This window comes from Pollicipes pollicipes, unplaced genomic scaffold (assembly GCF_011947565.3).
Source record: "Pollicipes pollicipes isolate AB1234 unplaced genomic scaffold, Ppol_2.1 Scaffold_7231;HRSCAF=8579_pilon_pilon_pilon, whole genome shotgun sequence".
Taxonomy (NCBI): Eukaryota; Metazoa; Arthropoda; class Thecostraca; order Pollicipedomorpha; family Pollicipedidae; genus Pollicipes; species Pollicipes pollicipes.
In genome coordinates, this window is record NW_023597034.1 from 11,888,120 (window position 1) to 11,958,818 (window position 70,699).

Here is a 70,699-nt window from a genome sequence, read left to right on the forward strand (position 1 = left end):
CTGGGTGGTGCCTCTCTTTGGCAACTTCTGTCATGACCACATGTCTTAAGCCGCACAGTAACAACGTCAACGTCCTCGTATTGCCCTGCTTCAGTTGAAGGAAAAATGACTGCATTTCGATTTGCCATCTGATGTGGTCGGCCCACGGATATTGTACAACGAGGCGTGTAAATGATGCATTGGTTTAACTGTTTCGCCACGTTCGGATGACTGCTGAACAAATATTATGCATGGGTTTAAAGCTGCCACGATATTTGTGCTTTTAGTTGGGTATGCTCTTTTTACATGCTTCCGGTGCATTTAAAGGTACCACCTGAAAATTTTACCAGAATTGTCAGAAGATTTTGATTGATTTTGGTATTGATTCAAGAGGTCTGTTTTTTTTTTGCCTCGACTTATTTGACCTGCTCTAACTCCTTGGCTTTTGTAGCTGCAGGTTAGCAATTCCACCAAAATAATCAGGAAGATGAGGCTTGTCAGTGTACTCTTTTTGGAGCACATCCAAGTAGTCCGATTTTTTACCTTGATCTTTGGTTGTGCTATAGACCCTTTGTTTTTCAGGCTGTCGCTTAAAATTTTAACAGAATAATAAGAAAATAATGCTCTATCTGTTCACCAATTTTGGTGCAAACTCAAGTGGTCCATTTTTTGGCCTTGACATATTTAACATGCCGCAACTCTTTTGTTTTTTAATCTGCGACGTAGAAAATCTAGGAGGATGATGGGTAAATTAAGCTTACTTAATGTGCTAACTTTGAGGGGAATCAGAAAAGTCTAATTTTTTACCTTGAAATCTTTGACCTGCTATAATTATTTTGTCTTTGGGCCTGCCACCTAGAAAATTCACCAGAAGAATCCCAAAGTTAAGGTTTATATGAGTGTAAATTTCCAAGAGGATTGAAGTGGTCCGCGAATATCGATAGCAATATGAATCTGAATCTGGTGCAAACTTGATGGCCGTGCGTTGCCTGGCAGCGGGCGAAGCGCTGGAGGTCACGGATGGGGTTGGAGGCGGGCGGTGCTTCTCGGGATTGGCGCCGCGATTCGATTTCCTATTGTTTCTCGGACGGGTGTGCATCATTTCGTGTATCCACTCAACAGCAATGCTTAGATTTCTTACTTATTCCGTCCTGAAAGTTTCTCGAGTTCAGGTGGTGGAACCGCTGCCTGCGGTAGCTTGTCAACATCGCCGGTGCTTGCAAACGTCGAATGTTTTCGGGACAGATGAGTCGGATCAGTCTGAAAACTACTTTAAAGTGTTTTCACTTGAGACAAAGTTCGATGTGGATACCTCCGAACTGAGCAGCAAGTTTCGTTCTCTTCAAAGACAATGGCATCCAGATAAATATGCAAGCAAAACTGAGGTTTGTTGCTGACTCATAGGTGAATCCCAGTGCTTAGTATGACAACTAACAATAGGATGTTATATATAGATGCACATACATGGACCTAAATAATTACAGTTTGGACTGATATGGGGGATAAGCAGGAAATGGTCAAAGCTATTGCTGGCATTTGTAGCCAATGTTTAAGCCTGATTTCATCAGCATTTTGCTGTTGTCTTTTTTGTTTGTTCCCATTAAGCTTCAGTCAATACATGGTTGTTTGTCAAGCTGCTTAAATTGTTTGTGTCTTGCTGCACCAGTCATTTAACCTCAGTAGTGAGGGTACAGACAGTTCATACTCAACATGTAGGTTTGACAGTCTAGATGGCAGGTATTGGACGTTTCCTGTATTTCATTGTATAATTTTTTGCTGTCAGGATAAGAGATGATGCTCAGTAATCACAATATAATAATAAGAATGAACATTTTATGGTTTTGTGTCTTGATGGATGTTGGCAGCACCTTCCAAAAACAGGCTGACTGTTTTGCTGTGAATGCAGACTGAGCAGGCTATGGCTGCCAAGGAATCATCAGTCATCAACCGGGCATACAGAACGCTGAAAGATCCATTGAGAAGGAGCTTGCACCTCTTGAAGCTGTCTGGGTTTCCTCTGGAAGAAGGAACAGTTGAGTGCGCAAGCTGTTATTTTTATTTTAATCTGTGCATATTTTCCCTAACATAGTCATAGCTCAGTGGCCATCATTAGCTATCACTGCCTTCATATTTATTGGTCATTGGAGGGTATGTAATTTACTTACTGTCCACCAGGTAACCAGGCTCAGAAAGTTCAAGGCTTTATGAGCTACCTACAAACTTAATGACCAAATGGTATGGGTCCTTCATGCATTCCTTTTGCTATTGGTTGGTCCACTTCCTGTAGGCCAAATCTTTTACCAGTGTGTATCCAATATCTCATCCCCAGATGGATGTTGATCCAGAGTTTTTGATGGAAATCATGGAAATCAATGAAAAGTTAGCAGACATCTCATCACATGACAAGATGAGCATCTTGAAGGCTGAGAATGAGGCAATGTTAGGGCATCTAAGAAGGTATGTATCCCAGACAAGCTGTGTGCGGAAAAGATCTATAAGCTCTAAATACTTGTGCCCACAGACATTTCATGGGTGCTTCCATGGTGTATCTAGAGAACAAGTCTCTTATAGAAATTTGCCTGTCAAAAAATGTTTATGTGAGCATGTAAACTATCAGGTGTTTAGTCTTGCTGTAGGTGTTTTTTTCCTCCAATGAGTTGCTGTTGTCTTGGTAATACTTTTTGTTAGTGAAGTAAGCCTTCTGATGGGAAAATTATGCATGTGGTCAATGATCAGCATGAGTGAGGTACCAAGGTCACAGTACCACCTCACAGGGCATCAACACGATCCAATTAAAATGTGCAAAGAACATTATTTCCATTCCCTCCCTAAATGATTGCTAGCCTTTGCAGTGCTCATATATGTGAGGACTTTCCTAATGTTTCTGAATGTATTTTGTTGTCATCATTCTGTAATGTAATACCAGTACCACTGTGAGATTCTCTCCTCATGTTTAGCCAAGAGTGAGACAAAACATTTGGAGAAATTTTGCAATGTTAAGAGTGAATGGCTAAGAAAAAGATGTGATATGAGTCATGATCAGGCACCACAAGCATCTGGGTACATAATTCAAGAATGCTTGGAAAACCCTGAGCCCAGTTGTACTCCATTCATGATGTGTACCATGCATAGTTATCAGCAATACTTCCACACCCTTGAACATGCTAAGGTCAGGCTGTCTGACACCATGACTTATGTCTTCCAGCTCGATCGCCACTGCATTCGCTGCCAAAGATTTTGAAGAAGCCCGAAAGATGACAGCTCGGATGAAGTACTACGTGAATATCAGTGCCAAAGTCCTCCAGTTTGAGAGGGAACGGGGAATATAATTTAGAATTGGAATGGCCAGAGCTACGTTTATGTAGAGTGCTTACCAGCCTAGGCAGATTAAAGTGGGATGTTTTTTGAATGAAGCTGCCGTGAAAGGAGAATGTTTCCCAGTAGGTTAACTTGCATGGAGCGGGCGATCGTTGCCCCAGATCTGCCCTCCAACGTCAAAAGCGCGTAACTAACATTTTTATCGAAATAGAGTTATTGGTATCACTGGGTTCGTCTCGACGAGTCACACATTTTGACCAAGTGAAAAGTGTATATTCATTGTTTAAAGAAATTAAAACGGATTTAAGGTTCGTAGACTCGCGTATAAGCAGTGCTTGTAAGGTTTTCCAAAGACAGAAACGAGTAACTGACACGCATCTGTGAGACGCGAGCCTCAATTGTTTCACTATGCTCCGTTTTCCGGGTCATAAACACGCATCCGTTTATATACGCGGTTTCGTCACCTACGGTCAGCGACATTACTGTGTCAAAAACACGTATCTGTGAAGTTACGCATTTTCGACATTGGAAATCGTTGTAAATTGAGCAGTTACGCGTTTTTTGCCTCAGGAAAATGTTTGTTTTTCATGTTTTTCCCGAATTCATGCAAATACGCCCACATTCGCGGCGGAAGTTCTGCGATCATACACGTGCGTTGCAGCCTCTGTCATACGAAATGCTTTGTGGTCATTTTATCCCGGGTTTGTGCCGGATAACATTCGATTAGGTTGAGCGGCCGTGCTGGTTACTGTTATTTGCTGGAAATTTTGTCAGCACAGATCTGCGTTATGTACCTGTAACGCGTGTCTGACGATTAGTGCCCCGTTTTTGTTTACTCTGTTAAGATATGGATTCAAGAAAACTCGGGGAATTTGTTACCTACGGGTGAAGTGGGATGATCGTCCCCAAGGACAATGACGCTATGTCTCACTGGGAAAATTAAGTGGGCCGTAGTCCATAGCGGCAGGAAGCAGAGTGAGCATGAAGTGCGGCAGCGGAAGATGGACTGGAACCGTTGCTGGAAAGCAACCAAGCCTGAAGCCGCATGATGTGGAGCGTTAGCACTCGTTTTCCGTAGTCATTCCTTTGTGGGGCACTGTAGTATCTACTCGTCAGATTGTCGTTCCGCATGAATGGAGAGGTCATGAGCGTTGCCACACGCTGGTGTTACTGTAGCCAGTGGTTTGTAGCGTAACATGAAAGGTGGACAAATGCACACACTTTGTTTTATCTTTGGGTCATATATTGTGGCTCGGGCTTGGAATACCATTGCACAAAGCCCTGACGGAACTTATGCCGCACAACACAAGCAACAAGCAGCCGTAAAGCTTGCATGGGTCGGAAAAATAGGTGTGCAACGTTCCAGCATGGCCTTGCTCACGCTCGGCATGGCGTGGGAAATAGGAATATTATGTCCATGTTTTTCTGGTGACCAAAATCGCCCCAGAACGTGTAACTGATTCAAGCGCACCACAATGCCACATTTAATGCAGCATTGCTTCGGACGTGAAGATTCCGGCCGTTATGGCCTAACCCAACACCCATAAAACGGCTATTAGTAGGGAGTGACTCGACTCGGAGTGGTATTATCACTGCCAAACACACTTACTGCTTCTCCAAGTCATGCATTGCGAAAATGTTGACTGGGTGGTAAACTCAACACGCCACGATCGGGACGCCAACGCATGGTTTTTAACTCTGCCCCATTCGCATTGGTGATATCCACATTCAATGCCATATTATGCATGCTAATACATTAACACACAAACGCGCGTGCATGCATGCATACTGCCCCCCCCCCCCCCTCCACACACACTACCACCACCACGCCCACCACAACACTCAGTCATTGACCCACGCGGACCCACATAGGTGAGCACACATACACAACTAAGGGCACGATGCACGTGCATGGTTACTCATGTATCCATGTGCCATGGCAGTCTCTCACAAGAGCATTCTCCATATCCAAGTCGAGGCAGGCTATCAATCCTAGTCGTTGGATTTGCGGTTCAGAAGTATCTCAGGTTGCTGGAATAACTTGGAGGGGTGTTGCTTGTCTGCTTTTTCCCAAGGAATACGCATCTCACATGTTATAAGGGTAGTTTGGAAATTAGTTTCTGCCATGTTTGCCTTGGTACGAGTGCTAAAAATGTCCTGTATTGTTCAAGTGTATCAGACGATGATCTGCCAATCACAGAACTATGACAAGGAGCATCCAGCTGGTTCCGAAAAATGTGTGATGGAACAAGCTATCCTGGTCTAATAGGACCTGATGGCTACGCTGTTGTGGCAGAGACTTCAGTGATAGGTCAGTAACTCCTAAAACCCAAGGAGATGAATTTGTTGCCTGTGGAGGGAAAGGCGCAGTGAAATTCATGGAAGGATGCTCATTTGGTGCTGGATGCTCTGAAGTCGCGAGGCTGCTGCCGTTGCCACACTACCTGGACGAAGCTCAGTGTGTGATCCGGACCTAAATGCAAGGAACGGTGAGTAGTGAGAGTGAGCAAGCACAAACTCCCAGTTCAACAAGCGTACGTTCGGCGGACACCCAGTGCCGAGCCAGCAGTGCTATATATCAGTGCTGCTCTACCAGCAAACACGTCCGCGAAGCGAACCCCTTTTGACTACCTGGCCATCAGAAACAGAAGCATTTCCGCCGGAACCTTGTCGACGACTCGCGAGCCACTGATGCTGACTAGTCTGGATGATTGGTGGACTTGGACAGTCTTTCATCGGGCGCATTTCCCGTGACGAGTACTCCGAACAGCACACCACGTCGCTGTTCACCTTACGTTGTGTCTAAATCGTACACTGTCGAGCTGACAACTGACAAAGAGGGCTTCTGCGGCTACGAGCCGGTCCCTGTCCACTTTAGGAGACATTTTTCGACTCCTGGACTCGCACGCGCCGTTACCAGGACGAGGCTGTGAGGGACGGGAGAGTCTGAGCAGCATGCAGAGCACGATTAAGCTCAGCCAGCACATACGAATGACGGAGAAAGTGTTAGTGACTCAGAACCGCACGGCCCTCACGAACAGCAGTGCATGACGTTGCGGCCACTGGAGGGTACTGAGAAAGCGACAAAGAAGCGTGCTCGCAGCACGGCGGATAAGATAACTGATTATTTAAAAAAGCATCCAATTCTCCCAGTTCCCACGGGATGCGTTGATGGTTGCAGCAACGTCTGCGCGCAAAACTTACGTGATGTGCAGAGGCATAGCATGAACATTTCAGTAAGGGGCTTAGCAGGCGGCACTCGAAGGGAGTGGTATCGTGCCCACGTCGACCGACCGAAATGCAAATCAACCGGGGAGCAATCTCACAGACAGCGAAGTTTGGAATGTTTTTTACCAGCAGAGGACGGAAGCAGGAAAAGAGTGCAAGGCATGCTTCCTCGACACTTTGGGCGTGGAAGCCAGATCTGACGCCCCTTTTCGGTTTGCCCTGCTCGAAAGCCAGGAAGTGGCAGGAGCAATTGCGCCAGTGAACGGGACAGATCGCCACACTCCTTCGCACAAGGCAGGTAAACAGAAAATCCAGGATCATGTGCTGTCATACGAGCCTGCGGCTCTTCATAGTAGTGTTAGGGACGGCGTCAATTTAGTGGCGTCGTCTTACGTAGTTAGCTGCCAGTGGACGACGCGGCTACGATGTGCTGCGTCAGCGAGTGTGTGTCGAGAGGGCGCGATTGGGAGACGCGGGGTTGGGAGTTAGAGAATACATCGTGTGAGTTTGAGATAAAGCTGTAAACCGGCGTTACGTTTCGCAAGACCTCACCGTATCTAAAATGCATAAGCAATACTTGGGGGACAACCCGTAGGCTACGTCCTCTCTCGAAGCCTACCGATCAGTTATAAAGGAATTGAACGTCGGTATCGCCAGGCTAAGTCAGGAAGAGTACGAAAGCTGCTCGAAGCATGAAATCCACGAAAAGGAGCATGGGTTCCTAGATGATGCGACTCGTCGCACTTGTGGCGCGACGCTCCTGACACCCAGTTCTCGAAGAACGGCGATGTTGCGTATTGCGCTAGGTTATTGAAACAGTATGCCTTTCGTTGACGGCATTTGAATTCCGATCTGAATGAGTAATTGTGAGGCATTGGAGCTGAGTAATTCGTTATCATGCTCAGACAAAGTTGGAAAGAGGATGTAGATCGGATGTAAGATGCAATACCAACGTGCATTAGTGCCACCAACTGTTTTTGATTGGATGCTGACACCATTTTGCTCTACGGGATTTTGTAACTTTCAGTGCCATTTTGATGATCACATGCATCGAGTCGTGCATTACGTCATCCAGGTGCAGTTATGTCAGAAGGTGTATACATATGCGTCCCGATCCTCATATGGTCCGCTGGTTTTGTGAAGGTGCGGTTGACAAATGGATATAGTGGGCACTGGCGATGCACTCTGGGATCGCTTTCCAATAAAGACCGCTGTCTGAGTTTCGGTGTGTTAATACCATGGGTCTTAACCATGGTTATTTATCAATAAGAACCTACCGTCATTCTGTCGTGCACAACGGGTTCGCCTGACACGATGTCTGACGCTCAACACCCAGCAGATGCTTCTTTTTGCGGAGACGTTACCCGCCCCTGAATTGGTTATGAATGAGACATGAAGACAGTCTTCTCTGGGTTCATGGCTGTTCAATCACCCATGCGATGCTTTGCAAGTGCATAAGGAAAGAACGTTTAACTGCGCAAAGACTTGTTTTGTCGAGATGGAAGCCGTTGCTGAGTCCGTTTTTACAATTGACAAATGCGCGTGTGTTACCAGATGCGCGTTTTCGCCCAGAATCGCCTTTTTTCTTTTACCAGTTAGGTTTGAATATTGTCTTTTCATATAAAAAACACCCTCAGCAGTTACTGTAGTTATTTCCAGTTATTTTCATTTTGGCTGCGCGTATACATTCCAAAACGGAGGGCGGTTACGCACCGGGCTTATACACCCTCCGAAACAGAGGGTGGTTACGCACCGTGCTTATACACCCTCAAAAATGGAGGGTGGCTACGCACCGGGGTTATACACCCTCCAAAAATCTTTCAGGTTGTTGTGCGTGTCAAGCATACGTGGATTGCCGGTCTTAGAGGGAAGCAAGTGCAAATATGCAGAATCTCTTGCGAAAAGTCGGCTCTTATGCGTGATAGGCATCAAACGATCACGAAATCCATCAACTCACTCTGCACCAGTCCTGTTCTGACCACAAATTTTCGGCCATCGGAACCGCACATCCATTGGATGAATGATTAGCGCGCTGGTCTCGCGCGCGGTAAGCCCGGGTTCGAAACTCGACGGTGGCCGTTGCTAAGTGGGTGGCTTCATGGACTAACGGTGCGGCGTGATAGTGCCAACTTGGTTAATTTCTAAGCGAACTGAGTTCTAAGCCGGGATTTTCGTACTGGACAGCAGCGTAGTTTCTAATGCCAGAGGGAGGACTAAAGATAAAGAGGACTCCGTCCTTCCAGGGGGAGGGAGTCCACACCTTACAGTGATATTAAGGGTCCCGTGAAGGCTGACTGTAAACCTAAATGAGACCAAGAACGTGTGTAAACATTAAATGAAAATGTGTAATGTTTAAACATTATGTATAATGTACTGTGCAAAATGTGTAAACAGTGAAAAGTTATGTGCACACGACCCTTCCGGGCAATTGCTTAAATATCATTCCGTCCCAGCCCGGGGTGTCTACCATCTGCCATGCTGGCGACATGGAGGCGGGTTCGCCTGATGGGTTCATCGGGAGGTCCTCACAGATGTACGTCCTACATTGGTGCCCTCCCTGGTGCGGAAGGCCCTTTGGCTGCTTCTGGCCGGGGCATTTGACCCGGAATAGGCGCAAGAGCCCTCATTGGGGCAACAAGATCTCTGATAACCGCAGGTAATCCAACAACTGACACAGAGACCCATGTTTAGCCAACGGACCTTTGGCTAAAACGGGGTGAAGGGTCTCACAAAGGCCCCGGGTCACCTCTGGCCGACTCGGGACTCATTCCGTCACAGGACCCCCTAATGGACACTGGGGGCCTGACCGTCAAAAGACCACTCATTGTTGTAGGGACTCCGACCAATGCAAATCGCGGGCCTCGGTCTCGTTCCTGCTAAAGAAATGGGGCCCCAGGGCTCAGAACAAAACGGAGTCAACTATTCGGTGTAGTGGTCTCCGGCCGAAATAGGTGCCCGCACTGTCTTAGGGGTTCACAATCGGTGAAAGAGGCATATTGGCTGACATTTGGGATCACAGCCGTACGGGCCAGGATGACCTGCAGCCTTTCGACCCTTACGGCCATTTAGCCTTCCCATCGACCCGTTTATCGTCAGTCTTGAAGGGCACATCGGTCCCTCTTCAGGCACCCTCGTACAATCCCTGACCAACTCGGGGGCCCTTGTCAACACCGGACCTCCAGTTAGGATCTATGTGCCCCTGGCCGGCATAGGGGCCCCTCATTGGTTCGGGGTGCGCTGACCAATGCAAATCGCGGGTTCTGACCTTGTCCCTGCTTGGGAAATGGGCTCCCAAGCCGAGGCCAGGGCCCAATCGGTGCAACGAGCCCTCTGCCTGGTTTTGAGGGTCCGACCCGCGCCCCCTCAGTGACCTTTAGACCCTTGACTCATATATATATTATATATATATATATATATATATATATATATATATATATATATATAATTATATATGACTTACGTATATGACGCTTCGGGTCCCATAACGGATTTGCGGTGCTCCCATTTGAGATTTTGTCGTGGTCACCTGAATGACACTTTGGACTTAGGATCAATCACTTTCTTCCCACGACAGTCCGACATCAAGGACAAACTGAGTTCGGGGGGGGGGCAAAAAAGTGGAAAATAACAAAAGCATCCCGAAAAACGTACGGTAGCAAGCAGAGGCGGATCCAGAGAGGGGGGCACGGGGCATGCCCCCCTTGGGCCCTGAAGGGGCCCATTGGCTTCGGGGGCCCACAGCCCGCCAAACGGGAGCAGTTTTTTAAACACAAAACGCAACAAAACTAGATATCTCTGGACTTTCAGGCCACCAAGAACAGTTGTAAGCGAGAGTAAAATGCCTATGAGAAGCCCCAAAAATTACTCAATGATAGGAAAAGTCATGAACTGGAAATTTAAAGCCCCATTACACTGTCTAGGGCCCATGCTGTCTCTGGGGGACCTATATGCCCCTTGCGGGCTCATTTCGGTCGTTTGGGAGCATTCCACGTTGTCTTTCATTTCTTTGCATTTGCTCAGGGAGCCCTGCGCTGTTGTTGGGACCCTTCCTGTTAGCGTACCGGGGAACTCTTGTCAATCGCGGGCCCTTCGACAGATTATTTCCATTCGTCAGACAGGCGCTGTGGGCGGTAGCCAGAGTCCCATACCTTAACCTGCCGGGGTATTCTCGGTTGCTCAGGGGACCTTTAAGTGGGTATCGGTTAACCTACCGACACACTTGCGGTATGTCCATGGGTCCTCTACATTGGCCTACGGCGTTTCCAATTTTCTGTCACTTGCTTAGGGCCCTGCACTCTTGCCCTACGCACTTGTCGGGGCCTCCCCTGTTCGCTTCCTCGGCCACACTGGTGGGCCCTGCACATTGGTCCTCAGTGTTTGAATTTAGGGCCCTCCGTCCGTATCGGGATCATCTGATAACCTGTTCGGGTACACTCCATCTTTCGGGGCCTCCGCATGGGGTTTTAGGTACTTCTTATTTGAACGGAGGGCCTTAAGCTCCTGTCGGGGCCCCCCATCTGATAAGATGCTCGGGCCCATTCGATCGTGGGGGACCTCTACGTCTGGTTTTGGGTACTTCCTTTTCTAATGGAGTGCCCTCCGTTCTTTTCGGGGGCCCTATCTGCCAAGCTGCTCTGGCGCACTCGGTTATTCGGGGCCTTCTACATCGTGCCGTGGGTAATTCATATTTGAACGGAAGGCCCTACGTTCTTGCCGGAGCCCCATCTGTTAGCCTGCTCGGGCACACTCAAATATCTGGGGCCCTCCACATTGTGTCTTGGGCACTTCCTATCTGAATGGAGGGACCAACGCATTTGTCGGGGACCCCATCTGTTCGCCGCTTCGGCCGCATCGGATTGTTCGGGGGCCCTATATACTCTTGTTGGGAGCCCTATTTGTTAACCTGCTCGGGCACACTCGATCGTTCGGGGCCCTCTGCATTGGGTCTTGGGTGTTCCCTATTTGAGTAGAGGGCCCTACACTTTGAACGGGCCCTGTATGTTTACTTGCTCTGATAAACCGGATTATTCGAGGGCCCTCTACATTGGGTCTTGAATGCTTCCTATTTGAATCGAGGGCCCCAAGCTCTTGACGGGGGCCCTATATGTTAATCTGTTCCAGCGCACTCGATCGTTCAGAGCCCTACATATTGCGTCGTGAGTATTTCTTATTTGTATGGATGGCCCTGTGTTCTTAGTGGGCCCCATTTATTCAGCTCCTCAGGTCGGTGGCGGATGCAGAGGGTGGGGGGGGGGGGGGGGGAGGCACAGGATCATGGACCATGGACCATGCCGAGGGAACCTAAAGGCTTCGAAGGGGCCGATAACCGGCCGGACGGACGTAGTTTCCTTACAACAAAAGCACAACGAACTTGGATGTATTTGGGACTACAGATGACCGAGAACCATTGCTAGCAAAAGCAAAGAGTTCATAAGTAAACGAAGTTCATTCTTCGCTGATTGAGAGAGTGTTGCCCAGAGGGGAAATTGTGGGTGTTATTACGCTGTCTAGAGGCATTACGATGTTGGCTGCCTGTCCCTATATGTCCACTTGCTGCGTCAATCTTATCGCTAAGGAGCTTTTCACGTTACCCTTGATCTCTTCCCGCTTTTTCGTGGGGCCCAATGTGCTGTTGGGACGCTATCTGCCCCCGTGCTTGAGCACTGCCAATCCATCGGGTTTTCCTCCACGGATTCTTCCCATTCGCCCGAAAGGATACATACACTTTTTCCGGGGCCGCATATGCCAGAGTGCACTCAGTTGCTCAGGGGTCCTTCATATAAATTGCAGGTGCTTTCCACTTGCTTCAAGGGCCTTGTGCCATTGCTAGGGCTCCTATAAGGTAAGACACGGAGTCACTCGGTGCTCAGGGGCCCTCTACTTTGATCGAGGGCTCCCTTCCTTTGGTCTCATTTGCGGCTGACTTTTCTCTCAAATCGAGACTCGCGTTAACCTGCCCGTGCGCTCTTGATTCCACAGGGGTATTAATTTATAGTCTTGAATAATTCGCGTTTGCTCGGAGGGTCCCGTGCTATGACCGGGGCTTCATAAGTCAGCCTGTCGAGGCACTACCGATCGTTTAGGAGCCCACCACGTTGGCCCGCCACTTGAGTTCTTTTTGCTTGCTCTGAGGACACTTAACTTGTTGGTCTCCTGCGGCACCCATGACCGCTCAGATTCCGTCCCTATTGGTCTTGGTGCCGTCGCCTCTGAGCAGCAGTCGAATACGCGCCGATGAATTTTTACGCGCAGTTGCCGAACGTAATTCTACATGCCTCCGCCGTCGTATGCGTCATTTCCACTGGCTATCCAGTGTGTCAGACTCAATTAGATTTACGGTCAACCTTCACTTCAACCAATCTTAATATCTCTGTAGAGTGCAGACTCTCTCCCCCTAGCATTAGAAACTACGGCTCTGCCCGGTATGAAACCCCCATTTAGAAGTTATTCCGCTTAGAAGTGAGCCTGGTTGGCATCAGCACGTCGCGCCGATAAACCATGAAGCCACCCACTTAACAGCGGCCGTCGTCGAGATTCGAACCCGGGCTTGCCGCGTGCGAGATCAGCACGCTAACCATCCATCCATTGGAGATGCGGGCCCGGCGACCAAAAATTCGTGATTAGAATAGAAATGGTACAGAGCGAGTTGGTGGATTTCGTGATCATTTTATGTCTATCTCGCATGGAACGGACTTTTCGCACGGGCTTCTGCATTTTTGCACTTTCTTTCTTCCAAGGCTGCCAATCCGAGTATGCTTGGCACGTACAGCCATCTGAAACATTTTTGGAGGGTGTATGAACCCGATGCGTAACCGGCCTCTGTTTTGGAGGGTGTATAAGCCCGGTGCGCAACCGCCCTCCGTTCGGGGGATGTATACGTACTGCCCTTCATTTTCTCATTGGTAGAAAGAGACATGTTTTTTTTTCTCATCCGATTGGTGCACCATTTCTACTCATTCAGTCTCATTTGCGGCCATGACACCGAAAAAGCACAAAAAACGTTCTTCTGAACAATTGTGAAATTGCTAGTTACCCGTTTTTTGACTTGACAACAAAAGTAAGCGTTATTTTCAGGTTGGTCATGTCAAGACCTAAGCAAATGGAGCGAGGCGCGTTTGGTTAACGCCATACAAGTAGGTCTTTTGAGTGCCTTGGAATGTCTGTCTTTCATGAGAGTCTAGTACACAAAGAGGCTCAGCGTAATGCGGTCTGAAAGCGAAACCAGCAATCAGATTTCCTGTAAATTGAATGTGAATGGATCAGGCCATGCCTGGCCATTTCGTTCGACGGGGTTGATATGCTCGGAATCTTTGGTGTTTCTTATTGACACCATGTCGCAAATGATGCGGCTGTTTTGTGTAGGCGTTGGTGGCCATGGATTTGGCGTCGTATGTCAAGTTTTCGTGACCCATTTTATCTGTTTAGGCCAAAGCGGTCGGTATTATTCAGTTCCAAAACCGGCAACATCATCAACTTCTCGGGCCAGTGTTGGTCCGCTGTGAGTCGGACATACTTAGGTAAACGTGTCATTATGATTAACATGGTGCTGGCTCTGTAATTTGCCCTAGCATGTCACTTTATTGGTTATGTTGTTTTGTGGTTCTGTAGGAGAATCTGGGCTGCCGAAAATTGTGTTACAATTGTGGCACTGCGGAATTTCTCCGGATGCGATCCATATTTTATCATGCGAGGGGATTTGTCTTGCGCTATGGCAATTATGTAGTGACTACATTATGCAGCGGCTTCAGTCTTTGCGGAGTTGTCGATAACATTAAGGCCGAATGCAAAGCCCACGAAATGGCGTTTCAGTATTTCGGGGTTTGTTAGAGCTGTCTGTTTTTTGCGACTTAAATAATCTGATCATTCGGGGCATTGCACTAGATGTCTTCGGAAGCCTCATTTTAAAAAGCCTATTTAAAGCCTATTTAAAAAAATATTTTTGAGTGGATTCGGTCAAATGTGCGCTAGCCAGAAATCACTCATGGCTCTTCTGACCAATAGTGTCGGATGACGGAAATATATTCGGCGCGCCAGCAAAACCAACACCAATACCAATACCTTGCAGCGTTTCTCAAACGTCTGGGGTCATCAGTGGTTGTTATAAGGCTTTAGCACGTCGTTTTTGCGTCATCATGTTCAGGTTGCGGTCACCGCTCAAACTTATTTATTTACCAGCAGCGGGCATATGACGCACAAAATGACCGGTCCCGTGGTCGAATGGTGCGACACGTAAAGGTCCCCAAACTATGTCCGCACAAAAACACGATAAAATCACGAGTTTATTAATATGATACTGACGATAGGATAACATGATATATTACACACAAACACCGTCACTTCCGTCTCTTGACAGCTGGGCGTTTGCCCGCCCTGTGGTCGCAAAATGCGCACACGAAGCACCATACAGACAACCACATTATTCAGAGAACAAGAGTTCGGAGGCGTCTTACGGCGAACCACGCAGCTCGAATACAGCGCCATGTTCCAGTGCTAAGGGGCGCCCACGGAGAGCGTAGGGACCAGTCCAGATCGAAGCGTGGGCGGTGGCGGTGCCCCCGGGGTGCCCGAACGACCGCGAAGAGGGGGAGGGGTCAGGAGAGCGCCGGTTCGCTCTCCCGGCGCGTGAGTATACGTCAGGGCTGGTGGAGAGCGTGGGGGATGGTCTTACCGCTGGTCCTTCCACCGGTTCACCTCGGACCAGAATGTGAGTGTGGAGGCCGCCAGAAGCGGCGGACACAGAACGGGCCGCAGGTACCAGCCCAGGAAAGTGGCCATCACTATCCCGATGCATACGTATCTACTGCTGTGCGCGCAAGACATTCGTTGCAAGAAGGACATGAGCCCAGTCCCAAGCACGAGCCAGACATTACCAACAGTAATAGCTGGCGCCACTTGACGCGTGCCAAGTGATGGCGAGCTTGAGGGTACCCGGGATGGAATGCCATCTCACCACACTCGATGCACACTACCGGAAAACCGTCAACAGCCTGCGAGAATAGGCAGGGCCTGCAAGCGCACCAACCCCTAGAAAGATTGCACATTCAATGTCACAGCGTAGTGTCAAACACAATTTTGAACCGGACGGGCCACCGCCGGATGCCCACGTTCCAGCCCACGACGGCGACACGGATAACGAGAGCGCGGACATGCCGGAAAGGCGGGCGAGGCCGAGCTGGTGACTCGTCATAAAAAGTGTCTGAGCAACCTGAGCGCGTGCCCGCTGCCGGTGCAGCCAGCATCAGGTCCGAATAGGAGCCGGGCCGACCACCCGCCCTGGGCAGAGAATACGAGACAAAGCACTAAACACACCAAAACATTATCCCTGCAGCTTTGCAACAGAAGCTCGAAAGTAAATGAGGGCAAACCACGGATCGACCGCAACCAAGCGTCGAATAGGTGCGGGGCGGAGCCATGCCGCATCCATAACTCAATATCACAATCATACTGCTGACGGTGCGCCATGGGGCGCGCGCGCGCTCCAGAGGCAGACGGAGGGGGGGGGGGGGCGGGGTGATGGTAACGGCCGGTCGGGCGCGACAGTTCACGCTCGGGCGAGCCGAGCCACCATCAAAGGAACGGGTTGTGCGGGTTGACTGGCGTGCTGCCGTTGCAGGACTGCGAACAGAGGAAACAAGCGTGACTCAGTGCAGCAGCCGAGCCGTGCTGGCCCCATGCGGCTTCCAGGACGCTCCCAACGCGGGCGGGCCGGGACTCCACCGCGCGGCCAAGCTTGCAAAGCATGAACTGCCAAAAGACTCAAACTACTCGCCCCACGCGCAACATAAAACGTCGAAACACACAGGCGGTGCAGCGACACGACGCATGAACAATCCCATGCATGCCATACCCGGCACTACTCCGGCAATGGTACTGGTCACACTGGCAACACAGCTAACGACCCCAGAAAGTGGCTCACTGTTATCACAAAACGGCAAGCCGGGCGGTCGGGGTAGGTGCACGTGGCCCCGGTCGCTGTCGACGCCGACTCCCTGCATTCAACCGGCGAAGACATACCAGGCGAGAAAACATTACGGTACGCAGGGCAGGACAAATGATCTCTTCGGTGGCGCTCCAGTGAGGCGTCGTCGGTGGTGGTGGCTGTTGTGGCGCCGCGCCAGGACCTGGCACCTCACCGACGCCCCTGTCGCCTGCCGCCGCCTCAAGCGCGCCCGGGCCACGACACGCTCGCATGCGCCACCGCCGTTTGGCTGACTCCGCGACCGCGGCCGCAGCCACACACACACACACATACGCGCACGCGGGCACACCCAGCTGGCGAAGGAGCCCGCGCGGCGCTAGTACCAGCGCCTTACCATGAAGGGGTTAGCGGCGGGCGGGGCGGGCGCCGATGGGCCCCAGCCGGCCGCCTGCGGCCCCGGCGCCGCCCACTGGCCGCCTGGCAGCATACCCGACGAGCCATTGGTGGCGCCGTAGCCCGATAAGCCCATCTCTGCAAGCAGCACGAACGACTCAGCGATACGGGCCGCCACATTACGGCAACAGACGGCATTACTTGACGGCTGAGTGACAAATATTTGGCAGATAAAACTCCATTCCAAAAGAGTGATATGGCGCAAAGAGAAGCAAGATATTTCAACTTGTGCCATGGAACAAGCATGCATTCAAAGATAAAGTCGCGACTGCTCCGAGGCCCCGACTATGCACTGCGTTCATCTTCTGATTCCGGGAACTGCTAATATATCCGCGCGCAATGACGTGCTAGAGTTTGGTGCAAAGCGGAGCGATGACAAGGGCTCATGGTGAACGGCGCCAGTGAATGCGGTTCAGTTCAATATCTTGTCTTGCCTTGGTTGAATTCTAAGAGCAAGGACATAAATACGCCACTCAGCACAGCAGGATCGCCAACATTCACCAATAAAACCTGCACTATGATCTGTGCTAAAACGTAGATACATGAAGCACAGCTGTTACGGGACTATTCTAGTACGCGAACCAAGCGGAATAATAGTAGCAGAAATCCAACTGGTTGCGGAGTGCAACACCCAACAAAACGTCACTGGACGACACCACTGGCAAAATTAACGACACGAAGCTCCACCAATAAGGATCACTTATGAAATGCGTGCACTATGAGCATCACCGGATCCCGCGCGGTCAGCGGTCAGGCGTTGCAAGATAGACACTGTCATGTAATGTTACATGTAATTGCGTGCCCATGGGCAAGCAAGGGCAAGCCATGCCGAAAAAGGCAAAACAATACCGGACAAGCGTGCCACACCAAAGCCACATCCACGAAACACAGCAGCCATGACAGCACGACTGCCGGTCGCTAGACAGCGCGGTCGGGCCGAGGAAAACAATTACACTTGTCCCCAGGGGAGAGGGGGCGGGGTGCAGGCGGTGGCCTGACCTGACACCGGGGCGGCGTACGGACTCATGTACGGCTGTCGGTAGCCGCCATATCCGGCCGGGCTGTAGGGGCCGAAGGAGGCGGGCGGGCAGACAGGCTGCGGCCACGGGCTCCCTGGCAGCCGGCCAGTCGGTCAGCACGCGCCAGGATCGCGGCATGGCCAACACCCACGTCCCGGCTCAGCAACAAAGCAGCCGGCCCCCAATCCAAGCCGGGTGCCGACCACGTCGTCGCCTCGCCGCTCCACCAATGCGCTTTGACAACTCTACTGTCCCGACCCGGCAGCAGAGAGCGTACCGATCGGACCACCTCATCACAAGCCGTTTGGCGCAGCACGACGGGCGAGAGCCACAGGTGGCGGTTCCAGCCACTGCCTGCCCATCAGCGGCATGCGACGCTTGTCGTCGCCGCCGAGAAAAACGTCTCGTGTTGGTTGGGTCGCGCCCAGCCTCCCCGCCTTAGCGCCGGACGCTTCGCCCGCAGGCCGAGTCTCACCTGGCGCGTAGCCGTTGGCGCTGGCCGGCACGTACTGCGCCTGCGCGAAGCCGGCCAGACCGTGCTGCTGCGGGCTCTGGCCATAACCGGCCGTCTGAGGACTCTGGCCGTAGGCGCTGGTCTGCGGACTCTGGCCGTACGGGGCCGGCCCGTTCGGCGTCATAGCCGGCCCACTGCCGAACGCGGCCCAGCCCTGGCTGGCCGGCGCCGGCTCTGCGAGCGCAAAGACGACCGGGTGAGCAGACGGCCCCGAAAAGCTGGCAGATATGGCGCCAACCGGTGGGACACAAGGCGGTGAATGTCGGCCAGCCCATGTCGTCACCGGGAGTGTGATGACAAACGGGACAGGAGCAGCGGAGCCTGTACTGAGGCCATGCTGTGAGCTGAATATGCCCTATGCCAGCCGGAAGGCCCACAGGAGATCCGGATCGAACCCCGTACCTCTGGTTTCCCAGACGCGCAGTGGTTAACGCAGACGCGTTAACTTCTACACTACCGGTACCCCACAGGAGATCCTGGTTGGATATCAACGCCATTGCATTAGTGTATTCAATGTCATTGCATCTCTAGATGCCAGTATTAATAGCGTTATTCCTCGTAGAATAGAGAGGAGAATGGAGACCTAGATGTGCTCAGATGGAGACCACTATTATGCTCGGTTCAGCAGATCAAATGAGCTTTAGACGCATGGAAAAGCTGCCACTAAATATGAGCTATTGTAGGGTTTACAAGCCAGCGGTCGTAGTTCACAGCATTGCACTGCTCTAGATGCAGGTTTCGAAAACTAAGAGCCAAAAACCACACAATGCAACAAGAAGATGCGGTCGCAATGGTGGCCACGACTGAAATGCAGAAGTAAAACTCTCGTTCGAGCATTTGATTCAAGCGGCAGACCGTCGTGTTGGCGATTTCCCGAGCCAAGGTGAAAACGACCAGCAAAGTAGGAACAGGCATATGTAGAAGAGGCTTAGGTTGTCGGCCTTGACGCCGGCCTGGTCATTCCAGCCTCGTCGCGTTTAGTTCCGGGCTTCACCCGTGAGGCGAGCGACGAGATTCGACAGACAGACAGATGGCAGAACCGCAGCCGACTGGGCGCGGCCACTCACCTCTGGCCGCCGTCGTGGCCCAGTCCAGCTTGGGATCCACCTCAGCCTTCAGCACCTCGTCCAGCTCCTTGAGCGCGGCGTAACGGTCGCCGCCGGCGCCGGCGCCTGCAGCGGCCGGGGCCGGGACTGGTGCCGGCGCTGGCGCGGACGTAGGCGTGGCTGCGGCCGTGGAGAGCGGCACGGCCGAGAGGGCTGCGGCCGGCGAGCTGAAGTTGGCGAACGGCGTCGGCACGGCACCCGCCGGGCGACGGCCACCTGACCGCACGGTGACGGTCACACAGACGGCTGGAGGCACCCGGCGACGGTCACACAGATGGCACCCGGCGATGGTCACACAGATAGTCCGAGGCACCCGGTGACGGTCACACAGAGGGCCCGAGGCACCCGGTGACGGTCACACAGACGGCACCCGGCGGTGGTCACACAGATGGTCCGAGGCACCCGGTGACGGTCACACAGACGGCACCCGGTGACGGTCACACAGAGGGCCCGAGGCACCCGGCGACGGTCACACAGACGGCACCCGGCGATGGTCACACAGATGGTCCGAGGCACCCGGTGATGGTCACACAGACGGCACCCGGCGATGGTCACACAGACGGCACCCGGTGACGGTCACACAGACGGCACCCGGCGATGGTCACACAGAGGGCCCGAGGCACCCGGCGATGGTCACACAGAGGGCCCGAGGCACCCGGCGACGGTCACACAGAGGGCCCGAGGCACCCGGCGACGGTCACACAGACGGCACCCGGCGATGGTCACACAGACGGCACCCGGCGATGGTCACACAGACAGCCCGAGGCACCCGGTGATGGTCACACAGAGGGCCCGAGGCACCCGGTGACGGTCACACAGAGGGCCCGAAGCACCCGGTGACGGTCACACAGAGGGCCCGAGGCACCCGATGACGGTCACACAGACACATAGACGGCCCGAGGCACCCGGTGACGGTCACACAGAGGGCCTGAGGCACCCGGCGACGGTCACACAGAGGGCCCGAGGCCCCCGGTGACGGTCACACAGAGGGCCCGAGGCACCCGGTGACGGTCACACAGAGGGCCCGAGGCACCCGGTGACGGTCACACAGAGGGCCCGAGGCACCCGGTGACGGTCACACAGAGGGCCCGAGGCACCCGGTGACGGTCACACAGAGGGCCCGAGGCGACCAGCGGCGTCAGAGTAAGCCTATTCAGGCCACAGTTTTTGAGATATGCCCGGGCGATGATAAAAGTGAGGGCCGCCAACTATGAGTACTTTATTTCAACTTCATATCAGAAAGTGAGTGAGGTCCACGTTATCCCACCAAACATTCCAACATTTTTGAAATCTGCCACGTTTAGAATTGTCTAAGATCTGTTCTAGTAAATGCTCGCAGAATGCAGGCGCTGCTTATGACGAGGCTTCCAATGGATATCCGAAGGGGTAAACCTCCAGTTTTCAAGAAAAAGCAAGAAAGCAAGCCAGGTTAGGGTGCACCCGTCAAGTAATGTACGTGTCCGTTCACCGGCGGGCACAGGCGTGCATGTACATGTACACAACAAATCATCTGGGGACAAGTGTAGGTGGAAACTTAACCACCGAATGCAGCGCACAGCACGCTGACCGCTGATCCATAAAATCCACGCGTATCTCACAAAATCAAGCTTTTCATGAATAACAGCGGAGCTTTGTAAACCATTCTTATGACTTCACGAATGGATCTTGAGACTGGCAAAACCCACCTTTGCATTGTTCCTGACCACCACGAGAAGTTCAAGAGATAACAGCGGCTTTCTTTGCAGTAACACGTGAAGCTGAAGGAGCCACAAGCGAGAATAAACATGCCATTCCACGACGAATGACACTTGACCGACGTCAAGAGCAATGGAGACATTTAAGTATAGTTTCACTACCGCTACCAGTTTCCGAAAAGCTGGGAACTGGCTGGCGTTCGCCAACTGACCTGCGTCTGTACCTGTTTGCTGCGACGACGCGTTGAGCGAGTCGAAGTTGGCAAAGTTGGCGAAGTTGGCGGTGGCCGGCGGCGCGCGGGTGGCGCCGCCGCCACCGGTCGGCGAGAACGGGTCAACTTGGGCGGACGAGGTGACCGGACTGAGGTCAGCCAGCAGGTCGATGTTCTTCTTCTCGGTGGGCCGGGACGGGGCCGCGCCGGACGCCGCCTTCTGACGGATGTGGAACGGGTCAGAGCCGGGTCGGGTCGGATCCTGAGGGGAGTTGGGGGGTGAGACACGGACCGACCGCGGCACAGTTGCGCACCAGTGATACCACCCAAGCCAAGGTCAAACTGTACTGTAGTTTGCACGGCAAAAAAAAGGCTGACAGTAGCTAGTGTCCATTCACGCGGATGCCCTCCAAGGCAACGCTTCATTGTTCCATGATATGCATCAAACCAGAATAAAGGTGTGCCCAGACAAGCCCACTGTGCCCAGTACTGCACAATAGGATCCGTCCCCACTCCAATACAGCATAATCAGGTCCACGGCAGCCCCATACAGCATACTCAGGGTTAAGTCAAAATATCTGTACTCGGATACAAAGCCCAGTGTGTTGCGAGCTGCACAAGCGGATCTATACGCGACCTTCTACGACGTTCCCTGTACTCTGCACACGAATCTGAAGTCTGGATCCGGCCCAGCCCAGTGTCCCTAGGACTGGATAGCATATCCATATAGGTCTCGCCTAGCGCGTCCAGAACTGGCTATACGGTGCCGAGCGAGGCCAGCCCCGCGCATCCCCGCCGTCCCGCTCCACGCGTGGCGTGCTCACGTTTTGATTGAGTACTATGGGTTTGACGGGTCCGCCGGCCAACTTGGAGAGGGGCCGCACGGGCGGCACGGGCTCGGCCGCCGGCGCCGCGCTCGCCGCCGGCGGCGAATGCTGACCGCCCGCCGGCCCGTCCTTGAAGGCCACGCTCGGGTCCACGTAGTATCTGCGGCGTGAATGTCCAGTCAGCGCGCGGCGGAGCCAGCTCTGGGAGAGAAGCGCAAGCCAACACGTTCCGCAAACTGGACACGCCCGTATCGTAGAAACACAGCGGAACAGATGAACTATACCACCACACCTTTTTAACCGAGAACGCACTTCCGCTTTCGTCATCTTCAAACATCACTGCAACTTATTTAATTCAAGGAAGAATTAAGCCCCGCATGTGCAGGTTGGAAGGCAGCGGTAACGCACCAGTCGCAACATGTGTTCAAATGATTGAGGTGCCACCGAAACATTACCACAGAAATGACTTTGACTATTATAATAAGCTGAAAACACAGATCTTTAGCGGGGGACACTTGCCGTTTCTTTTCGTATTTCACAGCCATGAAGTCTTTGATCTGCTGGTCCTCCTTGGAGTCTGCCTCTGGATGCCGGCTCGGGTCAAGCAAGCCTAGCCACACCGCTTTACACCACTGCAGCACATAAAGCAAGACACGGTAAGTAGTAGCTCGAGTTCAGCAAAGGGAAGACCATGGGACGGAAGCATCGCACCAGTTAAAAAGCCGCCCATTTTTCTGGGTATTTTCCCACACCGCTGGTCACTCAGTAATGCGAGTTGGTGTCGGCGGGTTCCTTTGTGGGCCTTTGCTACATTCGGTATGCTATGTAAAGATGTGATGTAATAGACGTAACAGTAAGGTATGCTCAGACGTGGGGGGCTGAACTGCCAGAATGTAAAACCGGAGTGCCAAATCCAACTTGCGGTCCATTTTAGGAGGTTTTACAGTTTCTATTTCTCCTATTTCCACATCATTTTATCTCATTTTCCACCACAAGTACACAAATTTTCAATCCATTTATGAACTCGCCATTGGACCGCGAATCGGAGCACACCTAATTCTGGAAGTAACTCTGCAATCTCGCAGTACTAATTGGAATCACGCCATTTTCTTAACTGGATGCACTCAAGAGTGCAGATATTCCAGTAAAAAATCCATGCACATGGCAAGCACAAGTTGAGTTCCTTTCGCCCAAGTAGACTGCTTGCCCATCAAAACCAGCTTAAATACATTGGATGTTGGTAACGGAAGCTCGCATCACCTATCACTTGAGCGTGAGACGAGAATGCACACTTGTGCTACCAGTGTGTGAATAGGGAGCCATTTCCACTCGCACTGAAGTAAAAAAGCAGCTCAATGCTGTATGCATTACAGCAGACCGGTGATGCTCGAAAAGAGGAAATCATGTCGTGTGCGTCAAGTGCCAAGTTTTCACAGTTCACCTACAGGCGCCAGTGCACTGCACGTGCAGCACCTGGCCAGCGGCCGACCGGCTCCAAAGCCGCATTGATGCCAATGAATACAGGCCTTGGTCTGTTGCACATCCAGTTCATAGCAATAATGACCTATGGCGATCGTGCGTTTCTCATGTGATGTGCTACGAATAAAAGATTCTGCGATAATTTTTCTTTTAAACGGGAAACACAAACTCTTGCAGACGCACCAGGGAGAACGAACCTTGCCGTCTGGATCGCAAGTGCCTAAATTGGATATGTGCGACTGGTTCAATTTTAACAGGAAAAGGTAGCAGCGCCCATATAAAATCACCTCGGAAACCCAATGGAAACACATAGGCGCCAGGCAGCGATTTTCAGTCGTAGCTTTCTTCGCATGGGATGCAGTGCCAGCGGGGGGACGGGCTGTACTCCATGCAGAGGTCTGTCGCACCTCCTGGAGACGAGGGTTATCCGCCAGGCAGCACTACAGCATACCTCGTTTCCACGCTGTTTGATGAACTCAATTTCCTCGGCAGAAAAGCTGGCCATAGATATGGACTTGACTCGATGTGGAGGTGTCAGGCCTCGTCTGTAGTGGCGGAAAAACATCTCGTCAAGGAGACGGGCCACAGATCACGGAGACCTCATGGCGAACACACGCGCGATTTTGGCTAAGGGCAAGTTTGGCTGACGTCTGGTCACTGTCGTGACGCTCATGTTGCCACAGATGTGCGCTTTCGGTTTCTCCTCGCCTATTTTCCATGTTGCATGACATGACCCCATCAGGTTCCACATTTATAGGATCCTGGGATCTTTTGGGAAAATTCAGGTACATGTTCGCTCAAACACAGGATGTGGGAAGATCCCCACATAGTCCAGTCAGGAGCCTACCGGTCTTCCCTATCGATGTGCAAACCAACTCCATACAAGGTCGCACTACCAGGCCGTCCTTGCGTGCACCCGACCCACAAGCGCAACATGCCTTCTAGAAGGGTCCCATCAGATGAGACCCGGATTCTGGACTGGACTCACACAAACTAGCCAACCAACTGCTGGCGGCCATGATCGCCAACCAGACAAAACCCAGCAGTGGCGGTAATCAAGGGTGACGCATGACGTGACCCGGTGAACTCCTAGCCCAGTCAACATGCTCAGGCCATCCACGAACATGAACATAATGAATACATAAAAGTGCTGATGGAATGTGATGAGCATGCTCTCAAGTAAGGTGTGCTTAGAGCATCATCAGCATGCATATGGCAACATATGCTGCATGACATTCTACCCCATCGTGAGGCGGTGCGGCCACACTTACAACCGTCCCGAGCAGGAGGTGCAGACGAAAGAGCCAATAGTCATGTTGACATAGGTGGGGCCGCGCTGGCCGCAGTCCAGGCACTGCTTGTTGTGCTGCTGTGCCGCCAGCTCGCGCAGCAGCTGCAGGTTCTTCTCCTCCTGTTTGCGTCTGAGCGCCATTGGTGCTATGGACGGGCGATCGCCGCAGGCTGTTCGGGTCGAACCGGCGCTCACCAGTCGTCAGCAAGACGCCGGCCTGCTGGTTGACACGTGGGTGATGGCAGGCAGCTGGAACTGGGCGCCAACCTGCTGGTGGACACGTGGGTGATGGCCGGCGGCTGGGACCGGACACCCCCCTCATCCATCCCCTCTTTGAACATTAAAAACCAAAGCCCTCTTATGCTTTTGGTGCTGAAGAGCCACAATTTGTGGACTGCAAGCCATAAGCATGTGACAGAGGATAGTAAAAAAAGCAATGCAAAGTATGGCAGCAATGGGAAGCACAGATGTGAACCAGTGAGAGCAAATATTACCCTTGATGCTAGCCATTTTGGAAGTTAGGACTACTTCTCAGATAATGGTCTGACACCACAACTTTGAAAAAGTCTAAAGGAAGGCATGCACAGCATGTCACCAAAATGAATAACACAATCCAAGTTTGATAACATTTAAAAACATCTTTGTTTGACACAGCACAAAAGATGTACCTATCCAACTATTAGTAGAATGCTCACATAACATTGTGAAGGGAGATGGGGATTACTGAAGGGGGCACTATGACTGATCACCAGAAAATGTCCCTGCTGTAACACAGCATGTAAGCTAAAACCACAAGATACCATGTGCTGCTGTTTGTATATAATTAGACATCAGCTGTGTGTCAAACTGCAAGGTGCCATGTGGTGCTGTTTGTACATTATCACACATGCACTGTTTTGTTCTTCTTTGTATGGGCTTGGCACACCCCTACACCAGCTATCTCAGCTTACTTGACTTGATATTGATACTACATATTTGACCAAAATAAAAAACTCAAAATTAAATAAAAGATGACTTAAGCTCATCATGTTTCATGCAAAATGTGGTCTCTGTCCCCCTCCCTCTGCCCAGCAGTGAAGTTTGAGATATTGTCTATTTGCCAGATGCACACCTATGTGGCCCCATACCCACCTCCAGGCAGAGGGAACTACTGTCCCAGAAATTAACAGTCACAACCTGGCATTCAGTGTTCCAAATTTGGAGTTAGGGGATGCATGCAGAGGTTAAGTAACCCCATCTTCAAACCAGAACCACACACTTTTTCATTTGGATGATAGAGTTATAAGCATAGAGCTGGGAGCCAGGGCAGTTATAGGACATCTTACCTAGCTGATGATAAAACCCATGAAGTGAATAGGCATTTATGATTTCTTTCTTCTAAAAGACCATGTTTATGTACATACAGATTGATACATGCATGTGTACGTGGAATTTCTTTCTGCTAGAACCACATGTTGGCATACACAGAGATTATACACAAAACATACACCAACACTCTTGACCTGTTGGGTTTTGGCCTTGTTCACTGATTTCCTAGCACAATTTATCAAGTCACAGTGACCTGTTTTAATTGTGATCACAGGCTTAGACCTAACAAGCTACAAGCAAATGTTAAGCTTCAGCATCCCTGCCCAGTCAGCTGCTATGGTGTCTTTGCTCTAATTCTTTGCAATTACTGATTAAATGTTTCCACAGTTTTAAGCAGCAGCACATACCACTTTTTAATGTTTTGACAGGTCAGTTGTGAGGCAATTTACAGTGACTTACACTGAATATAATTTTTCAGCAGCATCACATTTTGTTTTTTTCTTATCATCTAATTACCATGATAATATGTAAGGATATATATAGAGCTGCAGATCCTCATGGAAGCTGCCTCAGTTTCCTAGCATCTTATGGATTCCAAGAAAAGAGAGTCAAGCATTATTTTAAGGAGCTCCTAGAGCAACTATGGAGCTTTGGACCACATCAAACCAATTTCTGAGTTTCCCCAGAAAAAAACTTGGAGAGCAAAATTATAGCTTGAATGTCAGCAATAGCCTTTTGGTGCACATTGGTGCATAATAGAGGTGACACCACTCAACAAAAACAATGTTGCAGGTAAAGCATGATAAAATATAAATTTTCTGGTATTGATAACATCATAATACACTGCATTTTTGCCTTGTCAATTGAATATCAGGAACAAGGTATTCCACAGTGTGAGTATCATCAGCTTGCCTCATGCTTAACTACCTATCTGGTTCTGTATTCCTGCTGTGGTGCTGTTCAAGTACAAATCATCACATTTAGCTGTTAACATATTAGCAGTTGTGTACCTTGGCAGCCAAGATTTGGTTCAAAATCAAGTATGCCAATGAAGCCAGCCTTACTATTGGTTATTATTTGGTCGGTCCTGAACTGGAAAAATGTGTTCCGCTTCCTGAAAGAGTACAATGCCATCAACTGCCATACCACCGCCATAAATGTTTTCTCTTTTTGAATCCAAACATACCATAGTTCTGCGTGATTCTAAACACCAAAGTTGGCTAAGCAAGAAATAAAGCTTAGGGGGAATGGCCATCACTGACTGGAAGTGCCTCAAATGCAGTCTCCACAGACTGTGCATGCCAGTATGAACTACAGCACATTTGAGTGCAATTTTCACATTCCGTGTGCAGAGCATGCAGCGACGGTGCTGCCAAAACACATAGCGAACAGTAGTAATTTACCTTCTAGCCGATTACGTTCAACCCACCCGTTTAGCAGAGCTTCCTGATTTTCACTTCGGCATGTGGGCGAGACAATGACGACAGCGGATGCTTCAATGGTGCCTTGATCTACTTTAAGTACTTAAATATGCACCAAGTGAGGGACAGGCAAATGAAACGTAGATAGTTTGTTTAATCGCTCCCGCAAGATTTCCTGGAAATCTCCTCCCGAGGTTCGTCTGAGACAGATTATGACGCACTTAGGAGCGAACATCGCGCAGCACAAAATCAGGCAACTAAATACTCTAAGTCGGTGGCAATGCACCCTCACGTTATAAGTTTCCTTTTAAAACACTTCCGACAGTGCTTTGAACCTCATAGAGTTCCAGTAGTGAATGAAGTGAATGCTGAACAGTTGAGTGAAACCCCATGTGCCCTACCAATTCGGAAACGTCTGGTATATGTTGACAGGCAATTTGCTCGGTGGATTCGAGCTTTGTGCTGCCGCAAACTTCACTCGGCATGCGGTTTAGGGTTTCGCATTGAAGACTTTTAATTCAGGTCTCTGATTTGTCAACCACCCTTGGAACGATGATATGTCCCCTTACGATTGGCAAATAAGGAACCCAAGGCCAATATTTGTCTCGCGACTTCCGCACCGTCGACCGAGATGGGAAAAAGCTCTGGCTCAGAAGAAACTTCAGGGTATTCCGGCGGTATTCTGTATTATATGGCGGTATTCTAGATAGGTCAAGTATTTTGGTGATGTTCTGCTGAATTTGGTAGCATATATCCAATTTGCCAGCCCCTAGGTGAAGCTGTTTGCGGTGCGCATTGTTGAGTTGGCGGGGACGGCGCTGGGTCAGCGTACTTTAGTTACTGATTTCTTAAGAATTCCGTCGATATTGCAGAAGTGCGAATAGAATGAAGTGTGTATGACCCATGTATTATGTTCATCAGGTCTGTCACTTTTACAGGTGCTTCATGCCTGGTTCTGGTATTAGGTGTGCGCCGGAGTGGTCTGTGAAAGGGTTGTCGCGATTCTATCCCAGTTAGAAGATCAGTAAACTTCGAAAGCGCTGCTTATTATTGAACCGCGAAGAGAAAAATGACCATGGGAGATGATTCACCTGTATCTTCCCTGGTTTTGCCAGTCCTTATAAGGCCGGTTCTTTCTCAAGTAAGTATTTATGATGCAGGGAAGTCCACACTCATCCTGCACCTTGGCTGATAGAAAGGTTGTTTGCATTTCATTGCACTGCCATAAAGATTTCATAGTGATTTCAAGGATGATATATGCATTTGAAGTTCCATGCCTTTGAAGTGCCCACAAGCTCACTAACTGCAAGAATTCTGAAAGTTTGAGGGAACCAGAACTTAGGCTGAACTTAGCCCACAAGAATTTCAGGGACAGACAGACCAAGTGGCAGAATGTGTGTTTGCAGGCTATACAGTTTATTGGTGGCAGAACTTCTGTGGAGATAGGGGGCCAGCATAAGTTGTATTGTGTATCTTTCCATGCACAGTCATAGAGCTTACAATCAATGTAGCTGGGAGTGGAGGGAAACATGTTTCATGCTTCTCAGGAGTTTTAGGTACCTCAGAATGATAAAATGAATTGCTGTTACAGCAGATGTTGGTATTTGGCAGGACACATTCCAGTCTGCAATAGTAACAGATTTGTCAATAAAATGTTTGGGTGGGGTCATCAGCTTTTGTGCTTTAATGCATTGCAATGCATCAGTCACAGGCTGGCATTTGATGATGAGGGAGATGTTCTCCAGTAGTTTTTGGCAAACCACTTCACATATTTCTGTCAATCATTACCCTTAGCACTATGCATTGCATTACATCTGTGTTTTACAATGCAAATTGACAGCAATTATAATTGCATGCAGCATATTATGACTATGCATGATAAAGCCCATGCTCTGAAGCATTCACACTGCCTGGCCCATTTTGTGTGATATTGTGCATAACATTTTTAGCTGTCCAGCAAAAGCAGTGCCATATGGTATGAGCCTAAGCTTCATGCCATTTCTTACCCCAGCACTTAATTTTCAATCGCAGATTTAGCTGTAGGCTGTGTGAACAGCTACATGCAGGACTGAAGAGCGTGCTATGGCTGCAATGAAGATCATTCGATTAGTTGAGCCAAATATGGTGAAGTTGCCCAAGGGGCTGCTCTTGTTTAGACCTTGCATTTTGCGTCCCCTCAGCCTGCGCTCCAGATCAGAACCCGCCCCATGTTGCTGTGTGGCACCTTTATTCAGGAATTCCTGCCTAAGCATGTCTAGGATGTAAAACACAAATCAGAAGATTCTTTAAAGGTGGTGGTGCCATAGCTTGTTCGAGCTGAAACACACTGGACTCGTGTTCCTTCAAATACCTTGCATTTTTGCCCACATCTGCATCCCCAAGCCAGCTGTCATGATTTTCTGCAAAGGCATGGTCTTCCAGTGTTTTACCATACATTTGTAAAGTTTGACACCATAGACTATTTTACATATGCAGCAGAAAGGCCATGACCAAACATATAGCAGTCATTAGATGCCTGGTTTAAAGGGAATGTTATACATTTATATATGGCTTTGAACTGAAATTACCATCTTGGAGATCATTTGTTGCAGTTAACTGCTTGCCCTTCTTCAGACCTAAAAGCCCTAGTCTCAGAGCTGCATCCCTGTGAAAATTTGCAGCCTTTTTTTTGGGGGGGGGGCTTTTAGGGTCCCCAGTAATCCATGTTATAATAATATCATATAAATGCTGTCATTCCATTGACCATGCAGTTGTTCAGGCCAAGAAAAATACAACTGTTGAGTTGTTCAAATGTGGCATTGTTGGGCATGATTTTCAGATATAATGAGGTCAATTGGCTCTCAATCCATGTTGTGTCTCAATCCATTATGACATAATGAAGCAATGTCATATTGAGGAGTGTATTTATAAAATGGAGAAATTGTGGTGACTAGAGCGGTGTTTTCAGTTTAAAAGTTAACCATTAGTTGTAAGTGAGTTCACTGATTGATATCTGATGCATTCCTCCATACCTTCAAATGTGAAACATACCCTTCAGATTCCTTTCTAATTTAGTGCAGGGTGTCATTGTGGTGCAAGCAAACATGGTAGATGCCCTTTCAAAACCTATAGGTATCTTTGAAAGTACAATGAACACCAAGAAATTGGTTCAAAATACAAATTTTCTGCTTGTAGTTTGAAGAAAAGCCTGTAATGCTCGAGGTGGCATTGTGGCATTAAAAGATGACATCATTTACTGTGTTGTGCATGATGATGCACATGAGCTAGGGTGCAAGTAGGATTCAGATATTTACCTCTATGGTTGTGCTTGTGGTCCTGTAACTGGCATCATGTGTGCACACACCTAGCCTGCTGTGTGTGACCGGTTCACAGCTGGACAAGGAGGATGTGGCCGCCACCCAGACACTGCGCGCTGCGCTCACCAAGGTGGAGGCGGCCAACCCGGGCTTCACCTACGATCTGGTGATGGGCCTGGTGCGCAAGGCCGACGTCAGCGTGAACATGCACGAGAGCCTGCTGCGCCTGCAGGGCTCGGCCGGCGACAACGACGGTGAGCGACTAAGAGGCAGTCGACGGCTCTCAATGCTTAGTCATGCAGATGGACGTGGCCACGGGGTGTCCCGTGTTCAGTGTTCTCTTGGGATGGTTCGCACTGTTGTGAAGCGCTGGTCCCCGCTTGACGTGTGGTAGTGGAAGTGGTACGTTCCACGCGCGTGGTTACGTACGTGTTTTCCGGCATCTGGTAATTATACAGGCCTAATTACTACTATTGTATCACATTGCTGGGGTGGCTGATCTTTCTGTTTAAAGACGCAGCTCATTGGCAGTTTTTGTGGCTGTAGGGAATACGCAAAATGTGCATGCCGACAGACTGTGCATGGTTGTTACATGTTGATGGGAGTGATGTTTGCTGGCCTGCAGCTGAGTATCGGCTGAGCCGCACTGAGGAGCCGTTCCAGGAGCTGAACAAGAAGTCGTCCAGCTTGAAACGCATCCTCAGTCGGATTCCGGATGAGATCACCGACCGGAAAACATTCCTGGAGACCATCAAGTTAGTGCACGCACGCGGACTGGCCGTGATTTTGACGCTAATATTTGTGATGAAATGGTAAAGCAATGCACAGATTAGCTTAGAACTTGGTGTATTTTGAAAACGAGGACCCTGTGGGCGTCTACAAAGAACTGAGATTGGATTTCTGAGTGGCTGGTATTCCGGGGTTGATGGACAAAATACCACATCCTCGCCTGTAGTCGCCGCGCACGCTGGACGCTGGTCATGTGTTTGCGCATATTCAGCGACAAGCATTGCATGAGGCTGCACTGTTGCGAAGCCGTATCAGCGAAGCCAATCAGTCATGCCATGAAGAATGGTGCATGTCGGGGCTGTCCCAACGCCCGCTAAGACCCCGCGGCCGCGATACGCCGCCTGCTGGGCGGTGAGTTGCGCCGCTGCGGCCGCCCTCTCCTCCGGAGCCTTCGCGCTGGCCTCAGGCACCGAGTGGCCGTATCGGCGGCGGCAGGCCCGGCCGGGGACGCTATCTTATCTGGGCGCGTCCGGCCGCTTTGTACATCCTCGTTATTGGCGTGATTGGCGGCCACTTCGGTCGTAATGTCACTGTCGGGTCGTCGCCACCCGCCTATGTTGAATGTTTCGTGCTGACACCCTCCCCTCCCACTTTCGGCCCGGTCAGAGCAGGCGTTTGCTTTGTGGCCGCATACTAACGTGGGGTCAGCGACCGCCGCACTGGATTCGAGACATCTGTTGACGGCAATATCGCAGTCAACGGCCACGTGGGCCCTTTCCATGTAGTTGCCCGATTATTCGGATACTCCCGCAGAATTGTCGGCGTTTGTTCAGACCTTGGCATCCGCCTGTTCCGTGCCCCGGGCTGTTCAGTGTCCAGGTGTCCCATGAGCGGAAGGTGACGGAGTACGTGATCTCTGATTGGGTGTTTGTGCCATCCGGCTGTGGTCTCCCGATCCTAGCACTGTCCTGCACTGATCCTGCACTGGCGTCCGCCGCTGGCCTGGCTCCCCAACCATGTAGTGTGTTCGTTGAGCTGGTCTTGGCAGCGTTCCCGCCCTCACCACCGTCTTCGCCTTTGTCCGTGCCGCAGGGAGATCGCCAGCGCCATCAAAAAGCTGCTGGACGCGGTGCAGGGCGTCTCGGCGTACATCCCCGGCTCGCACGGCAAGCAGGCGCTCGACCATCGCCGTCGCGACTTCGTCAAGTACTCCAAGAAGTTCAGCAACACGCTCAAGGAGTACTTCAAGGAAGGACAGTGAGTGTTGCCCCACGCCCACCATCACCAGCCTGGGTCGAAATGAAAGACGTGCACAGCCAAACCGATTTGTAGTGCAGACGGGTTGCAGTCGTAGGATAAAGAAGTGCTAACCTCCGCCCTTTACGGGACATTTTCGGGACACGGCGCATAAGCTGACATCTCTTGCATTGCTGATCTCTCGACCAATCTAGTACGCACCGTCCAGCATGTATTTAGCGTATACTGCCGTGCCGCCCGGCTGGCCGACAGCCCTCCCTCCTCGCCGCAGGGCCAGCGCCGTCTTTGTCTCGGCCACGTACCTGATCTACTACACCAACATGATCATGATCACCGTCAAGAGCAAGTGCGAGTAGCCGGCGGGGCTCAGCGCTGCAGTCCAGCAGCCCGCTACTCCCTCCAGCAATGGCCTGGCCAGGCGCTCGCGCGGGCTGCGGCTGCACACCGCCACCCGTGTCTGGTGACGTCTTCCAAGGCTCGTCAATGCCCAATCGTTGGTACTGTCGTCCGCGTTGATCAATGGGAATCGGGGAGAGTTCGACGGCGATCTTTTAACCCACAGTCACACCGGGGGCCGACCGTGCTGACATGCGATTATGCGCGGCTCACGTATGAGATACTTAATTATTTATTTTGTGCACGCAGCAGCCTGCCAATATAAAGTCACGACATAGATTAGAGTCAAGTGTATTAGCCGTAAGGCCAATGTATGTACATAAAACGGCGAAATACACGGTGCGTGACCAGGACTCGTGCGGCGTGTCGACGGCCACGCGTCGGCCCACCTCATATCACTGGGAAATCAAACGTCCCGGCCGGTACGGGCGCCGCCCGACCCGACCCGCCCGGCTCCTGTCGGCGCGGGCGCTTCCGCCGGCGCCGTCCCGCAGGGGTGAGGCCTCACCAGGGCCTCCCCGGCGAGGCCTCGCCGCCGTCGGGCCTCCAACACGGCGCCGTCACTGCTGCGACGCCGGCGGCGAGACGAGCGCCTCGTGCAGCGCCTCGCGCTGCTGTTCGCTGAGCTGCGCCAGACACGCTTGGAACAGCTCCGTGTTGGACTGCGGGCGGGTTGGCCGGCGGGTTAGTGGGTGTGGCGGAGAGGGCGGGTAAGGTGCATGAAGGGCCGCCTCAGACAAGTGGGCTTCTCGGAGGTGTCGGCAGCGGCGGGAGCGAGCTCTACCGGCCCTCAGATTTGGCTAACGTCATCATGATGAGCGGGGCGCGCGCTACCAGCGAGTCGGCATTGTGGGGCTCTGTGCGCACTGAGAGGCACAGCAGCGTGCCGTATAGGACGCTCTTTCTCCATATGGGTCCGGCACAACAGAGCGTGTCACTTCTGATAGGACAGACATTCATAATCTACCTGAATGTTGTCAATATCGCTCAGTTTCCATACACCAGCACTCCAATACTGCAAGTACCGTGCATGATACCGTAACTCTACACTTCACACACGACATTGCTGTCTACCGCAAATCTATCGAGTAATCATTTGACCGTAGGGACGGAAGGTAGCAGATGAAGAGGTTGATTCCCCTCAACAGCTCCATGCACATCGGCAGCCAAGCAAATAGCCATCTCCAGCGCCGCTGGCGGCGGCGGGTGCGCACCTGGATCTGCTTGACCAGGTTGAGCAGCCGCACACCCGTGGCGTCGCCGGCGCCGACAGCACCCCGCGCGAACGCTTCGGCGATGACGGCAATGATGCGCGGCAGGTTCATGTTGTTGGGCCCGAGCACGGCCGGTTGGTTGGCCTCCACCAGGTCGCACAGGTAGTTGTAGACGTAAGGCACCTCATCCGAGTCCTGCCACACTGGCAGCCTGCCAGCGCGGACCGCGCGGGTGAGTAGAGCGCGCGTCGCAACAGACCGGCACGCGCTTCCCACAGCCATGTGCGGACCGTTGAGCCAGACGCCCAGTCGGTACAGAAAACGCACGGCAGCACGAGGTACGAAACAGTCGTAGGTGGAGGACGTACCAGCTAAACCAGACGGGCACCACGTCAGCCACGTTGATGTCCGAGGCGTTGTACTGCAGAATCTTGGTGACGGCCGAGATGGCGTTCTCGGTGGGGCTGATCCACTCGTCGCTGCGGCTGTCTGGCCGCTGCACGGCCTCGACCAGACGCGGCAGAGCCTCGGCGCACACCTTGCTGTACTCAGGTCCGCCGAACTGGCCCAGTGCGCCGCAGCCATACGCCGCCGCCTGGCACACCTCCGGTTGGCTGTCGACGCAAGGTGTGCACACAGCAGACGGGTCAGGCGGCGGCGCAGCGGCAGCGCCCAGGCACACAAACACAGGGGCAACCGCGCGGCCTAGCAACGCAGCCAAACACGGCCCCGCCACGCGGCTACACTTAAAACGTGCAACGTCCGGCGAATGACTTGGAAGACACTCATTCGAATTTGAAAATCGATATGAACAAACTGAAATGTGGACATTCTTGGGCAAATCACTCAGCTCCACGACGTGAAATCACGTAACGGTGCCATGAACTTCGCGGGGTCTCTTCAGTCAGCATCGTCGCCGATTCTGTATGTGATATAGTGGCCGCTCTCACCTGTTCGTGACATACTGGATCATGGGCTGCAGGAAATACTGTGAGTACTTGATGGAGGCTGGACTGCAGAATTCGATCACGTCGTCCCATATGCAAAGCGACCACTGTTTTTCCGTCCACGCTCGCTCCGGACCCTGCAAAATGGCCGCAGTCCATCGCTAAAACTCAGATCTCCCAGCAACTTAACAGATGAAGTCAATCTACCTTAACTCGGACTTGTGTTGAACAGCAGACTCGAACCATCTGGACTGGACAGGCCGAGCTAATAGCAAAGTAAGCGAAGTTATCCACGTTGATTCCCGTTAAACATACTGAAAGCCCCTCCCTGGTAGACATCACAACTAAATTTGAATCGGGACCACAGCGACAGTCCGGAATACAAGCGCAACGAGTCAGAATGAGCCAGTTTTGATTTGCACATCGCCGCAGCACTCGCACTCCAAACTATTAGCAGACTTCACGACGCAGCGCTGCAGCGGCAATCTCGCTCAAAATTAGTCATTCCAAGCCAGGAACCTTGAGTAAATAATAAGTGTGATTCCATCGGGCCAATACGACCGCTCCGCAAGGGCTAACCGGTGAAGGAGCGGCGGTCAGCCGGGCCACCACCCACCAGCAGCCTGACCAGGTGCGGCACGATCGCGTCGAACAGCGGGAACAGCCGGTCGTGGTACACGGTAGCCACCACTCACCAGTAGCCTGACCAGGTGCGGCACGATCGTGTCGAACAGCCGGAACAGCCGGTCGTGGTACACGGTAGCCACCACTCACCAGTAGCCTGACCAGGTGCGGCACGATCGCGTCGAACAGCGGGAACAGCCGGTCGTGGTACACGGTAGCCACCACTCACCAGTAGCCTGACCAGGTGCGGCACGATCGTGTCGAACAGCGGGAACAGCCGGTCGTGGTACACGGTGAACAGCGAGTGCAGCACGTCCGCGATCTTCGAGATGATGAACGTGTACTCGTCATCCTCGTCGATCAGTTCCTCTTCCACCTCCTGCCGGCGAGGCGGGATGTTCAACGGACCCTCGCCGCAGCAGTGGCACGTCAATGGTATCCCGCCAGCATACCGAGCATCTGCAGGTGGAAACTCCGCAGATTTCCAGCCCGACGACGCGCCGCGCCACCCGGGCGAGTAGTGACGGGCGCTGTAATCTTGTCCTGTCAGCATTGTCAACTGACACCCCAGTATAGTGAAAACAACGGCAAAGCTGCAGTGTAGGAGGTGTGCGTCCCGTTGTTCCCAATTTGTGACAGATCCAGACGCCCCGGTCATCAGTACTGGCTTATCCCGCCCCTCCCGTACCTCGCACCTGTCCAAGGACAGGACGGGTGCCGTGCGAGTGCCACAGGTGACAAAAGGCCGGCTAATGGGCCAATCGGCGGCGCACCTCGTCATAGTCCTCGTCTCGCCGCTTCTCGTCGCGCTCTTTGGACTTCTCAAAGTGCTTCTCGAACTGATCGCTGAATATTTTGAATAGCTCAGTCATCTGCTCCTCGCTCAGGCACGGGCAGTTCAGCGTCTCTATACACTGCAAACATCAGGCGCACTGTTAGTGACGATATCGAAAGCACCACGCGTCCATTGTCGCGCGCATAAAATGTGAATCGTTACCGCAGTCACGTGGGCACATTTTGGTAGTTTGGAAGTAGACGCTTGTGCGGAAACGCCAGTCTATTTCCTGGTCATACGTATGATGCAATGTAGTTTGGTGGAATCAATATGGCCGGGCGCTGCAGTACAGTCATCCTCCACCGCGCTACACCTCAAAGAGCTACAGTAATACGCCCGTAAAATTTACTAGCATATTACCGTAGCCCAAGCACACTAAATGCGCCTGTTGGAATTGTCTCAGCGCGCCTTACCTTGGCCAGCGACTGCATGTGTTCGGGAATGACTGTGATTGTGGGCTCGAACTTGAGCGCCTGCAGCAGCTCCGGCACGATGAAGGACCACATCGACTGCACGTACTCGGCACCTGTCCGGGCCCATCAAACGGTCACACACCCACCCGTCTGAGCCGGGGGCACAGCTGTGCCAGACGCGTACATCGACATGGCCCCCACATCAAACCATTTCAAGTTCTGCGCCGCAACATGACTGGCCAGTGCGCGGCTGCCATCGGTTGGCCTGTACCTTTGGCGGCACCGCTCTGCAGCAGGTGCGGCATGATTTCGGCGGCCGACACCCGCACGCCCTCGTGGAAGTAGAACTTGAGCAGCCGCGTCATCAGCTCGGCCACCTGCTGCGTGTACTCGGCGAACTCGCCGTCCAGCTCGCGCGCGTAGCACACCAGCATGGCGCACGCCGTACTCTTGTCCTCCAGCACTGCGGCACCGGTAGGCGACGTGAGCACGGCCATTGGGTGCTCGCGCCGCAGCCATGCAGTGTCGCACCTCGCTGCCGCTGATGCGCCCAATGTGGCGCCATTTGAATGCCCACGAGGGCGACAGCGGGAAATATTGGCCGACTGTGACGTTCCTGCATGCCAGCCACTCAAACTGAGGTGTCCTCTTTCGCTCAAGGCAAGGGTAAGGCGAACAGAACTTTCCGCGGTTTGCTCTTGAGAAATACAATGACATCCGCACGTAATTAAAATCTGGCCGCTAGGTTCTCGTAGCTGGAACTCCTGCATCACTCATTACATTGCGTTGTTCCGTTTCTCGCAAATGAGATTGAAAACTGAGCTAGCCAACGTTTCGTTTCGAAGCCCCCCTTTGATTACAAAGCTTAACCCACACCAACCATGTCACGTTTCCCTTCCGGACTGGCCACCGTGTCCCGGGCCGACGTGTTCACCTGAGGTGCGCACGGCGAAGTTCTGGTTCTCGCCGAAGTTGTGCAGCTCCCACTCCTGGTCGCCGTTGAGCACCTCGCGCTCCTCGTCCGAGAGCAGCGTCCACTCGGGCTTGGCCGACGCCATCTGCATGACTGGCCCCATCACAAGCGGCAGGTACACGGCAAACTGTTTACCTGCGGCCAACCGAATGCAAGTCAAACAACGGCGGCACCTACCCATGTCTGGGTTCCGATATTTTAGAGAAAACATTATTCTCTGAGGATCATTTTGTGAGTTGCAAAAGTGCTGGTGTCGCGAGGTTAAATTGATTTCAAAAACCCGTATCTGCAATATTTAACGGTTGACAAATGTCAAAACCATAAGCTAGCACAAAAACGGCGTCCGCGTCCGGAAATCACGCTATGCTGACAGCTTAATCTAGTGGCTCGCGCCGACCAGAGTGGTGATCACGGAAGCAGTCACCGCCCAGTACCTATCCCTAGCACGTGATTACCACCAGCACATCATGACGGCCGCCACAGCCGCTGTCTCGCCGCGCCAGGGAGGCCACGAGCGCGGAGATCTCGCGCCTGCCGCCACAGTAGCTATCAGGCCCGAGTGACCACCCATCATCGAGGCGCCCGCCCGGTCGACCGAAGCGACGGTCTTCGCTTTCAAGCACGTCCCGCCAGCGAACCATTCAGACGCCGACCTGACCCCCTGAGTGCACCGCATAACGGATTCCCCTGCCCTGCCCCCTACCGTGAACAGCATCAGCCGCCTGGAGCAGACGCCGCGGGCGGCCGCCACTCACCCATTATGGTGCACATGCGCGCCCAGGCGGAGACCAGGTAGGGCACCTGCGGGTCGTCGCTGGCGAACTCCTCGCCGCCCGTCTGCGCCTTCAGTAGTAGGTCCATCACGCTGGCCGCGTCCGGCAGGAACTGCGTAGAAAGTGACCGCCGCCGCCGCTCAGCCACGGTCGACGCGACATCGGACCACGCGGCTTCGACGCGATCGCCACTAGCGCCAATCACCGGCTGCGACGCATCTAAATCGCTGCGGGGCCACACGGCAAACCGCCAGCTACAAATCGCAGTTCAAATAAAGACCCCTTGCCCAGGGCGTCACATCTGCTGCCGTACGCCTGTGTGCCGCGGCCGCAGCGTGACTGGGTGGGGTGACGCGCCTCGGGGCCGGTTACCTTCAGCGTGACTGGGTGGGGTGACGCGCCTCGGGGCCGGTTACCTTCAGCGTGACTGGGTGGGGTGACGCGCCTCGGGGCCGGTTACCTTCAGCGTGACTGGGTGGGGTGACGCGCCTCGGGGCCGGTTACCTTCAGCGTGACTGGGTGGGGTGACGCGCCTCGGGGCCGGTTACCTTCTCCTTGCCGACGGCCAGGCCGATGAGGCTGACACACTCGATCGCCTTGCCCCGCAGTAGGCGCAGCTCCTGGGTCGTGGCGTTTTCGATGATGTACTTCAGACACGGCATAAACCTAGGGTACAGAGAGGCGGCATGGATATCTTCTGAACAGCTTGGTGGAAAGCGAGTGTTGGAATGGCAATTATTGCCATTCAAAAGCAAAAGGGCCTAAGAGCCATAAGTTAACAATGACGCTTGACTTTTTACCGTCGGAACCAGTGAACCTCGCCAGAACATCACCAGTGAACATATTTCTTATCAAGTTTAGAAAATACCATCTATGGAGTTAGTAGTGAAAGTAGATGCCAAGACACAGCTATTGCAATCTTCATCCATACTTGTACAGACACAATTCCGCGAAAAAAGGAATAATTAATTGCACTTGACAATCCGACGTCATTCCAATTTCAGCTACGTCCTGTGCATGACCTCTAACATTGGCCGGACTGGCCTATATAAACAGACGTAGGCGCTGTCTCACGCTCTGAACGCCATAAGCGATACAACTCGACGTCGTCGACCCAATCCGTTACGTCAACCAAGGAAATCACTTCAGTCAGCACAGGGCATGCTGTGGAGGACACTGGAGACTTCCCCTATTTGCCTAGGAGACAAAAACATCAAGGAAGTGCGGGCTAGCACATGGTTGCACGGTTACCAAGGACATAGATCTGGAAAACGAGGTCAATGAGACAATAGCAGTGATCGGGTTGGAAACAATGACGCCAAAGCACCTGCCGGGCCACCATAGAAATAATATTCGCCCGCCCGAACGCTAGATGGCACTTACCTGTTGTAGTAAACAAGGAACTTTTCTTCGGCCGTGCCTGCCACCGAGGCGATGGCCGTGATAACATTCTCCAGAACCATTTTGGTGCCCTTCTCCACCAGCTGTAAACAACGAAGACAGATCTGACACGTGACAGGTATTGGGCCTTATTTTACCCGACAGAAAACAAGAAAAGCCGCCGATAAGCCACGATAGAGAGACCACTATATTCAAACAGATGCATTCTAGGCATGTTCTTTTCAAACAGCTTGCAACAATTTTCGGGCAAGTTCCTCGCATCAAAACAAAACAGCCACCAATGGCAAGCATGTCCCTTAAGTCATTTGTGCGTACCTACAGTTAAACAAGTCGTGTTCAATGTCAGATATGCTGGGACGTTCGCAACGTCGCAAGATGACGTAAGGCAAGTTCTGCGGTGATAACCGCAGCTTTCATGAACGACTGTCGCGCCAAGTGTTCTGGGATAAGTTTTTCTTAAGAGTATGCTATGCTAGGGTTCGACGGAGCTTCTAGTTGATATTTTCAGTGACAATTATCTATAAAACGAGCTGACAAGAACGCACTCTCGCCTCTTTATTTTGAGCAGTGAGATGCTAAAAATGGGACAGCAAATAACGCAACCTGGAGCTAATCGCTCGGACGAATCCTTAATGCGGTGAATTAGCTCATTTCTTACACTTCATTTAATGACTCAGTTCATTTTGCATCTCGCTATTCACTGACACCGACTTACGCAAAGTTTCCTCAACCACAATTGACCCCGTCCGTGGAGCTTTTCTGACGCGAAGGGCACAGCAGCGAGCCAAGAGTACGTTCATCCTGTTTCCAGCGTCATCGAACGACTTGGATTCGCCTGTGGCTCACCTGGTGGGGTCGCGTTATTTCTTTACGTTATGTGCATTGGTTATCAATTGCTATGGATTTCACCGTTCGCTGCAGTTTAGTTTACAGATTTCGACACGCGCGATCATGGCCATCTCAGCTAAAATCCCCATCTTTCGCCTCGCAATAATTTTGTAACTTTAACTGTTCAACTTCAGCTTCAGCTGATAGCAGCCCTCACCTCTTTGAGTTTATTCTGGAGAATTTGTTCAAGAATGACGAATATGGCATCTAGGTAGTTTGTGAGAATGCTCTTCGGACACTGCCCACTGAAGTTGATCAAAGCCAAGGCTGAAAAGCAGAGTCATCAAGATCAGAACTAGGACAAATTAGAGTCAGCAAGAAGGCAGCGGGTCTACTGTGCACTAGAGCACATGGGATCTATTACGCACGATATTGTGTACCCTAGAGCACCAATTTCCCACCAGACAAAACAACACAGAGACACTGCACAACTGTACAACACATCTACAAGCAAGCACGGGGTAACGAACGCACGGCTTCCAACCGCTAAGCGGCGCAAAACAAACAACGTATCACACTAATTCGGCGGCATAGCAAGCGCAAAGCCCCACAGACCACAACCTTATCGCTCACACTCCTACACCCTACCAAAACTAACACCGGGTGGCTGCCGCAGATGTGTGCAGCTGGACCGGTTTGTTGACGGGGACACAATCCCATCAGCTGTAATCACCGCGCAGAAATAGCTCTCGCCGCGCCGGCCCGTGCTCGCCAGCGTCACCCGCGACGCGTGCACCGTCTGCGACCTGCGGCGCGCGCCAGGTGGTGCTGCTTGCCGGCAGCTGCTGAACCAACGAGGCTCGCCCGGAGCTCACAGATGCGTTCCGTACGGCGCGATACACTAACAGAAGACCGGAAAAGGCGGGGACCGATCTGGATGAGCTAACCCTATGTGCTCTGCATGCGGTGCAGCGGGTCAACGGCGCCACCGTAAGCTACGAAAGAAGCAAGAAGGTAATTCCAACTCGGTCCTTACCAGCTTCGACTAAATTAACGATGACCCTAGCCCAAAACTGTAAATGCTATTGCACTTACAAAAGTGGCATCTAGACCGAAAACAGTTTTTCGTAGTAGCGAGTTTAACATGCGCTGTCGAGAAGACCAGCAAAATTAATGAAAGCGTCTGAGCAATAATTTGTTGATATAACGTAATGTATGTAATAATATCCATGCCATCTTAACCGTGATAACCAAGCATGTGGTAAATTCATTGTGTAGTCCAAATGTGACCAGCTTCTTTTACCAAATACCCAGGATGCGCAAATTAAATTTGAACTGCATTGATGCGCAAATTAAATTTGGATGCATCCGGCACGATCCTTTAGCACGCACGTGTTGCACCTGCACACGGCGCACAACCCAGATATAGAAGCGAACCCATCCCCGCGGTCAGCCACCTGTAACATCAACAGGCCCGACAGCGAGCTACTCCACCGCGGCGTTCACAAGCCGTTAACGGTTGGCTGCCAGTGCCGCTGGCGTGTAACAAAGGCGTGTCGGCGCCCGCGGGCTGGCCGCTGACGCCCGGGCCCGCGCGAGCCGGAGGCACCGGCCACGCGGCCGGCCGGCGCGTGCACCCACCGGCCTGCGCCTGGACACGCGGCGTCGTCGAGTCCTCGAGCGCACAAAGCAGGCCGGGCACCACCTGAGCGTGGAACTTGCGCTGCAGCGACGGCGCGAAGTCCTCCGACATCTGGCCGATGCATGTGCAGGCGGCGTGCCGCACCCGCGGGTGCTGCGGCGGCGCCGAGACGGGCCACGGTCAGCAGGCGGCGCGGTCTGAACACGTCCAATAGACACGCAGACACACACGCACGCGCGCGCGCGCGCGGAGCAGCAGCGCACTACCGAAGCCGCCGTGACCGCTCGGCCCGCCCGCGTACCTCCGACGCCGAGAGGCGCCGTGGCTGGTCAAATACGTAGCCACGGGGAACAGTAGACAGTTACGGAGCGCCGTGTCAAATGGGACGCACGTGCAATGGAGCCGGTCAGCTGACGACCATGCGAAGGCCACTGGCACGGCAGGCATGTGTCGCATCGTTTAGATGCCACGCACAGGCCATTCTCAAAATCTACGTAAACGATCTATGGCATATATCATAATGGCGAAAAATCGTCTCAATGGCTGAGAAGTGAGCCACTCATGCACGCACGCGTTGTGTGCGTGTTTTATCTGCGGGTTTCGATCGGTGAGTGGGTCGCCCGCGTCTACGGGGCGGTTCACTAGCCCGCCTCGCCTCGGGAAGCAGCCACGTATACAGAAACGGCCTCGGAAAGCCAAAAGCGATGTATCTCCCTCACCGGGTCCTTGAGGAAATTGACGACTCCGGAGAGGATCTGCGGCAGCACAGGCTCCATCTGCTTCTTGCAGCCCTCACCGATGGTGGAGACGGCGGAGAGAGCCGCGTGCCTGCGAGCGCGGTGCAGGCCGCTCAGAAGGCAGACCGCTGACAGACACGCGCGCTGGCCATAACACACGGCAAGTGGTGGTACGCTGGCACCAGCTGTGCACGACACGGACACGGTGCGGCACAATCACGGGCCCCACTCAACAGAAGCTTTGGTAGAATAATGCTCGGATAGTTTTGACTACTCTTGGAGCCGAGGCATGGTGCACGAAAACTTCACTTGTAACGAGTATGTCATGTGAAGCATCGTACACTGACTCTGCCCACCCAATTTAAGCGAAGTGCTCTTGGGTCCAGCAGACGAGTTCCGTTTGAATAAACATGAATGCAAATAAAATCTACAACACAAATGTGGGCGTTCATCTGATGGTAGTGTCATTCTACCAGACCTATCCACTGACTACTGTGGCCACGAACCAGACGGCATCTCGGCCCGGAGGCAAGGGCGGGAGGAGGAGCTCGGAGAACTGGCCAGGACGCCAGGCCCGTCAGTTGGCCAGACCCGTGAGCCGGCCAGGCCGGGGCGGCGCCAACATCGCTGCCAAGCGCCACTCACCTGTGCTTCCACTCGGCCGACACCAGCAGGTGCTGCACGTTGCTGAGGATCAGGTTGGTCATCACTTTGCCACCCAGACCGAACGCCAACCGGTCCAAGTCCGACTCGGCCACGATGTAGTTACTGGAACGACATGGCACCGGGAGTCAACAGTGGCCAACCACTGCCGGTAACGACACGACAGCTGCGCCAACAGCGGCAAACCACTGCCAGTAACGGCACGACAGCTCGCCACCAGCGGCCAACCACTGCCAGTAACGGCACGACAGCTCGCCAACAACGGCCAACCACTGCCAGTAACGACACGACGCCGGGAGTCAACATCGGCCAATCACTGCCAGTAACGGCACGACAGCTCGCCAACAGTGGCCAACCACTGCCAGTTACGGCACGACAGCTGCGCCAACAGCAGCTAACCATTGCCGGTAACGACACAGCGCCGGGAGTCAACAGCGGCCACCACTGCCAGTAACGACACGACAGCTGCGCCAACAGCCAATTCACAAGACAGCTGCGTGTCTGCAACAGCGCCAGCAAAGCGTGATCGTTTGACATACCGTTGTCATTTCTGGAAAAAGCAGAACTCGGGCGGAGGCCACTAGGGAGAACGTTCTCACAGAGAATACAGGGTAGTGGATGCTCCCGAATAGAGATCAACAAGACAACTGCGGCCATGATCCGCCCTGAATAGGGCGTTCAGTCATGATCCGCTCTGAGCAGAACGTTCAGAGTCAACAAGATAACTGCGGTCATGATCCGCTTTGAACAGGGCGTTCAGAGTCAACAAGATAACTGCGGTCATGATCCGCTCTGAACAGGGCGTTCAGAGTCAAGCTGAACAATCCGAATAGGATTTTTCGAATATTTGCTTGAATCTTCCGAAACATTGAATGCGGAAGCACCACAGGATTCCGAAAAATCGCAACTTTGCCCTAACGAACAGTCCGCTGTGATACCCTTGCCACGGAGGCGATGTAGCAAATAATTATCGTTCACCGGCGCTGTCCGAGCCCCCAGGAGACCGGACTGCATCACAATGCTCGAACAACATTGCTATACCATACGCCCATGTCGCCCACGTTGAAAACAACAATGCCCAGAAATATTATGGCAAAAATATTGCACAAAAACATTACGGAGCACAACTGTTAAGGCGCAAGATCCAAATAGTTGAAAAGTGAGATACGCCACACGATTCACGACCAGTGCCGGCATTGTGTACTTCAAATGATTTCCATTGGACTCGGTCATTTATACCTAAATAATCCAAGAAAGAGGTAATATCCTGTACCAACCTTTTGTAACGATTTCTGTTTGAACCAAAGCTCCAAATCCACAACACAATTCAAAATGCAGTTAAGTGCGCCGCACAGAACATGCGTTCATCTCAACACACATTTCGGATTCTGTCAAAATTAAAATTCTTTGAGTGGAATATTCGAACATGTCTACCAGAACAATCGAATACCGCAACCACACGAAATGTTCCGATCTGATTCAAAACCACGTCACCATGCGGTACAGCTATCGTTATAACCAGCCCCAACCCCCCGCGTGTATTCCTGCCCTGATGTCAGCAAGCCATCCTTTCGCGCAGTACGTCACGGGTGCCAAGTGACAAGCAGACCCCACCACGTGCCACCCACGCCGCCTCCATCGAGGGATTCCGGCCCGCCGAACCAGTCACCGCCACTGCGCGCATGCGCGCTTCCGGCGCCCCGTGTCATGATCACGACGAGGGCCCCAGCCGCACTCAGACGCCCGCCGACGGCCGGCCGCGCGCTCTCATGACGTCACCAGTGCGGCGTGACGTCAGGGGAGAGCGAGCGGATGTGTGGCGCCAGCGTAGCGACAACCTGCTTGTTTGGCCTGTGACTGTCGCATACTCCGCGGCCGCCGGCGCCGCCGATGGGCCGCCATCATTAATCACAAACACCACACAGACAAGTTCACCGAAGCGGTGATGCAGGCGTGGTCAGCGGGTCGACCGGCTCGCGCCAGCCTGACGCCGATGACCTCAGAATGAGCGGTGCTGTAGCTCTCACGCGATGGTGAACGGCCGCCACCGGATCGCCCTAAACCTTCACCTGCTTAACCCGCTACTCGAGAATCGCCAGCCTCAACACGTGCCAATGCAGTCAGGACAACGCGCATGCAGTGTACTTTGGCGACGCAGTCATGCTCGAGAGAGCTGAGCCGTTGCTAGCAAATCAGCACCGGGTTGCGCGATGATCAACACAATGCGGATAACAAACCACGCAATTGGCATGTCCGAGGTACACATTCCGTGCTGCAATGCTTCATGAAACGTAAGAGCGAGTAATATCACCTGGTGTTTGGGGGGCGTGAATGCGTCTCATTGCTGACAAGCGACCTCGGTCCACTGGCGCTGGGCGCCGCGCCCGTGGTCACAGCCGGCCGAGGTCAGAACCTGCTCACCTCTCCGAGTCCTCGTCACTGCCGTCGTCAGTGGTGGCCCAGTCCACGCTGTCGTCAATCTCAGACATCATCTTCAGCATCTCGGGTACCAACACCTGGCCGGGGACGGCAGAGCCCCGTCGTCAAGTCCAGACCTCGACCCGCGCGCCGCACAAACCCGCACGCCCGTGCCCCATTAGCGCGGAGCTGGCAACGACGCGGAGGTCACTGAAATTGCCATAGCGCCAGTGGCAGCTCGAGAGCAACTCTTGCCAGTAAGTTTACGTCGGGACCTGAGACAATCACTTCTTACGCTGGAATCGAGGCACCTTAATCCTAGACTTCAAGCTCCACGACTTTGAGTCAGAGTGCTGCACTCGAACCACAGCTATCGCACAACTGTTGGTGATACGGGCGGATCGGTGCAGCAGTGCTGGCACGGTCCCGACACGGGGGGGGGGGGGGGGGGGGCAAGACGCGCAGGCCAGCACAGAATCAGGGCTCGTCAGCGATTCTAAGCAAAGCCGGACGAGTTGGCACCTTCCAGGTGAGATCAGAGCAGTGTCAATGTTCACCACCGGACCGTAACTTGACAGCAGACAGGGCCCCACCGGGGTCACGTACCGGCAGGTAGCCGGCGCAGTGTTTGCGGAACATGGCGGACGCCTCCTCGGCCAGCGTGACGATGATCTCCATGCCCAGTTGGCGCCAGTCGTCCTCCTGATTGGGGTCGCTCATCAACTGTCGGCGGACGTTCAGACGTCAGCTACGCGGAATTAAGTGTACACAGCTTGGTAACTCCGTTGCCACGTCAACGCCATAAAGGCTTCAATCTGGAGATGACGATTCCAGTCCAGGGAATAGAGGCTAAGAGGCTTAATGCGTAAATGCATAACATAACTGCGTAGAGGCCAAATGTCATAAATGAGTCCCTATGAGGTGGTGTTACCAACAGCAAGCCGGATGAGGTGACATAAAGCTATTTGTGGTATTCATCCAACTTCTACACAATCTAACTGCTGCTGATATTATGATGCCTCGACACTCATGCAATTATACCTGCAATAACTGGGTAAACCTCGAAGAGCGTGGCATTTATTGCTGTCTAGTCTCTTCATCTAAAAAGGGTAAACCACCCTCGCCACCTCTTCACCCACCCAATAATGAGAATCCGAACACCCAAGCCACCCCTTCACCTGCGCATCGATGAGAGTCAAAATACCCACGTCACTCCTTCACCTACTCGTAATGAGAATCCAAATACCCACCCTGTTCAACCACACATTGATGAGAATCCAAATACCCACGTCGCCTCATCATCTACACATTAATGAGAATCCAAGTACCCACACCACCTCATCACCTACACACTGATGAGAATGCAAATACCCACGTCACCTCTTCACCCACACGCTGATGAAAATCCTAATTGTAACTGCTGTGCTGACAGGGCAATTCATACCGCCCATGTATGGCTTATGAATGGTTTCAGATATACGGTTCTTCCAGCCTCGAATTAGCACCGAGATATCCAGCGCCGGGGGAGGGGACTCTCCCGACGGAGTTACCCCGAGCTGCGCTGCCAACCCCCAGCCTGCCCCGCACACCGCGCGGCACACCACACCTGGCGGGGACTCCCCCGACGGAGCTGCCCCGAGCTGCGCTGCCAGCCCCCAGCCTGCCCCGCACACCGCGAGACACGACACACCTGGCGGGGACTCCCCCGACGGAGCTGCCCCGAGCTGCGCTGCCAGCCCCCAGCCTGCCCCGCACACCGCGAGACACGACACACCTCCGAGACCCAGCCAGTGAGGCGGCCCTGACCTTGATGCACAGCTGCATGATGGTGTCCAGCTGAGGCCGAAGCAGCTTAGGCGCCACCTCCGCCAGCGTGATGGTGGTCTGCAGCAGCACGCTGTCATCGCCCTTGGCTATACTCTCCTGCAGCACCTGCACTCGGGGGAGGAGGCGGGGGCCGTGACCAACGGTAGGCGACAGGGAGCCGGCACGACGGCCCGCCCATGGCATGTTCCTGACAGTCAAGGCTTGAACCCATTAGCTCGCGCGTAGCAATCAAGCGTAGGACAGCCGCCACATCAGCAGCCACAAGCTCATATCCAGCGTTCAGGTGAACGAGCTGTGGCAAATAACGCAACGTTATCTCCACCACAGATTCAAAGTAGTGGCGTAGTAAACTCGGATGACGCAAGTGCACCCATGTTCCATACGATTACAAGCGATGAGGCTTCTGGCACTGCGCAGTGAAACAAAGCGACAGGCAAGTACAGCCAAACCCCAGCTTCTTGCTGGTGTTTCGGATGAAAATGACGGCAAAACCTAGACGAGAAATGTCCGCGTGACGCTAAGCCCCTTTGCGAACGGGGGTAGAGAGTGATCAGGGCTTTTGGACATCTCGACCACGCGGCCATATCGCGTGATAACAATCGTGAAATGGGATAACAAATATTTGTTTTTGATCCACCACGTGCATCAATAATATTGTTGTAACTCAAACACGAATTGGTCCTCTTCGGCACGGAGCAGGCAGACATCTGTTGTGAGTGCTTAAGAGGCATATAAAGTACGTTGCTGCTCCAAAACCTACAGATGGCGACAACGAGACCGGCAGAAACGGTCTAGCAACGAAAAACTAGCGACAAATAAACTCCGAGTACGATACGTCTATGAAGGATGTCATCAGCCGTTTTGTTTAAAGCGAACCGATTGACCCACTGACACCGCATCTGGAACTGCGGCCGCCTGTCAGCTGAGCGCTGCCACGCCCACCAACCCCGCACCTGAATCATGGGCGGCAGCAGGTCAGCAAACGTCCGCTGGATCTCCTTGTAGCTCTCCTTGACCTCCGGCTTGTCGGACGATAGCTCGGCGTTATCCACGATGAACTGGGCTGTCGCCTTGTACGCCAAGAAGCGACACTGCGACCGCGGGCGGAGTCAGGGCCAATCAAACGCGTGCCCGCCTCTCGCAGACAGCCAGGCTTCAAGCCGGCCCGCCATTCTCTTTGGTTCTCCAGATGAGTATGTGTGCTAGCAGTAAAACACACCACATCATCACTTCCAGAGCGGGCCTGTAGGGCTGAAGCAGCCAAACACAATACCGGCAGCAACACGAATCGAACAGGGAACACTAAGCACTAATGTTCATTCGTGCATGCCAACAAGCTCTCCTGGCTTGACAGCTTACGCACCTTATAACTGCTGGCGTCACTCAGGCTCTGCTGCAGCATGTTCTTTATTACTTCTAAATAGCGTTTCTGCTGGTTTCCAAACACACCGGGGACATAACTAAAACATAGACAATATAGCAGAGCATTAGTAACACACCCAGAGAAGTTCGACAGGCGCGCGATACTTCACTGAAGTACTTAAGGCCACGCACTTACTATGATAATCCGAAGGTGCCAAACATACTGCCCGAAATTGGTTTGCCGGTTCTCAGTCCTCGCCTTGCTAAATATTTTGATTATTCACGCTTCCACCGCTTGGTTTTACTTCACATCATGCTATTTTGTGGTTTTACTTCGTTGCATAGTGTTCATCGTTCCTCCACTCTTTTATCTCAATTCCAATTCACGAGACACATGGTTACTGATGTCGGGAGCAATGTTTGCGAACAGTAAATACTCGGGACTAAACACAAGATCGCCGGTGGTGGCTTTCACGTAACTACGCCATTGATGGCGTCAGGCTTGTTGTCGACCAGAAAAAGCGCCCTACAGTCACAAAATGGTCGTTGATATTAGCCCCTAGGACGTTTAATTCAAAGATAAAACAACCGCCAATTTTCGACAAAGGTGAGCAAAAATTACGCACCAAGCAAAAGCATTCCTTATAAAATGGAATGTCTTCTACTCACTTTAGCCGTGTGAGACCATGCTCATGCATGGCTATCGCAGCCAGAGCCTTCACCTCGGCAGTGCGCCCGCGGGGCGAGCCGACAAGCCCGGGGCAGTGTCATAAAAGGCGCGCGCAGCCTAGATCAGTCTTCAATGACACCCAGCCGTACCATCTATCCACGTCACGTTGAAATATTCCATCACAAGCTATGAACACACACCGACCAAAGCCGATGTTTGCAGTCTCATCCTGACAAAAACTTGCTCACAAACCACGGCCGCGTGCGTCGAAGTCCACTTTAAATGCAACGCAGCAGACCTAAATGATTGTGAACAAATCCAACGTGTCTAACTAAAGCGGCGCTACGGAACCTCGTGACACCACCGCTCGGTGACCACCGTCACGCTACAAGGCGCCACGGACCCTCGTGACACCACCGCTCGGTGACCACCGTCACGTTACAGGGCGCCACGGACCCTCGTGACACCACCGCTCGGTGACCACCGTCACGCTACAAGGCGCCACGGAACCTCGTGACACCACCGCTCGGTGACCACCGTCACGTTACAGGGCGCCACGGAACCTCGTGACACCACCGCTCGGTGACCACCGTCACGTTACAGGGCGCCACGGAACCTCGTGACACCACCGCTCGGTGACCACCGTCACGTTACAGGGCGCCACGGAACCTCGTGACACCACCGCTCGGTGACCACCGTCACGCTACAAGGCGCCACGGACCCTCGTGACACCACCGCTCGGTGACCACCGTCACGTTACAGGGCGCCACGGACCCTCGTGACACCACCGCTCGGTGACCACCGTCACGCTACAAGGCGCCACGGAACCTCGTGACACCACCGCTCGGTGACCACCGTCACGTTACAGGGCGCCACGGAACCTCGTGACACCACCGCTCGGTGACCACCGTCACGTTACAGGGCGCCACGGAACCTCGTGACACCACCGCTCGGTGACCACCGTCACGTTACAGGGCGCCACGGAACCTCGTGACACCCACCGCTCGGTGACCACCGTCACGCTACAAGGCGCCACGGACCCTCGTGACACCACCGCTCGGTGACCACCGTCACGTTACAGGGCGCCACGGACCCTCGTGACACCACCGCTCGGTGACCACCGTCACGCTACAAGGCGCCACGGAACCTCGTGACACCACCGCTCGGTGACCACCGTCACGTTACAGGGCGCCACGGAACCTCGTGACACCACCGCTCGGTGACCACCGTCACGTTACAGGGCGCCACGGAACCTCGTGACACCACCGCTCGGTGACCACCGTCACGTTACAGGGCGCCACGGAACCTCGTGACAACCACCGCTCGGTGACCACCGTCACGCTACAAGGCGCCACGGACCCGTGACACCACCGCTCGGTGACCACCGTCACGTTACAGGGCGCCACGGAACCTCGTGACAAACACCCACCGCTCGGTGACCACCGTCACGTTACAGGCGCCACGGAACCTCGTGACACCACCGCTCGGTGACCACCGTCACGTTACAGGCGCCACGGAACCTCGTGACACCACCGCTCGTGACCACCGTCACGTTACAGGGCGCCACGGAACCTCGTGACACCACCGCTCGGTGACCACCGTCACGTTACAGGGCGCCACGGACCTCGTGACACCACCGCTCGGTGACCACCGTCACGTTACAGGGCGCCACGGAACCTCGTGACACCACCCGCTCGGTGACCACCGTCACGTTACAGGGCGCCACGGAACCCTCGTGACACCACCGCTCGGTGACCACCGTCACGTTACAGGGCGCCACGGAACCTCGTGACACCCCACCGCTCGGTGACCACCGTCACTTACAGGGCGCCACGGAACCTCGTGACAACCACCGCTCGGTGACCACCGTCACGTTACAGGGCGCCACGGACCCTCGTGACACCACCGCTCGGTGACCACCGTCACGTTACAGGGCGCCCACGGAACCTCGTGACACCACCGCTCGGTGACCACCGTCACGCTACAAGGCGCCACGGACCCTCGTGACACCACCGCTCGGTGACCACCGTCACGTTACAGGGCGCCACGGACCCTCGTGACACCACCGCTCGGTGACCACCGTCACGTTACAGGGCGCCACGGAACCTCGTGACACCACCGCTCGGTGACCACCGTCACGCTACAAGGCGCCACGGACCCTCGTGACACCACCGCTCGGTGACCACCGTCACGTTACAGGGCGCCACGGACCCTCGTGACATCATCGTTCGGCGACCACCAACGGCAAGTTACGAGGCACAAAGTTTCGCGGAGGGCAGTCTGCATCATCCAAATCGGGACACGTAGTCTACAATGCACACGCTGAATTTGGCATAATGTGGTAATTTGAAGATAATCGCATCCTCAATGAGTAGGTTGTTCCCCCCTCCTGAAAAAAGCACAAACAAGAGGACCTTCAGATAAGCCCCGCACGCGAACAAACAGCAGAGAGTTGAACATTCGGAAAGTGTCCCTGATCTGACCAGCGGACGAATCATGTGTCCACATCGTTAAAATCGCCTAAGATGGAAGGAAAGAGACCCAAGTAATTTCTATAATAGAACACGGCTTATATCACAGCGAACCCCTTTACCAAAGCCTTCGACTACGGCGTTGGCGTGGCCTGGGTCATGGCGCAGCCGGGGTTTGAACCAGTCCTCCGGTAGTGCCCCTTTAATACCCAAACACTCAGCATTGCTTGCATTTATGTCCTTTAATGACACGACTATGGAGCGGTCTAAGATTACTCTGTTCGCGTTATTCGTAGACAGCAAAGCGATTTCACACGATACAACAGCAAACACAAAGCATCATGCACTCTGGTTCTCACGATTGACATAAACGTGAGGGGTCCCGTCCATATTGCCGCTCTGTTACGCGTGTAGATGCATCCCTGCTTCGCCAAGTGCACGTCCCATTAGACTTGCGCCAGACTTTATAGTCTGCAGCAAATGACTGACCACCGCCCTGCAGCGTGTGTTCTTGTTCGATCATATTTCATCTACCCATGCGCGCGCAGCTGAGGCTGAGAGACTCGGACCACAGTCTGTTCCCGACACAGGTTATTATAACATACACGTCCACAAAATCATGTAAGCAGCCCCGACATGAGGTCATAGTTTTGATATGGGTGTCTTAATAGATGCTATTGGTCAGAAAGAAATCCCGTCGGATCCACTAAACGGAGCTCGTGGCCGGTCGGTCAGAACCACAATCTGGTTTAAGTTAACCCTGATTATGCTAGTTAAAAGTGGCCCCGAGGATCCGCACGGCAGTGGCTACTTGTCAGCAAGGAAGGATGTGCAACAGCCAACCGTCAGTGCACAAAGTGTCCCGATGAGAAGCTACAGCTCAGACATCGGCAAGGCGCGTGGGCCCCCCTCGGCACGGCCCGCCCCGTGTCATCCATGCGCCCGAGCGTCGCCTCCATCCGCCGTCCGGACCGCCGCCGCGGCGCCCGGCCTGACCTGAACAGCAGTAGGGCACACTCGCGCTGCTGAGCGCTCTGCGAGCTGGCGCACTCGAACAAGAAGCTGAGGAACTCGGGCCACAAGCTGTTGCCGTCGTCGTCGAACAGGTTGCGCGCCACCTCGGCAGCCACCTCGCACATCTTCTTGCGGATGGCCTCCGACTGTTCGTTGGGCACGGCCGCAAGCAGGCGCTCCTTCAACTGAGTCTGCGCCTCCGCCGGCAGCTGCGGCCCACGGGCGACGCGTGAGCGCGGCGCGGCGGCGAGACGCCAGCTGCACGGGCGCCGGCTGGGCGTGGGACGAGAGCAGCAGGGAATAGAGGGGGGTGAGCATGGGGCCGGGGTACGAGACGCTAGCGACAGGCGCGGTGGGAAAGGCGAGGGTGGGGGAGGCAGCAGAAGATTGGCTGGTGTCAGGTGGGGACAGCGAGGCAGAAGTGGTGTTAGAGGTGGTGTAGCAGGGACAGTACAGAAAGTGTGATACAGAGGCAGTACAGGCCACACACAGAGGAGGTAAGGTGTGACACACGGACAACTGCGATCACAGCAGCTAAATGGAGGTGAAGATGGAGTAGGCAACTGGTAGCCAGCATACTGAAAAGCAACCATCTTTCGGTTGGCTCTGTGGATGTCTGCCTTTGATCTGAATCTACAGGTGCCCCCATGGGCTGGATGCAGTCCACATGGGACGTGACATTACTAATTCAGCTTAATCAAGGAAACCTAAGTGTGAGGTATACAATGGGCCAATAGCATTAGGGGGGAGGGGGGGGGGGGGGGTGCATGGCCGCCTCGTATCACTGGGTGCACTGTCGCGCAGCTTATAATGAACTTACATTTGGGTAGAACTCCTCCCACTTGGCGCAAAGCAGCCGCCGCAGCAAGACGGCCGACATGTCGCGGTACTTTTCTCCAGCTGAAGCATTCAGAAGACAGGCAAGCAGCAGCGAGATCTTCTGTGGCAGCGCGATCTGCTCGTATGTACTCTGCAACCGGCACAGTTTGCGGGGGTCAGAACGGGCTTACAAGTCAACAGCAAGTGGTACGACTCGACACAGCGACATAGTATGACATAGCATAGCTACATCCGAGGACCCTTCCTAACTGCTGTTGATACACAGACAGCCCAACTGAAACAACATATGGGTAACCTTGATGGATGAAAAGTTAAACAGGGCCATTTCACAATGCATACAACATCAGAGCTCAACAATGCCATGATCTGCCATGCTGACTGTTGCGAAGGGTAGAGAAGCACATGTCTGCAGATTTCAACCACAGACATGTGACATCATGTGCTAGCACCATCTAAATGAAATGTGCTGCCCACACAATCCCTACAAACTGAGCTATGCTCTCCTTCTTCTGGTTACAGTGCTACCAAAGCTTGCAACCCAGCTTTTTCCTATGCTGCCATCCTTCTCACAACTGCAAACTTATGCACTATACCAATGGCTGTAAGTTGGAGCTGCTATCAGGTTGTAATATATTGCATGCACCTAAATTACAAGCAACACACAGTGTGTGGTGTAAGATAAGTAAGATCACAAGAGACATGACTTATAGACTGTCATCATGTAAATATAATCAAACATATGCTAATGAAGCAAAACACCTTTAACTTCCACCACCAATGGGGCTCCAATATCACTGACCAACATTTTGGAAGGTCCACCCTGCACAAAAAGGTAACAGATGTAGGTCCACTGATGCAGCATTTGCATATTAGCTCACAAACAGCATTGTAGTAAGCTGCCTGGCTATGAATCTGCCCAGACCTACCTATCAGAGTGGGTGGGTGGAATAAATGAACTGGCAGTGATTTATGGTTTTGGTAATATTTTGATGCAAATATTAAGGGTGGACATTGCTCACAGTGGGTAATATGTGCCTGTGCATAGCCATAGCACAGACCCTCTCATTGTGTGCCACAGCCCAATTATTCCTTAAGCTCCACAACATTTAACGCTACACAGAAAAACTTCTACTGACATAAGTGCTATGAAATTATTTATACCACCAATATCATGAATGACATCAGTGATACAGGCAAACCAAAATCATGAAAATATGGTAGTCATTACTTCCACTGCAAAAACCTACTCCCATTACTTACACACAACATTACTTCCACAGCCAAGAGTCATACAATTCGTCGTCATTTGGGTTTTACGACGCACTCAGCTTCTGAGTGCGTCATATTTAACTGCTGTCATAAGCTTCTGAGGCTATATGGCGTCGCCTGCCTCTCACCCTGGCAGGAAGGGCGGGCACCGCGGGGAATCGAACACCGTACCTCTGGTTTCCCAGACGCGCAGTGGCTAACGCAGATGCGTTAACCACTGCGCTACCGGCACCCCAGTCATACAATTCATTAGTGCTACATGACAAAACATATGGTTCAAAACTTACGTCTATCAATACTTCTACAGTCAGAAACTCAATTAACCATAACTGATACAGGACCTCATGCCACCTGCAGACTTATACACATGCAGTACAGCATGCCATCATGCAGTGCTGCATCATAATCCCTATATTTCAAAAAGCTATAGCCTTCATTACTTTGACTGCAAATTATAGTCATTACTTACACATGACATTACCTCTTCTGCAATGACTTATAAGTGCCATTCAGTGCTTGACAACAAATCTTAGGCTACAGAAATGTATGCCTGTCATTACCTATACTGCAAAACTGACAAAGTCCTTAAAGGAAATGTTCCACATTTCAAGATATTGATGCATCAGATATGATGAAATAACAACTTCAAACTCTTGGAATGCTTTTCATGGAAAAAACTGTTCCAGACAGCACAAGTTCTCTGTTTCACAAATATGTTCCCCAATATGTCATTCTTTGATTATCATTGTATCATTTTCTTTGATTTTTGATCACCACACCTTGGACAACACTGATTGTGAGCCAACTGACAGCAGTTATATATGAATGTCATGCTCACAAATGTTACATATGAATAAATCAACAATTGTATTTTTATGGGCCATGATTGCTACATGATTATGGGGATGACAGGAGTTGAATGATGTTATTGCATTGTGGATGCCTAGGTGACCTTGAAATGGTTTCCCCAAAGTAGAATGTATGCCTTTACAAGCAGGTAGCTCGAAATTGGAGGAGTTTAGATCTTAAGGACAGGGCTGTGAGCTGCACCAAAAACCTTCCAGATGGGTACTTTAGTTCAAAACTCCATGCAAATGTGGAACAGCTGCATTAAGCATGCACACTATACCTTCCACTGCCAATACTTAGCTGTGGAGTGCAAAATGAGTGAACATGTAGCAGGGATGTAGGAACAATTAGCGGTTTAGGAGGAAAGCCCGACTGACAATACTACTATTACAAGTTTGTGGTGGTCACATGAAAATGACTAATTGATTGCATTATGCTATTTTATTGACTAGTAGTGCCAGGCACATGAGCAAAGCCTGCAGCTTTGGTTGCAGAATCCAAATGACAGGGACAATTTTTGGGGGGGATTGGGTTTCAGTATGTAGGCATATAGCACTAAACCCTCACATCAGCTTTCCAGTGCATGGTGTTTCCAGGTCCAGTGCTGACCATGTTTGGGAAACACCAGGTCAGGGATGTAGCTTTTATTCAATCATAGGCCCTATTTACCATTCCTCTGGAATACAAAGCTGTGTCACATTCAGGGCAAACACCATGTTTAATGCATTTTGGGGTGGACAGTTTTCAGACAGGTGGACAGGTGGACAGTTTTTCAGACCTTTTCTCAATCAATCCTAACACCCTTGCATTCCCTGACTCCATGCAAAGTATGCAGGAACAAAAAACTAACTTGATTCTGCAACCATTCACTTAATTCAGCTTCAACCTGAAAATTCTGAACTGATGAGCTTGGCATTGGCTTCATGTTTCCAGCTTGATGCTGCTGGCTTCCAGTTCACATTTAAAAGCACATGTCTAAAATTAGCATGCCTTTGATTTTTTCAACAATTTGTTTCCATCAAATCTATTGGTAACTAATCTTTGTGCATTAAGGAAAAATCTAAATAACTAAAACATTTCAAGATATAAAAAAGACCTTATAAAATTTCCAGACAAATTAAAAACAAAACAAACAAGCAAACATCCCAGGTAAACTAACATTTTCAGAACAATGATGGAGCATCTACTTCGAAAAGTCAAGCAATTAACACATAGGTGACATTGTGGCATTTGAGACAACCATGCAGCCTAATAAGCCTGGTCTTGGCATCAAAGGATGCAATGGAGGTCAAGTGCACCATCAAAAAATGCTTCAAAAAACAAAACTCCAAGGGAAACAGCAGATCCATAATATATATATATATATATATATATATATATATATATATATATATAATCTTGCTATTCAAGATCACACAATTTCAATATCAGACCTGACCTTTCCATGTTTGCAAGAAAATAATACGCATCAATAGTTGAGAGACAAATTGGCACTAACAAGTGCTAGGTTAACAAAATGGCTCAGTATCATGTTAAAAATTGGGTACAAATATTGTGTATATGAAACTAGCTTGCTTTATACATACTGCTTGCACATTTAATTATGTGTGAATAAATTACTTGGGGCTTTCTGGTGCACCTGCAGCAAGGTTTTACACAGTGTTCAGAAGGTCTGCCAGAATAGGCCAACTGGTCAAATTCCATCTTGATTTCTCTTTAAGAAGAGTGTATAACCCAACTATAAGCCTTGGCACAACATATATTAAGATGAGGTTGGAAGCAGCTAGTTACAATGGTTCCAAAGCTTGCTTTGTCACTTAGAACAAGCCGACCAAATTGCTAGTGGCAAGTACTGACATGATTTCATGAAGTTTTTAGTGCTTCTGCCAGAAATTCCCTTTCAAACATACAGAGTCCTGGCAGCATTGGTATCTATGTCCTGCAGTTAACAATGAGTATGCACCAAGCTCCAAAAGCTCAGATTAACACCATATCTGCACTTATAACTTGCCATAATATTGCTGCAATGCCCAACACATTCTGAGGAGTATATATGTCAGCAGTCTGTCCTAGTACCACATGAAGTTGCTAATGATAATCCTGTTCCCTACAAATTCAATGCACTCAGCCGAAGCATAATTTTCTGTGAAGGACAGCTGATGACATGTAGAAATTCATTGCCGATAAAGCAGTTGGTGACATAGCAAAGAGAGCTTGAGAATTCACCACATGAAAACCAGCCAAGGCCACACATAAGACATGGGGCACGTGTGTTATGGCGCATTCGGCTCAAGCTATCTCAGCTGTTACCTCAGCTTGCGTCCTAATTTCATTTTCTTCACTGAGCAGACCTCCCAGAATTTGTTGAAACTGAGCGTCGTCCGCCATTCTCATGGCCTATGAGGGCGACTGTTTAAATTTTGCTGCAGTCCACCAGCTGAATGGGCAGCTACCCCACTCCCGCTCAGCGCGCGGCAAAAGACCCACACGTTGTACACGAACCAGGTCTATCTAACGCATTACCCTTAGTGGCGCGCTGCCAATTTGGTAGCAAAGTTGATTTGTGCCATATGTGACTAATGGAAAGACAAGAGGAAAATCCTGTCCAGTGAGCATGAGTAGAAATATTTAGTAAATATAAGTAGACCGTTTGTTGCGTTTAGAAATCGAAGCTATCTCGCAGCTGGAACATTTGCCCCTGCATTACCAGCAATCGTCCTGCACTCACAGATGCCCGTTGCGGACCCTTCGTACACCAGCTCTCGCGACCAGGGGTGGAACACCGTAAAAAGTGTTGGAGGCCGAAGCTTTAATTTGGAAAGAAGGGGAAGGGACATTGAACAAATATTGGGACCCCTCTCTAATGTTTTCAACAATGGGGTCGACACGGGTACAGTCATGTTTCAGGGATTGAGAGCAAGGGTGCTGTTTTGTTTTCAGTTGGCGGGGGGGGGGGGATACGCCAGTCCCATCCGATTTTGCGAGAAAAAAAGTGGGAAAATTCCGCGTTTTAGCTACCTCGACGATAAGATGCGTCATTTTTCACTTCCCGCCCCTCCGCTCTCCGGCTCAATTTGTGAAACAACGCTCCTGACTGGGAACATAAATGAGGATTGGAACCGTCAAAATGCAGCTTGAAACCCAACTTTCGGGCAACCGGACCTATAAATGGCATAAAAATGTGAAAATATAAGGCGTCAGAGAACACCTATGTGCTAGCCAGTGAACGTTTGCGTAGTTTGGCGAGCGCCGCTTAAAGGCAATCGCGTTCCTGTCCTCCTGCCCCGTGCGAGGGACTCGGCCGCGGGGGGCAGGAAAGGAGGCAGTAACAAGGAGAAGATTCTAAGAGCCGCCGACGCGAGGACGAACGTGCCGGCGAGACGTACTGTGACGAGTACCTGTGACGAGTGTCGAATACAGAAGTGATTTTGGACGTACCGTGCGCACCCGTGAGTCGAAGGTGAGGCACCAAACAGCGGAACTTACAAAAGAAACGTGGAAGAGGCACTTTTGATGCAACATTGGAGAGGCAAAAATCCCTATTTGTGGAAACTGGGGGGCACAGTCCTAGTCTCCCCTCTCACTACCGTCGCAGTTGACGTGCTGTTGTGTGTGCGTGTGTGTAGGGGGGGGGGGGGGGTCTGGCCAGCAACATTAGCGAGGAGCAAAGCACCTGGGTTGTTACTTTCTAAAATCGGGTGGCTGGGGCTCATAAGCGTGGGAACGTTTCAAAAGGTTGAGTGGGGCCAGCAAGGGTGTCACTTTGCACACGTCCTAGCGGGATGAGTCCGTTCCCCACCCCCAGTGCAGACTTGAGCCCCTTAACGTATTTTTGAGGCTAATGAAGCATGATGCAACGAATACCAACTTTAAATCTCGCCTTGATAGGGGATGGGGGGGGGGGGGGTCGATGTGACTGCCTTCCGTCCGACTTGCTGTGTAATCGCAATCCCATTTTCAGCAGCCTATTGGGCATCTATTGCACATGTTTCAAAACCAGGCGCGAATTGCTAGCTTTCCGGTTTCAGAGCAGTGGCGTTTTTTTCAGGAACAATGCACGCCATCCATCTCTGGTGTCAGACCAGCGGCGATTTTGAGAACCACGACATGGCTATCTATGGCCGGCGAGGGTTGCGGGCGGCAACCGTCGATGCTGCGGAACGCGCGCGGTGGTCCGATATTTTCTTTTCATTCTTTTTCACTTAGAAACATGCTAATGGCCACAAGTAAAGTCCTTTCATCATATCTGATGTTTGTTTCAATATTTTCAAATGTGGAAAATTCCCTTTAACGCAGCTAGAATCATAAGGGTATACTCAAAACACATAAGATTATACACTTTTGTACTCGGATTGAACAAGGAACACAAGTCCTTAGGTGAGGTGTCGCTACGATGCATGGTCCCATAGGTATGATGAACGTGTTTAGGGCGCTGAAGGACGTAGGCGCGTCTCACGAGATCCATGCGCTTTTGTCCCACGCGCTGCTGTTTCGATCCGTGAAACGCTTGCCTCGGACAGAGATAATCTACACCTGCACAGGCACCGATCGACTACCGAACTGAAAGCCTTTCGCATCGGGCCGAAGCTGCCTGGAAAGGCCTGCCATCGTAAGCCTGTGATGTCACAACACTAAGCGCGTTTAAGACATTCACACGTTATCATTTTCTTATGTAAATTTAGTGTGCGCCCTTTTGTACTGCACCCTTTAGTATGCAATTTCAAAGTGCCCGTGGACTGAAACTGTAACAGCCACCTTGCAAATGGTTCTCAATGTTGTGATTCTGGTACTGGTACTGAAATTCGTCCTTTGACTTCGCATAGTGGGGCCAATTATTAACCTAACAACATAAAGTTAGTACCAATGGCGAGATATCCTTGAGATCAATCTGCTGTTTTTCGTTTTTTGTGCTAAACTCCATCGTTAATGGCTTGGAAACGTCAAGGTGGTGCATCAATCCTGATCAGTCAGTGTTACGAAAAACGGCGATTCCCGGCGAGGGTTAAAGTGGAAATCATAACAGCTGCAGAAGACCACGTGGTTCTCAGGACATGGAAAATGTTGCACAGGCGTAATCTCTTCCCCAAGGTTGAACGAGCAGACGTCTTTCTGGGCTTCGACGCTCTAGCGCTTAGGCCTTGAGCAGCTTGATATACTTTTTAAGCAGCATCGTATAATTTAACACGTTCAGAAAGAGTTTTCTAGTCGTGGTAAGCCTGCCACCCGTCTATAAGTTTCGTTCAATACTTTTGTCTGGTGCGTTTTATGGAAACCTTACGGCTGCCTGTTTCGGGCAGCCCTCAGCACAGTACGGCGTATCGGGTGGCAGGATATGAGAGCCTAAATGGCAGTAATGCCCTTGGTGCTTGGACAACCGTCTTGAAGTGGAACGTTGGTGTTAAATAATTGTCCGACCTTACAAAATCCTTATAGCTTAAACCAGTCATCGTACGCTTGAAAGCTGCCGTATTTGGCAGTCCTGTTTGTCCCAATCCAGGTGTTATCTTGTGACAAACCTGCTGATATTTGCAGACTGTCCTGACATATAAATAAGTTGAAATACCAACAATATGTTAGGACCCTACAGGAAACGGGGGGTTACAAAATTGGCATGAAGCTTTTCATGATGTTTTCAGGTCAGGGATGTAGTTCCCTGTTCAGTTGGGAGTGAGGCTCCAGCCCCCCCCCCCCACACACACACGCACTCAACTTAGGATTTAGCCACCAAACTTTACGAAGAAAATTTTCCATTGCTCCAGGCACCAAGTGCATCAGCATTTCAGAGAATCGTCTCCATTTCCTTGGCCCAGCATTCCTTTGTCCAGGGGATCAATTTTTGTAAATGATTGGGGACCAGGCCGACGACCCGGATACCTAACCTCCCATAGTTTTTCTCAACGGATTTAGTCCATCTTATTTTGACCACAGGCAATTCATATTTAAAATCTCATATAATTAAAGAAAGTATTTAATTTTAGCGGCGTAGTGGTCACGCATTTTGTAGTCAGAATTGAACAAGGAATACAGCTGCTTAGGTGATGTATGGCTACCATGCGTGGTCCGATACGTCCCACGTATTTTTGGTTGTGGGGGACGGTAACTAGAAAGTTATGAATAACTAAGGTCATTTCCGTACTCCGGAGCTTTCAGTTTAAGTTCTGAAATCTTTGCGCGGCATCGTTTACCCACTCAACAGTTACCTGGCGGTGAGAACAAACACGGTTTGTCATTATGAGGGAAGGATGCTCTTGTGTTAATAGATGGACTGCTCCAAACGACAAACATATATGCTTCTTGCCTATGGGGCGGTAAACATCCGGCTACGTGGGTAAACATATGGGTCCAGTTGCAGGGTTTGGGTGCGATGTCGTTAGGCCAAATTGCATCATGTACTCAATCTTTTTTGTGCTGGGATATGGGGCACAGCGCCCCGTGTGAAGCAGAAAAGCTTTAAATTACGATTTTTGCATAACTCGCGACCGGCGTGCGAAAATTGTGGTGTGAATCTGATGTTGTACCATAATTTTTCAATTCAGCTATGTCAAGGCGTTGTCAGTTATAATAATCATCATCAAAATCGAAAATGTCCAACCATAATCAATAAGATTCAGAAACTCAACAATTCAACAACCAAACGCTAGCATTCCCTGCCGCGCACGGGGTAGCACATGTGCTACTCCGTGCTATTAAGTACTATTCCAACCCGGTGATAAACATATTCTATAATTTTTAGTTGGTCGGCCGACTCGGTGACAGGTCAGCGACAAATCAGCGTATTTCCTACGGCCCGGCCGGCCGGCTGATTCGCTGCTTTTGACGGACGACGCTCAATGTCCCGAACTAGACAGCATGAAGTACTGAAAAATCTTGGGGGGGGGGGGCGTGTATATCGACTCATGAGTCGATTTACTGAAAACGGCCCTTCTGTGTAAATCACGTCGGATCCGAGTCGATTTACACACAGCTGCACCACTGTGATTCGGTGTCGGGAATTCGTAGCGGTCGGGCGTGCCTCGGAGAGCTCCCGATCCGGTTTCCTTACGCTATTGGCCGGCCAGTGGTTGGCCAGCCCTCAACGCTTTCTGCGATTGAAAACACATGGAAAACATCAACACATCATTTAATCAATTCTAAATTAGGGTTTGGGTAGTTTGTAGGTTAGAGCGACCCCGAACACTTGCATTTATCCGGGATATCGGCACCAATTTAAAACGTTCTTGAGATGCCGTTGGCGCGCTCCCCGCCCGTCCAGCGGCAAGAAGCAGGAAAACAAAGGGGCCGTAAAGCAGCGTCGCGATCGTCGCAGCCCAGTCAACATGAATCCATCACGACCGTAAATCCAACGGAAACGACGGAAAGATCGACGAAGACGTCAGAAAGTGGGAAGGTGGTGGATGGGAATCCAGGTGGTGAATTGTCGGAGGGTGGGTTGGGGAGTACTGGAGGCACGCAGGAAGAAGTCACCAAGCATGTAAGTGCTGCTCCAGGAATTTTGGGGCCTTTGAACCTGTCCGGGAGAGATCTTGGATTGTCTCTTCATTCTCAGGTTACCCTACTGGAGCCAACTGAGTCCCTGAGTGCGGCTGGAAGGCCAAAAGAGGTAGGCAAACTAGGTGCAAGCGCATATAGACTGTGGGGTAGTGATGCTGGTGGTGACTCTGCTTGTTGCAGAGGGGGCCCAGGGCTTCTGCTTTGTGGTAACCCAGTGAAAGATGGAGAAAATGGGGTCCAGTGTGACAAGTGCACAAATTGGTTCCATGCATCCTGTCAGACGGTGGCAGTAGGTGCCTACAAGGCCCTGAAGAAGTTTCCAATTTTGTCTTGGCTGTGTGCAGAGTGTAAGATGTCCCTTGTTAAGCAGCCCAAAGTGGACCGTCAGTGTGACCAGATCTTGCAGCAGAGTGAAAGGATCACTGAACTGGAAGGCAAAGTCAGTGGCTTGGACACATCTCTCAGGGAGCACATGAGACAGGTTCAAGGATCCATGAAGGAACAGGAGGAGGCTGTGATCAGGCAGACAAAGATTATTGAGCTCTCCTTTAAGGAGCAGGAGAAATTGAAGAATACTTATGCAGACATTGTGAGAGGTTTATGTGACCAAGTAGTTCAGTCAGTTTGCAAAAAAGTGGAGTCTGTTCCTCTGCAGCCAGCTGTTAGTATTGGGTCCAGAGCTGCTCAGGAAATCTCAGGAATGTTTGACAACTACATTGATAAGGAAAAAAGGAAATGCAATGTAGTTGTCCATAACCTTCCAGAAGTGGCAGGTGAGTCCCTTAGTGATAGAACGCAACAAGATATGACCAAGTTCTCTGAGATTGTGAGACAAGAATTAAAGCTGAATGTCCACGTAGTCAGGGCCTTCCGGGCTGGAAAGAAGCTTCCAACCAAGCATAGGCTGATGATAGCAACACTTGAGGACACAGAGACCAGAGCTGAGCTCCTGAAGCTTGCCCCGCACCTGCGGCATAGTAGCAACTGGAGTAGGTTGTTCATTTCTCAGGACAAAACCCGCAAAGAGAGGGAGGAGGATAAGAAACTGAGAGAGGAACTCTTCAGGAGAAGGGAGGCAGGTGAGCTCAACCTGCTGATCAGGCAGGGGAAAATCATCAAGCAGAGTGCCCCATTGTCACAAGTGGCTGATGGACCCAAAGGCACCAGTGTGGTTCACTCTACCATACCAGCGGCAGCTCCAGGTATCCGGCGAAGTGGTGAAACGTCAACAGCTCCAGCTGTCTGCCAAGCTGATGGTCTCAGAGGCACCAGCATGGTTCTTCCGGTTGCCTCTGGACCTACAACAAGCCCAAGTGAGAACTCCAGGGGCACTGAAGCGAGATTTCCCCCTTTATTGGACCCTGCTGGTGAGGGTATTGTGGGTCACCCCGCTCAGGCTCCCAGGGGTTCTAGGGGCTCTGACAGGAGTGACAGCTACACAGCGACCTCAGTCACTGGGGATGGATCCGCAAATCAGCATACTCAAGTTCAGGCTGATGCTGGTTCCCACGGTCTGCAATGACTGCATAATGCTCATCAGTGCAGGGGTAGGCAAGGTCTGAAGATATTGTACACCAATGCTGACCAGTTCCTTAGTAAAAGGGATGATTTATGTATGCTCATTGCTGATGATAAGCCAAATATCATGCTGTTGACAGAGGCCCTTCCCAAGGCCCAGAAGCTTCCTATTGCACCATCTCTCCTATCAATTTCTGGGTACACCCTGTACACAAACTTTAATCTCTCTCAGCCCAACCTTGGATCTAGTGGTAGAAGAGGCATATGTGTCTATGTGTCCAACTTACTAAATGCAGCTGAGCACTCATTTGGGTCAAGTCTGCTGGAGCAAGTGTGGCTGAAGATGGCCTTGAGTGGGAAGGATGCCCTGTTACTTGGCTGCATATACAGAAGTCCATCAGGCAACATCCAGGACAGTGTGAGCCAACTGGAAGACCTTCTTCAGAAAGCATGCAGAGCCCAGTTCTCTCACGTGATGGTTGTAGGTGACTTTAACTTGCCTCAGATCGACTGGGCAACAGAGCGGTCGTCAGCTCCAGAGAGTCACCCAACCCACTCTTTGATTGACACCATTCAGGGCTGTTTCTTGTTTCAGCATGTCCGGCAGCCAACACGCTACCGGGTTGGTGAAGCTCCTAGTGTTCTGGACCTAATTTTCACAAATGAGGAGGGCATGGTGAGCCAAATCAAATACCTGCCAGGGCTAGGTAACAGTGACCATGTGGTTATCAGGTATACTTTGGTCTGCTACTCTGGGCTACAAACCCCTCGTCCGAGCCAGCTGACACACGCAAATTACGAGCATCTGGCTGACACCCTCAGGTCAATGGACTGGTCCCTGATGGAGAGCCTCAGCCTCGAAGATGGTTACAAGTTCTTCAAGGAAAGAATCGCCAGGGCCACTGAGGTTTGCTCCGTCAGGAGAAAGGCCAAAGCTAAGAAGAATTTATACATGAACCCAAGGGCCATGCAACTAAAGAAGGCTAAGGAAAGACTATGGCGAACGTACACGCGGACTCAGGATGTTCTGGACCATGCCAGGTTTGTGCGTTGTCGCAATGACCTGCGGAAGTTGACCAGGTACCTTCGGAAAGAGTATGAGATTAAATTATTAACAGACATCAAAAGAGACCCCAAGGCCTTTTGGAGGTACGCCAACTCTAGACTACGCACAAGATGCAGGGTAGAAGACCTTCTTGACGATGATGGAGTGCTGACCAGCAGTAGCGAAGGGAAGGCAAACGTCCTCTGTAAATTCTTCGCCAGCGTTTTCACGGACGAAGGGACTAGTGCCATGCCTGTGTTACCGTGTAACTTTGCTGGACCGTTACTGGATGACGTGGCCATCTCTACCCAGGCAGTGGCAAAGAAACTGGCCGCTCTGAAGTCCTCGAGCGCCCCTGGGCCAGACGATCTCCATCCAAGGCTTCTTCGCGAGTCCGCAGATGCCCTGGCAGCACCCCTCAGCATGCTTTACCGAAAATCTTTGGCATCCGGAAGGCTCCCTCCGGAGTGGAAGCTTGGCGAGGTGGTCCCGATTTTCAAGAAGGGTAACCGACAATCTCCGGCGAGCTACCGCCCAGTGAGCCTTACTGCTATTCCCTCCAAGATACTCGAAACTTTCGTCCGTGATGCCCTACTTAATCACTTCTCAGAGTCTGGACTTCTTCATGCGGCCCAGCATGGGTTTCTCCCTAAGCGGTCCTGTACCACCCAGCTGTTCGAGGTTATGGAGGATTGGAGCGCCGCGGTAGAGGATGGAGAACCGGTGGACGTGGCGTATCTGGACTTCAGCAAAGCCTTTGATTCTGTTCCCCATAACAGTCTGCTCTCCAAGCTTCATGCTTACGGTGTGAGAGGTAATTTGCTACGCTGGATCAGGGCTTTTCTTACTCATCGGATGCAGAGAGTGCGGGTCCAGGGCTCGAAGTCGGACTGGACCGACGTCGTCAGCGGCATCCCGCAAGGGTCAGTACTTGGACCAACGCTGTTTATTATTTTCGTGAACGATCTACCAGAGCAGGTGCGAAGCGTGGTCAAGATGTTTGCGGATGACACCAAGGTCTACTGTCGTGTCCCGAGACCCCTGACTCACTCACCTCTGCAGGCTGACCTCGACGCCCTGGCCAAGTGGTCAAAGGAGTGGCTGCTCCCCTTTAGTGCAGCAAAGTGCAAAATAATGCACATTGGGAACTGCAAACCCGAGGCTGACGTACTTCTTGGACGGTGCCGAAATCGCGGTCGAGTCCACCGAAAAGGACCTCGGGATCTTCGTGGATTACCGGCTCCAGTTCCACGTGCAGACCGCGGAAGCGATCTCCAAGGCCAACCAGATGCTGGCGGTCGTGAGGCGGTCTTTTGCCAATATCGATGCTCGCACCTTGCCATTGCTTTTTAAGATCTTAGTACGTCCGTACTTAGAGTATGGCAACGTTATCTGGGGCCCGTTCGGCAAACTGGACCAAAAACGGCTGGAACGAGTTCAGCGACGAGCTACCCGGCTTGTCTATGAAGTGAGGCGCCAGCCATACCCTGAGAGGCTCAGACTCCTTCAGCTGCCCTCACTGTACTATCGTCGTCGCAGGGGAGACATGGTAACAGTGTACCAGCTATTTCATGGAGGCATGTCACTATCGGAAGAGGAGTTCCTGACAAGGCACAACTCGGAGGTGACGAGAGGACACCAATGGAAGCTCAGAAAACCTCGAGCTAGGACTCTCGTCCGTCGCAACTCGTTCAGCACGCGGGTTGTCAACGACTGGAACGCTCTTCCGCACCCGGTCGTGTCGTCGACCTCAGTTGAACAGTTCAAGGCTAGGCTTGATACGCACTGGGCTGACATCATGTACGACGTCCCGCACTGAATATTCCCATAATTTGAGACTGTTTGGTTACCGGACCGGGAGCCTGACGAGACCGGGGCCTACAGGCCTAGTGGCCTTTTACAATTCCCGATCACCATAAGGTAAGGTAAGGTAAGGTAAGGTAAATCGAGTGAGATTTATGACGTCACGTTTGCGCATGCGCACTCGCCTGCGTTTGCGACCGTGTCCGCACCGACGCGCGGTTTTGAACGCCGGGCGTGTGGAGTTGCGGGTGAGGGTGGATGTGGTGCGCCACAAATCAGGATTGAAGGTATGTGCATATTGTGCGTGCATGAAGACATGTGCATATCGAATCGAGTCACAGATCAATGAAAGTAATTTCATTAAATAGGTAGGCTTGGCCAGAGACGAGGTGTTGGTCAAAATCAGGGTGCTTTCAACCAGGGGCGAAGCAGCAATGGCATAGGGGCTGTCGCCGCTCCCCCCCCCCCCCCCTCCCATTGCCGGCAGACAGGTAGATGGCAGCAGTTCCAAATTAGGATTTCCTTAAACTTTGAAGACCCCTTTTGTGGATTGAAAGTATGCTGTTCTTGGTGACGAAGCCCTTTCACATGCCAGGAGGTTTTCATTCCTTTGATGAGCTAGATGCCCATATCCGTGAATTGGAGGCCGAGACGAGTGTGAAATTTTTGTGTGACGAATGTGAAGTCGAGCTCTGTCACTCTTGGTAAATTTCTTCAGACAAATCCTGGGCACTTCATTTAAAAGCTGATCGCTGACCGTGCTGACAAGGAGGCGCTTTTGCAGCAGAAAAAGTACCGTCTCATTAAATTTTCATGCACTCATGGTGGGCGCCAGTACGAAAGCAAAGCCGGTGATCGTCGTGTCCGAAACACGAGAACCGAAAAAGTCGGCTGTCCCGTAAGCATCCTAGTGTTTCTGGAAAAGTCATTGCGTTTAGAGATTAGGGACATCTCACTGGAGCATTCCCACCCGGTGTCGAAAGCTTTCTGCTGCAGCCAGAAAATCGTCGCCTGCCTGCGTCCTAAAGGCAGCGTCACCACAGTCGTGGGATCAGCAAGGAAATAAGGTAAGCTTGCTTGTTGTGAATTGATACGACCTTTCATTGACAATTGTTAGTAAAACCACGTCTCGAACAGTAATGAGTCGGGAAATATGACCGGCTCATATGCGGTGCGTTTCCGGTCATGACTAACTTGTATCGATCAATAACACATGGTACGGCGTGAAACTAGTTCATAATGTTTCTGCTGGGTTCGTACCATGTCTTGATGTAAGTTTTTCTTAACGTGTTCCTTTTTTTCTTCAGAGTACTGAACAGCAGCGGTGTATGGTGGGAGCGCTGGATTACACCGTCCACGTACTCGGCTTTAAACCCGCCATCATCATGCACCGCGTGGTCACGGTGTTCCATGAATTTGACATAACTTCGTTCATCGGAAACGCCTTGACTTCCCGGATACCTGTAGAGCTCTTAGGCTTCTTCTATTGTAGAGAACATGCTCGATATCTATATTCGTTTGCATGCCATGATGGGAATAGCTAGTTTGCCAAGATACATCATCTTCATGTACATATATGAGTATTGCAAGCCCATCCAGAGACTCTAAAAGGCGGAAAGCGTTTCC

The 70,699-nt window shown here is 51.8% G+C and overlaps 4 protein-coding genes across 4 annotated transcripts; 2 read left to right on the top strand and 2 right to left on the bottom strand.

Annotated features, from left to right (window-relative positions):
* Positions 1–498: 498 nt before the first annotated feature.
* Hsc20 (iron-sulfur cluster co-chaperone protein HscB-like protein, mitochondrial) lies at positions 499–3,743 on the top strand. The gene is made up of 4 exons (XM_037234024.1): positions 499–1,364; positions 1,886–2,011; positions 2,309–2,436; positions 3,185–3,743. Exons 1-4 carry the CDS (start codon positions 954–956, stop codon positions 3,306–3,308), a joined length of 789 nt encoding a protein of 262 aa, XP_037089919.1. The 5' UTR covers positions 499–953; the 3' UTR covers positions 3,309–3,743.
* An 11,048-nt stretch (positions 3,744–14,791) lies between these two features.
* Positions 14,792–19,621, bottom strand: LOC119109536 (MAPK-interacting and spindle-stabilizing protein-like). The gene is made up of 5 exons (XM_037233188.1): positions 19,498–19,621; positions 18,392–18,604; positions 17,897–18,010; positions 16,839–16,975; positions 14,792–16,140 (listed from the first exon to the last, which is right to left on the bottom strand). The coding sequence occupies exons 2-5, from the start codon at positions 18,552–18,554 to the stop codon at positions 16,093–16,095; spliced, it is 462 nt and encodes a 153-aa protein (XP_037089083.1). The 5' UTR covers positions 18,555–18,604; positions 19,498–19,621; the 3' UTR covers positions 14,792–16,092.
* Positions 19,622–28,560: 8,939 nt separating this feature from the next.
* Positions 28,561–33,799, top strand: LOC119109198 (programmed cell death protein 10-like). Its single transcript, XM_037232787.1, has 6 exons — positions 28,561–28,590; positions 28,707–28,909; positions 31,141–31,318; positions 31,690–31,819; positions 32,886–33,050; positions 33,322–33,799. Exons 2-6 carry the CDS (start codon positions 28,838–28,840, stop codon positions 33,404–33,406), a joined length of 630 nt encoding a protein of 209 aa, XP_037088682.1. The 5' UTR covers positions 28,561–28,590; positions 28,707–28,837; the 3' UTR covers positions 33,407–33,799.
* Positions 33,722–59,676, bottom strand: LOC119109197 (importin-5). The gene is made up of 24 exons (XM_037232786.1): positions 59,527–59,676; positions 55,079–55,228; positions 54,241–54,467; positions 50,105–50,201; positions 49,695–49,832; positions 48,721–48,846; positions 47,521–47,637; positions 46,918–47,012; positions 44,479–44,601; positions 43,816–43,924; positions 43,096–43,249; positions 41,672–41,781; positions 40,609–40,709; positions 39,774–39,891; positions 39,208–39,337; positions 38,414–38,587; positions 37,751–37,942; positions 37,480–37,592; positions 37,005–37,145; positions 36,461–36,610; positions 35,611–35,744; positions 35,029–35,274; positions 34,661–34,871; positions 33,722–34,108 (listed from the first exon to the last, which is right to left on the bottom strand). Exons 1-24 carry the CDS (start codon positions 59,608–59,610, stop codon positions 34,007–34,009), a joined length of 3,342 nt encoding a protein of 1,113 aa, XP_037088681.1. The 5' UTR covers positions 59,611–59,676; the 3' UTR covers positions 33,722–34,006.
* Positions 59,677–70,699: the final 11,023 nt, after the last annotated feature.

Excerpts from the sequence above, each read along its gene's own strand:
- Hsc20 (XM_037234024.1), top strand. The coding sequence starts at position 954 with ATGGCCGTGCGTTGCCTGGCAGCGGGCGAAGCGCTGGAGGTCACGGAT. Across the intron at positions 2,012-2,308 it reads TTCCTCTGGAAGAAGGAACA|ATGGATGTTGATCCAGAGTT; the intron begins GTTGAGTGCGCA and ends TCTCATCCCCAG. Across the intron at positions 2,437-3,184 it reads ATGTTAGGGCATCTAAGAAG|CTCGATCGCCACTGCATTCG; the intron begins GTATGTATCCCA and ends TATGTCTTCCAG.
- LOC119109536 (XM_037233188.1), bottom strand. The coding sequence starts at position 18,554 with ATGACGCCGAACGGGCCGGCCCCGTACGGCCAGAGTCCGCAGACCAGC. Across the intron at positions 18,011-18,391 it reads CGCCAACGGCTACGCGCCAG|GGAGCCCGTGGCCGCAGCCT; the intron begins GTGAGACTCGGC and ends GCCGGCTGCCAG. Across the intron at positions 16,976-17,896 it reads GTACGCCGCCCCGGTGTCAG|AGATGGGCTTATCGGGCTAC; the intron begins GTCAGGCCACCG and ends TGCTGCTTGCAG.
- LOC119109198 (XM_037232787.1), top strand. The coding sequence starts at position 28,838 with ATGACCATGGGAGATGATTCACCTGTATCTTCCCTGGTTTTGCCAGTC. Across the intron at positions 28,910-31,140 it reads TAAGGCCGGTTCTTTCTCAA|CTGGACAAGGAGGATGTGGC; the intron begins GTAAGTATTTAT and ends ACCGGTTCACAG. Across the intron at positions 31,319-31,689 it reads CTCGGCCGGCGACAACGACG|CTGAGTATCGGCTGAGCCGC; the intron begins GTGAGCGACTAA and ends GCTGGCCTGCAG.
- LOC119109197 (XM_037232786.1), bottom strand. The coding sequence starts at position 59,610 with ATGAGAATGGCGGACGACGCTCAGTTTCAACAAATTCTGGGAGGTCTG. Across the intron at positions 43,925-44,478 it reads TCGGCCGAGTGGAAGCACAG|GCACGCGGCTCTCTCCGCCG; the intron begins GTGAGTGGCGCT and ends CCGCGCTCGCAG. Across the intron at positions 40,710-41,671 it reads TCCAGAATAAACTCAAAGAG|CTGGTGGAGAAGGGCACCAA; the intron begins GTGAGGGCTGCT and ends CGTTGTTTACAG.